The 72,089-nt window shown below is 37.1% G+C and overlaps 2 protein-coding genes across 7 annotated transcripts in view; one reads left to right on the top strand and one right to left on the bottom strand.

Moving 5' to 3' along the window:
* Positions 1–11,116, top strand: part of stc2b (stanniocalcin 2b) — a 14,615-nt gene extending 3,499 nt beyond the window's left edge. Inside the window, exons 1-4 of the mRNA XM_067375664.1 lie at positions 1–911; positions 4,753–4,895; positions 5,113–5,324; positions 8,006–11,116. The exon at positions 1–911 is cut by the window's left edge and continues 3,499 nt beyond it. Coding sequence (XP_067231765.1) covers positions 767–911; positions 4,753–4,895; positions 5,113–5,324; positions 8,006–8,381 — 876 coding nt within the window. The 5' untranslated portion in view covers positions 1–766 and the 3' untranslated portion in view covers positions 8,382–11,116. The remainder of the gene's footprint in view (positions 912–4,752; positions 4,896–5,112; positions 5,325–8,005) is intronic.
* Positions 11,117–14,411: 3,295 nt separating this feature from the next.
* Positions 14,412–58,720, bottom strand: crebrf (creb3 regulatory factor). Of its 6 annotated transcripts, none has more exons than XM_067375730.1 (9): positions 58,592–58,720; positions 44,124–44,335; positions 43,896–44,021; positions 40,443–41,643; positions 37,095–37,289; positions 36,712–36,901; positions 36,360–36,433; positions 35,309–35,431; positions 24,860–25,002 (listed from the first exon to the last, which is right to left on the bottom strand). In XM_067375730.1, exons 2-9 carry the CDS (start codon positions 44,130–44,132, stop codon positions 24,986–24,988), a joined length of 1,935 nt encoding a protein of 644 aa, XP_067231831.1. In that variant the 5' UTR covers positions 44,133–44,335; positions 58,592–58,720; the 3' UTR covers positions 24,860–24,985. The 6 variants fall into 6 exon arrangements, with proteins under 6 accessions (XP_067231832.1, XP_067231834.1, XP_067231833.1 ...); XM_067375729.1 differs by lacking the exon at positions 24,860–25,002 and adding an exon at positions 33,363–33,641; XM_067375731.1 differs by lacking the exons at positions 36,360–36,433; positions 36,712–36,901; positions 37,095–37,289; ... (2 more) ...; positions 44,124–44,335; positions 58,592–58,720 and adding exons at positions 14,412–16,514; positions 20,703–20,821; positions 20,964–21,065; positions 21,447–21,538; positions 24,593–24,685 and having other exon boundaries at positions 24,855–25,002; positions 35,309–35,415.
* Positions 58,721–72,089: the final 13,369 nt, after the last annotated feature.

Below are 72,089 nucleotides of genomic sequence, written 5' to 3'. Positions count from 1 at the left end.
CCATGGATACAAACTAGCAACAAGAACTCAGGAAAACAGTGACAGAGAACAATGAAAACGAAACCAAAACACAGTGAAACTTAACATAGCCCTGATATTAGTGGAGACCAGGGCTAGTTGTCATACTTTTTATTCCATGCATAGAAACTGTATTATAGACCAGGGGTTTTCAATCTTTTTGATGCCACAGACCCCTAAATATGATGTTCCTTTTGCAAGGGGCCCCTTTCCTAACTAATAACATAGTAATAATGCTAATTATAATAATATAATTATGTTTAAAGACCCATTTATACAGTAAAAATTGTTAGAAATGTATACAATATTATCTGTAAAATATATAACATATCTGTATCTCTACCCACCACTAGTGTAAGATGTATAAACCTAAAGAGAAACGTAAAAATGACATGATTATAGACCAGTCTTTAGAAAACAGAATATTGTCGAATTATGTATTAATAATAAGATAATTTGTTATTTATTCATTTATATGCATATATACATATTTTACATTTTCTCTGAACTTCGAATGGACGCACGGTGCTGTCGTGTAGCCGGTGTCTCTGATTGGTCAGCACCTGCTCACCTCCTTCATCCAAACTGACATGAGTTGGAGGAAATATAGGCAGCATCCACCCCCCCGATTCTCACTTCGCGTCTGCGCTGCTCCCTCCACCGCATGTGCTTCAATCTCTATGGTAATGCTTCAGTGATCCGAAGATATTCGCAGTTTTGAACAGCGTTATCATCATCCTCACGAGACATGCGTGTGCAACTGACTATAGGAGTGTTGATATTGTTTTTGACGGTGCGGCAAACACACGCGACTGATTCCAGCAGCGCTCATGACACCTCACAAGAGAGATCGCTGAACATCCAGAAGAGAAGACTCTCTCTGCAGAACACAGGTAGGCACTAACAGGGCTTTTGCGCAGTGCATTCACAGAAAATCAACAACAGCTCATATGTGCGTGTGGTTGTTTGAACTGTTGGTGTTAAAGCTGTATGAAACTTTTATGTTCTATCAAACAACTTATCTCCAGATTATGTCACACCGGTCAGCACAGCTACATTAAAAACGTTTTTATTTTATTTTTTTTATTTTTTTACCACATGTACTTAATATGACAGATAACATAAGGTTTTTTCTATGTAATAAATATGTATTTTTACACCGTTGTGGAAACGTTGTTTTGACGTTGTTGGCACGTCACATCGCGACGCGATGTGTTTAAGGTATAGTAAGCAACATAGATCAAATGTGACACTTTATTATTTTTCTGATCGGTTATATATAATCTGAATAACCGGCATACCATAATTCTTCTCCTGATTTTTCTTAATTTTGCCCTACCTGTACACCTTAATGATGGCATTATTGTCGTCATATATTAAATTTATTATTATTATTATTATTTTTTTTTTAATTTTTTTTTTGCTATCTACCTCAGAAATATTTTAATGTGGCATTGTTGTTTTAGTATTTTCTGTTTCTGAAATATTGCATTCAAATGTAGGCCTAAAGATAATAAAACGAGCCAGAAACATTTGATCTGGCTTTGTTGTGGTAGTAAAACAGATAGGAATTTTAAAACTTTATTTACATATTTCATTTTGGTTGCATCATTATTTAATTGCAAGTGTGGCATGGCTTCTAGAACATTTTTAAAACGTTCTACTACATCACCTAACTGCAAATGTTTACAATTGTTATAAAAACATTCACTATCATAAAGCTTCACTGAGAATTTACACGTGGTGAACATAAATGTAGAACACTGCATTTGAACCTTACCAAAGTCCACACCGAGACAGTGTCACAAACATAATGGACATAGAACTTTATGATTATTTTGAACGTTCTCAATCACAATCTTTCCAAAAATGTTCTTGTTACCCAGTGTGGTGTAGTTGAATATAATTTTTCAAAATATCAAAATCTTCACAAAAAAAAAAATAAAATAAAAAAAAAATCAAAGAATTTATATAATTTACCCCTTAAAATGAATTACAGAAAAATGTGGTAAAAATGCTACAGTAAAAACATTAACTTTAAGTTACCTTACCATATACAGTGAAAAAATAAATGGTTTTTATTATTAGCAAGTAGAATGACCTTATAATATATGGTGAAAAAACAGTAAAAGGACATTCCCAGAAGTCCCTGCATACACAAATAGACCTTACTTTATTTGTAACTTAGTTATATTGTATTTATCTATCCTTGTAATGTGTATTTGTTCTTTTTTTTTACTGACTGTTCACTTGTCTTTAATAATATGTAATAAATTGAAAGCATAGTTACATTATAAAAATAAAGGAAATTGTATAAAAAATAAATAAATAAATAAATAAATAAATAAATAAAGTAAAAATGCAGAAAGGTTTTTTGTATGGGTGATAGAGATGGTAGCGTGTGAGTCTGCATAAGAAAACTCAGATTGTCATGCATCCCTCACATGCACATGTCCCAATCACTCAGAGTCAAATGAACAACCTTGATTATGAGTCTAAAACACACGTCCATCACAATAAATCACACATTACTATAGTTCTACTGCTACACTGTTCTGTGACCTGATAAGTAGAATTTGGCTAAATTCATATTGTAATGACGTCATGCATATTTCCCTTAGCCATATTGCTCCCCCCCCACTCCCCACAGCATATTGTCTTTGACATTTGATCCATTTCATGAACTAAAACTAGACCTGCAGCAGGGGTTTTGCTAGTGTGGGGAAAGGTGGGTCTGAGTACAGGGGGCTTTAGGGGGCCCCTGCCATTTCTGCCAATGGGGAACTTCAAAGTGAATAGAATTATATAGTAATATATCAACTGAGGCTACGTCCACGTGTCCAAAAAATGCAGTTTTTGTCCACACTAGTTGCTTGTCTACACTGAAATGTCTGAAAATGCTTAAATGAATAGATCTACAAAAACGCATTTATTAACCCACTGGAGTCATATGGATTAATTTTATGATGAATGCATGTACTTTTTGGAGCTTCAAAAACCCTGGCACTCTTCAACGCCATTACAAAGCTGAGAAGAGCCAGGATATTATTTAATATAACTCTGATTGTGTTTGGCTGAAAGAATAAAGTCACAGACACCTAGGATGACGTGAGGGTTAGGAATTTATGGGAATTAACTGTTTTTGGGTGAACTGTTCCTTTAAATCACCTTATTGTGCATGCATGAAATGCAATAAAAGCTCACTGAGATGATACTAAGAGACCAGACATAACATCCTCACATCGTTCTTCTGCCACAATTATTTTATTAGCAAAATATCTCACCACTCACTGGAACTTCCACACTATAAAAATATGAATTGGGCAGTGTTAATATGAAGGAATTTTCTGTATTGACTTTTTTTGTATTTTTAGTAATGCATTGCATTGTGCCCTTTAATGGTTAAAGGAAATGCCTGTAAATTAACGAATAATGCCTTTTCAGTTTTTCTGCACATATTTTTTTTCTTACAGTGCAGTTCGCACTCAAACTCCATTCTATTCTTGTACTGAATCGGTTTCTGGTTCAAATATATATGGCTGAATTTAACAAGTATTTCCACTTGCCATTGTGGACTGTTTACTAAAATAAAGTTGACCGAGTGGATCTTTGAGCTGGTGTGGGTGAGTGGAGGCGGATATGCTAATTTGCATATTCATAGATCAGCGTGTACTAAATGAAGCAAGGGTGTAGAGTTACATTCAAGCTATTTTAAGTCATGAATAAATCTTTCATAGAAAAAATGTTTAATAAATGTTTAATGTTTATAAAAAATGTCATTTTGGTGATCAAAGATGAGCCAATCACGTCAACATGGCATGACATGAAGCAACCGACTCTCAAAAGAAGTTAGGATATCCCGATATTTTTTCTGCTAATATATGAAAAATAGCGGGTGTATGATGTATATTACGATGTTATGATGAACTATATGCCTTTCTCTACTGACGTTCTGAGTTGTTTCTAAGGATGCTCATGTTCGGAAGGCAGCCGTCTGACTCGCGAACGGGAACATGGTTTGTAACATTAGCAGCACATTATTAGCTGTTTGATAATGTAGTCAAACAAAAGGCATAAAATCATATTAATTATCGTTATGTGTCCAACGTTGTAAAAAGCAATACCATTGTGCAGCGTTTACCTCAGTAAGTTGACCGAATGGATCTCTTTGCTGGTGTAAGTGAAGGCGGGTCTAATTTGCATATTCATAGATCTGCATATACTTAATGGGGCATGTAGAGTTACATTCAAGCTATTTTAAGGCATGAAGAATTTTTTTCACTGGATGAAAAACATTAAAATATGTCATTTTGGTGATCAAAGATGAGTTTTAAGGGATACAATTATTGACTACAGGGGAACTTTAATTTTCATGCATATTTGTACATATTGGCCTGTTTTCACAGACAGGGCTTAGATTAAACCAGGTTTAGGCCTTAGTTAAATTAAGACATTTAAGTAGTTTTTATAAATGTGCCTTAGAAAAAAAACATTACTGGTGTACATCTTGTGACAAAACAATGGCGCTGATATATTTTAAGATACGTTGCTTTCAGTTAAAACAGCTCAAACATGCATTTTTGTCGAGGCTTAAGTCTGAGAAACTGGGGGATAATGGCACCCATTCTGTGGAATGGCCCACATACATCCCTTAAAACTGAAACACTGTCAGGCAGCTTACTAAAAACTGTACTGTGAACACTCAGTGTTCTCTCTCCCTCAACCGTTCTCCAGCGGAGATTCAGCAGTGTCTGGTGAACGCGGGTGATGTGGGCTGCGGGATGTTCGAGTGCTTCAACAACAACTCCTGCGAGATCCGCGGACTACATGACATCTGCATGACATTCCTCCACAACGCAGGCAAATTTGACTCCCAGGTACGTTCCTGACTTATTCACTCACATCCCAATATTCGGTAGGCAATATGTACACTGAAATGCACTTCATTGGAGTCGTATCTTGCCTGCTTTCCAGTGAGAGCTGACAGTTCGCTCACAATGTCCATATCATTAGACATACTTGAGCTGAAATAATCTTGGTCAGCATTTTGTCATTAACTGCATGGGTTGATGAACGACTTATGCATCACCTCAGGGAAAATCGTTCATCAAAGACGCGCTGAAGTGCATGGCTCATGGACTCCGCCACAAGTTCAGCTGCGTCAGCCGCAAGTGTCTGGCCGTGAAAGAGATGGTGTTCCAGCTGCAGCGCGAGTGTTACATCAAACACAACCTCTGCTCCGCTGTGAGGGAGAACGTCAACGTCATGGTGGAGATGATCCACTTCAAGGACCTGTTTCCTAAAGGGTGAGTCCTTCAGTATAGGGTTGTGCAATATTGACAAAAAAAAATGATTTTCTGCTACTTTTTCCGCTTATGATAATTAGACAATATTTTGTTTTTGTGCTGGTGTCTTTTCTGGTTTAGACCTTTCATATTCTTCGTATTCTATGTGGTGGTTAGTTCACAGAATTAAGTTGTGATATTTGGCACCTTAATTGATTTCCAGGGATTTTGGCCTGTTTATTGGCATTGATGGTTCCATGAAGAGCCTTTAACATCCATGGAGCCTTTCCATTACACAAAAGGTTCTTTATAGTGGAAAACGTTTCTGTAGAGTTGTAAAACGTTCTTCACACTAAGAAAAAAAATAGTGTTTCTTTTAAAGGGTTAGTTCACCCAAACCCATAAGGCTTTTGTTCATCTTCAGAACACAAATGAAGATCTTTTTGATGAAATCTGAGAGCTTTCTGTCCCTCCATTGACAGCTACACAACTGAAGGTGATGATTCACGAGACAACTTTTTGAGCAATGTTGCTGGGCAGTGTTGCCGTCAACGGGCAACCTGGTGAAACTAAATAGAGAGGAGCAAATCTATTGCCAACCCAATAAATACTTTATTATTAAACACTTGTTAGGCCCTTTATTTCAACTTTCAAATATTGTTTTTAATTTTTATTAAATATAAATGCCTTTCCGATCTGATTTATGATGGGAAAAAGGAGAAGAGCGAGTTTGGCAAAAGGTGGATTTGAACCCGGGTTGATTGCGCCAAAAGCTACTTTCACGTGCCATACTCTCTACACCACTGCAGACGTTACATGGAACACGTCTTTTTAGCATTTAACTAAAAATATTCGATGGCTAGGTACATTAAAAGTGACATCTGTTGGTATTCTAAGCATTAAATGAAGTAAATTCCCTGTTTTGGGTTGACACATGACAACTTGCCAGCGTAAAAATATATAAGTTCACGCTCTTTTTCTTCGCTGGCAGTGGAAAGTATCCAGATAGAAACTGTTGCTCATTCTCAATGGGAAAGTGCCCAAGCAACATTGCTCGGCAACATTGGTCAAAAAGTTGCCCATTGTATCATCAACTTGACACTGATGCTTTAGAAAGTTAATAAAGAGATGGTAAAACTAATTCATATGAATCAAGAGGTTTAGTCAAAAAATTTCTGAAAAGAAATGATCGCTTCATATGATGAACAGATTGAATTTAGGCTTTTTTTCACATATAAACATTCATCAACTCGCACATCAGTTGTGGTAAATGTCAAGCATGTTTGCTTGATCGAGAACCAACGAGGTTCATCTTAGCATGTTTGAGCTTCCGCAAAAGGTTTGTTCTCGCGGGTCAAGCAGGTTTGGTTGAACTTCTGTTTATTTTCACTGATCAATGTTTATATGTGAATAAAAACCTAAATTTAAATTTAAATTTGGACTAAACCACTCAATTCATATGGATTAGTTTTACAATTTCTTCATGAACTTTTTGAAGCGTCAAAGTTTCCGCGTAGCTGTCTATGGAGGGACAGGAATCTCTCAGATTTCACCAAAAATATCTTCATTTGTGTTCTGAATATGAACGAAAGTCTTACAGGTTTGGAATGACATGAGGGTAAGTAATTAATGACAGAATATTCATTTTTGGGTGAAATAACCCTTTAAGAACTGTTCACTGAAAGGTTCTTTGGGGAATTAATAATGGTTCTTCTATGCATCTCTATGAAACCTTTATTTTTAAGGACAATTTTTTCTAACCTTATCAGATATATGCATTCATCTTTGTCAAATTCTTACATTTTTATCAATAAGACACTATAGGCTGTTACCAATCAAATGAAATCAGTATCAACTAAATCCATTTTTGCAATGCAGAAGTGGAACAGAAGCTGCAACTAAAGTAGTATTTAGATTTATTTACACTGAAATTACAACTGCATAAATGAGATAAATGAAAATTATATATTTTTAATGGAATATTACAAAGTTTATTATAAATGATTTATCAAAATAACTTCCCCTCCCTCTTGCAGCGACATCTCTTCTCTGATGATGTGATTACTGGTGCGAGGGCGGGGCAACCTGTCACTCACATGAGATCCACCAATAGCAAACCACAACCATCCAATCTATTCCCAAAGAACAAAATCAAGTGCCGGCCTTCATTTTTTTTATTGTTCGAAAAGCTGTTTCACTCAGATATATGTCACAATAAGAAAAAAAAAAAGACTATCGCAAACTCCGTCTCATGTCAACTAGAGTCTTTCATTCAACCGATTCATTCAAATGCCCGATTCATTCAGGAACGAATTCAAGTGAACCATTTATTTGTTCAAAAATGCTGATTCATTCAGAAACAAAACCCCACTACGTATTTCTCGACGATGCACAGCAGTTGCAACTATTTTCGTTGGCGAGATATAGAGTAAAAACAGACGATATTGTGTCAAAAATGTAAATTTTAAAACTTAAAAGTCAATACCGTATGTCACATTTACAATCATGCTGATATTTGGGGAAAAAAACGGCATGCGTACATGCTTTTCAGACTGTGTGACATACTTGATAATGCCAGCAAATTATTTAAACAACAATACAATATTATCGTAGACAATACATTTCACAAACCCCTACTTCAATATCAGACACGAGTAACAGTGGCTTTTTTTTCCTAACACTCTCCTCTCCTTCACCGAAAGGCCTCACGTGGAGTTGGTGAACATCCTGTTGGGATGCGGCGAGGAAGTGCGCGTCGCCATCGGCCGACGAATACGAACTCAGTGCGAGCAGAACTGGGGAGCTCTGTGCGGGAGTCTGAGTCTCTGTGCCCTTGGAAAGGTGGAGAACCAGGCCAGTTCCACCCTCGCCCCTGTCCCAGACATCACCACCCCACCGGGAGCCAACGGCAACTCCCTTCCTCCTGCGAGCCTGCTTCTCCCCGAGTCTGATGGGGAAACAGTTTGGACGCTCACAAAAGGAGATGAAGATGAACATCAGTCCTCAGGTCCTCAAGACAATGCCTCTGATGCGGAAAAAGAGCTAAAGAGGTCTCTGAATGCCACCAAAAGGAGGTGAAGGGAAGATGGGTGCGTTTAGCCCACACATAGCCTACACTACAGGTCAAAAGTTTGGAATAATGCAGTCCAGTCCGGCGTAAAATGACAGCATGGTAACAACACTTTACTACTACAACAACTCTTCCTCTCCTCTAAAGCAGCCCAACATGGCCTAACCCCCTTTGTTGCGAGTTCTCGGGAGCAGAGTTTATGTAAATTTTAAGGTTAGTGATGTCACTAGCCCGGGAAGAAGCTTGTTGTAGTCCCTAGCAGCCGTTTGTTGTAGTCCTTAAACAGCGAATTCTGTAAAAGAAAATATCTCCCTTTGCATTGAACTTTGAGCGTCATAACTTTGCAGATGTTGTTTATGCTCAAACAGCAACATTACACACTAACTAAAGTAAAAAAAAAAAGTCAAATCATGATCAACCACCCCTTTAAAAGAACTGTTTTCTTTTAAAGGGGAGAGTTAATGTGTCCTTGCTGAATTAAAGTGTGAATATATTTTAAAATATAACATTTTCAGCATCATTACTTTTTATTGTCACATGATCCTTCAGAAATCATTCTAATATGCTGATTTGCTGCTAAATTATTACCCATTGTTATTGGAGCTAAATTATTAATAATGGTTATTATTTTTAAGCTTGAAAAGCAGTTTTGAAACCATGCTATATTTTTTTCAGGATTCTTTGATAGCAAGTTCAAAAGAGCAACATTTATTTGAAATAGAAATCTTTTGTAATATATTAAATATCTCTACTGTCACTTTTGATCAATTTAATGTGTACTTTTTGAATTAAAGTGTTCATTTGTTTAAAAAAAATCTTACAAATCGTTGATGGGTAGGTGTACCAGGTCTTCAACATTAATTATAATAAGAAATGTTTCTTGAGCAGCAAATCAGCATATTAGGATACGTTTACACAACAACGGTGTATTAAAAACGGAAAAGTTTTTTCTTTGTACAAATAGCAACGTTATCGAAACTATCCAATGCCTTGCAGCGCTATCTCACGACCAGTTCGTACGTATTTTACGAGGTGGCCAATTCGTATTTGTATTCGTATTTAGAATTTGTACGACCTCATTCGCATGAATTCATACGATTTTGACGGTTAGGTTTAGAGGCTGGGTTAGGGGTCGGTCATTTGTACGAACTCATACGAGTGAGGTCGTACAAATTCGTACAAATTAGGCACTTCGTAAAATATGCACAAATTGCCTTGAGATCAGCTTTAACTATCCCCGTTCACACGGATCCGCGCAAACAACTAAAAGACTACGGGCCTATCCACCTTATTTTATCAGTTTACTACAGTACGCTTTGAAATTATTTTAGTTATTTCCCTATAGTGGCTAATAAATCGGAAGTCTCGCACATTCACAGAAAACAGGATGAAAAATATGGTGGATGGACTAAAAACGTAATACGCATGTGCATAACATCACCGTTTTCACAGATTCGCATTTTTGCAGTTTACACGGAGATGACAACGGTATAGTTTTCAAAAACTAGCATTTTCAGGCCACCAAAACGCCGTTGTCGTGTAAATGAACGGCCAAACGCATAAAAAGTTTTCCATTTTTATGGAAATCATGTGACACTGAAGACTGATGTTGCTGAAAATTCAGCTTTGATCACAGCAATAAATTTCATTTTAAAATATATTCAAATTGAAAAGAGTTATTTTAAATTGTAATAATATTTTACAATAATACTGTTTATTATACTTTTAATTCGTGGTGAGAGACTTCTTTAAAAACATTTAAGAAATTGTTCCAAACTTTTGACCTGTAGTGCACAAAAGGCTGGTTTCACTGCTCTCCTTCCCTGCCTCACTCAAGGACAAATAAGCTGCAGTCTCCAGTGATTCTATAAGAGCACCAGCGATGACAGGGTATTTTAATGCGATGCTACATTTAGAGCTGCCGTCGGTCATTCTGTGAAAACATGGACTGGTACAGTATTTGATAGGAGTCTCAAAAATGTTGCAATATTTCAGAGGCGTTTCACCCTTTGGATATGTATTTGTAGATTGTGGACTAAGTGCATTCCTCAGACTGCAGACTCTTCAGAATGCTTAGAGGGAGTCTGTCAGGCTGCAATCCTCAATAGCATTATTACAAAAACCGGCCTTGTGTTTTTGTGATGACATCATTCCATAAGCTCAGTATTTGTCTGCTTTGAAGCCTGGCCATTTGGGTGAAGCTCACAGAAACATGTTTGGGTCACGTGTCACCCCAAAATAAGAAAAGAATTATATATGTATTACGAAGCCCCACACAACATATTGTGTCCTCAAATTAAGAAGATGTACTAATTCGTTTTGATTTAACTAAAAGACGTGAACAAATTATTACAACGTGGCCATGATTTAATAAAATTATGGAATAAATTATATCGTACACATGATTTACTTAAAATGAGGAAATTAATTAGTAAAATATGCTCATGTATTTGTAAGTCATGGAAAACAAATTGTTAATGATATACCTTGATATACATATTTTTTCCCCACGTCATGTGAGCGGCTCCCTAATGAATAAAATATATATTTATTTAAAAAAAAAAAAAAAAAAAAAAAAAAAGAAAGAAAAAAGGATGCATTCACAGTACGTCAAAATTTGGAAACATTTTTTTGAAAGAAGTCTTTTCTGTTCACCAAGGCTGCATTTATTTAATCAAAAATACAGTAAAAACTAATATTAAAAAAATATTATTACAAATTAAAAGAACTGTTTTCTATTTGAATATATTGTAAAATATGATTTAATTTTTAGCGTTATTACTCCAGTCTTCAGTGTTATATGATTCTTCAGAAATCATTCTGATATATTTTCTGCTAAAGAAACATTTTTGATGATTATCATCAATGTTGAAAACATTTTTGCTTCTTAAAAAAAATTGTGGAAATGGTGTTACTTTTTTTCAGGATTCTTTGATGAATGGAAAGTTCAATGAACTGCATTTATTACATTTATTTATCAAAATCATTACAGCATTTATTAAATAGACATTTTTGTAACATTATACTGTCACTTTTGATCAATTTAATGCATTTTTGATGAATAAAAGCATTCATTTATCTATTTTTATTATCTTACCACAAATGTTTGAATGGCATCATCGTTTCCACAAAAATATGAAGCAGCAAAACATAATAAGAATTTTTTGTGAGCAGCAAATCAGCATATTAGAATGATTTCTGAAGGATCATGTGACAATGAAGACTGGGGTAATGTTGCTGAAAATTCAGCTTTGATCACAGGAATAAATTACTATTAAAATAGAAAACAGTTATTTTAAATTGGAATAATATTTCACAATATTTTTGATCAAATACATGCATTCTTCTTGTGCACAAGAGACTCCTTTTTTTCAATGGAAATAATTATTTTTACTTAATTTCACTAAATCTTCAACATTTAAATAAATATTACAGCTGTACATCAAATACTTTAAATACTGGAAATAATATACTCTTTTCCAATTGGTTTTCTTTATTCTATAGATCTTTCTTTTGATTTTGGGGTGACATGCAGATCAGGAAGCGTCATTGACAGGTTCTGGTTCTGTTTGAGCACAGGTACAGCCTTAGCAGCAGATAGAAGCTCTTATATGTCACGTGTTTCATGCAGCAGACGCAGACGTGTCACTGCAGTGTTGCTGTTGTCAAGGCAATGTGACATATCTAATATGTAAGATCAGATTTCATATTTTTCTTGCTTAGAATTCAGAACAGACATTTTTCATACGCGATAAAAACCTATGCTTTCTTGGATCGATTACATTCATATACGCAAACATTTTAAAATATGATAATATGCAGAACGTTGATTTTGGACCTACCTCATCTGTGTAACATGCACCTGTACTGATATACTGTATAATGTATTGCATAAAAAATGTGTCCCCATATTTTCATAAGGCAACTTGGTCAATGCATAGACTCACTCCCCTCTGTTTCAATGTGTATCTTGTAGATATTTCATTTTTAATTTAAATTAATTTTTTCAAAGTTATGCATGAAGTGAATCTTGTGGATTTTATTTTGAAGTCAGTTTCATTGCAGCCACTATAGAGTGCTGGTAAGTCATTTTATATACATTTTTGAGCTATTTATTTTATTTTTATTTTATTTTATGTTCTTTTACTGTAATGTTGTTTAGCAACTATTTACATTTTTATTTGGGATCTGTATCAAAGTTATCAAATGTATTCATAGAAAAAAAAAAAAAAAAAGTTTTTCCACAATAAATTAACCTCATATTCATTTTTTGGCCTTCTGTGCATTCAAAGCATCACCGCTACTGACAGGTTATGAAGAAATAAGTTTTTGTGCGTAAGTTTGTTCTCTGAATCACACGTACACACATTTGAGAAATGATTTCAAGATCGGTTTCTATGCAATGTTTTGACCTGCTGTCTTTAATATAGCAAAATCAGAGCCTAAAGGAATGAAAGCGACTGTAATCTAAACCTCATTTTTGCAGCTGTGGTGATTTAAATGAACATGAAATGGATGGACCCTTTTCAAAGATGAGTAAATATGGTAATATACATATACTACCACCAGTCAAAAGTTTGGAATAATTAAGATTTTTAATGCTTTTGAAGGAAGTCTCTTATGCTGACCAAGGCTGCATCAAAAACACAGTAAACATCAGTAGTGATATTATATAGTATTTCAAATAATTGTTTCACTTGAATATATATTTTAAAATGTAATTTAATCCTGTGTTGTCAAAGTTGAATTTTCTGCATCATTACTCCAGTCTTCAGTGTCACATGATCCTTTAGAAACCATTCTAATATGCTGACATTCAGTGTTGGGGTAACGCATTACAAGTAACGTAAGTTACGTAATCATCAGATTACTTTTTTCCAAGTAACTAGTAATGCATTACTTTTAAATTTACAACAAAATATCTCAGTTACTTTTTCAAATAAGTAACGCAAGTTACGCAACATGATGCTTATTGTAGTTCTAAACTAAATGTGAACATGCATTTACTCATCTCACTTGCACAAACAGACGTTCAGTATTCCTCAAAATTAACAGAAATCGCAAAATGCAATCTCAGAATATTATGCAAACCTGCAACTAAATATGTTAAATTACACAAATATACTTCATGTATTTAATCTCACTTTATAAACCAATGTCTTTGCTGCTGACCTTCGATGATCTAATTCAACCATACAAATAAGCAAAAACTACTTTAGATAAACATCACATTTGTTTTTCTTTTCTTTTTTTATTATTATTGCTTTTTTTATTGTGTTGAACTTTCTTCTCCTGTGCCCAATCACTTAAAGGGTTAGTTCACCCAAAAATGAAAATAATGTAATTTATTACTCACCCTCATGTCATTCCACACCCGTAAGACCTTCGTTAATCTTCGGAACACAAATTAAGATATTTTAGTTGAAATCCGATGGCTCCGTGAGGCCTCCATAGGGAGCAATGACATTTCCTCTCTCAGTAGGTACCAAAAACATATTTAAATTAGTTCATGTGAGTACAGAGGTTCAATATTAATATTATAAAGCGATGAGGAATATTTTTGGTGCGCCAAAAAAAACCCCCAAAATAACGACTTATTTAGTGATGGCCGATTTCAAAACACTGCTTCATGAAGCATCGGAGCATAAATGAATCAGCGTATCGAATCATGATTCAGATCGCGTGTCAAACTGCCAATGGCAGAAATCACCTGACATTTCGGCGCTCCGAACAGCAGATTTGACACACTGATTCATAACGCTCCGAAGCTTCCTGAAGCAGTGTTTTGAAATTGTCCATCACTATATAAGTCGTTATTTTGTTTTTTTGCCGCTCCAAAAATATTCTCGTCACTTTATAATATTAATATTGAACCACTGTACTCACATGAAACGATTTAAATATGTTTTTAGTACCTTTATGGATCTTGAGAGAGAAAATGTCATTGCTGGCTATGCAGGCCTCACTGAGCCAACGGATTTCAACAAAAATATCTTCATTTGTGTTCAGAAGATTAACGAAGGTCTTACGGGTGTGGAACGACATGAGGGTGAGTAATTAATGACAGAATTTTCATTTTTGGGTGAGCTAACCCTTTAATTCGGATTATAAATTGTTAACCTCCCTCTATGCAAATAGACTGAAACCGTGCTTAGAAGAAATAGTATGTTTCCCAGTCTGGCTTTATGAAAGTAATAAATAATATTCGGTTAGTGTTAGATACTTTAGATTATAAGGAACTGATAAATGATAAAGCAATCATTTTATTTTTAGAATTTTATAAGGCCTTTGATACGGTTGACCACGAGTTTGTGTTTGAATCTTTGCATAGATTTGGTTTTGGCTTTTCCTTTGTTAAAGCAGTTAAAGCAAAAATATTAATAGCAATGTGTCGTTGGTGAACGGTGTTTCTCCTCTGTTTGTGATTAGCAGGAGCATCAGATAAGGGTGTCCCATTTTTTGTTTTTGTTGGTCTCAGTTGTTTAGTTTAGGGTATTCTAGTAGTGGAACACACTTTTCTAATTACTCAGCTGGCAGATAAAACCTGTTTGTTCTTAAAAGACGAGAAATAGGTTCCTGTTATTTTGGATGCTTTAAATTTATTTTCTAATGCGTCTGGTCTCTCAGTCAATCGAAATAAGAGTGAAATTATGTCTTATGTCCATTCACAGTCTTGACAAAGATCAGGTAGAAGGTATTGAGATTAAAAATTCTGTAAGATGGCTAGGTATTTTAATAAATAAATCTCAATGATCGAATTCTAGATCATTTTTCGCAATAGATACAAAAAATCCTATTCTTCTGTAATTCAAATGGCAGCACAGCTGAAAGATTTGTTTGAGCAGCGCCCTCTACTGTACAGGCATGAATCTGCAACCCTTTATCAACCTGAGGCTTAATCATTTCACTTTTGGTATGAAAGGGCCTTTATATTTGCCAAAAGCAGCAAAATGTAACGCAAAAGTAATGTAACATTACTTTCCATAACAAGTAACAAAGTAATGAAATTACTTTTTTAGGGAGAAACTCAATATTGTAACACATTACATTTAAAAATAACTTCCCCCAACACTGCTGAAATGAAAATAATATTTCCCAATATTACTGTATTTTTGATCAAATGTATGCACATATTCCAAACATTTGACCTGAATAAGGGACAAAACTAATCAGTTCTAAATAAAGTCAACTACTTGGTAAGACAAATCCAGACACACATTGCAGTAAAAAAAAAAAGGAAAAAAAAAGAGAGATACAACACCCTCTAGTGGTTCATTCCACTAAAGAACCTGCAAGACTCTCACACCCCCAAACATGTTGGATGTTGTGAACAGACTAAAATCGTGCTCCGAGATCTTTAATGGAGAATAACTATTCATATAGGCACATAAATCACGTGTTTTCAACAGGGTTCACTGGAATAGCAATCACTTAGAGAGGCATTGCTGATGCTGTAAATAACATGAAAGATGTCAGATACCATAATGTACATTTTCATTATATTCTAATGAGTTACAGATACAGAATATCTATTATTCAATACATTAGTTCATAGGGCGCACACATCTTTGAGGTTGTTCTGAACTTCATGCACAAGGGTTATGAAATATTACAGGACTAACCCGAAATCAAAACATTTCATTACTGTACAAACTACAATGATTACTAAATATGCTTCTGAATATGAAAATGCAATCAGTAAGACTAATGTAGTAAAATGCATAAGTGCATTTATTTGCTTCTGAAAAGCTCATTCTGTTTAGTGAACACTTCAGTAATCGTGTCCCTAGAGAGCGTTGAAGCTTCTGTCATCATTCACTCACTCTTAAGGGTGGATGACAGAGTTCTCATTTTGAGAAAACCACTGGTTTAAGAATTGTTGGGCCAATTTGGGTTGTAACATTCACAGAATGATTTCTGGAAAGCACACAGTTCACTTTTCCGCTAAATGAAGGGGAAGAGTCTCTTTTTCAGGATGTAGAGCACGGTAGCCAAAAACAGAGCAAGAGCTAAAAAGATCAGAAGTTTGTCGGTCAGTTCACGGCGATTATATTTCAGGATAAGTTTTCGCCCCAAGTGAATGGTTCCCGTCATGGCCTTAAACTCTTCATTTGTCTCTTGTACAGTTCTTGAGGATGTAGCTGGAAAGAGAGCAAAAACTTAAACTTAAGGATGGTGGAAAAGTAATTTGCCTCCACGAGGTTAAAAGGACACAGTGACATGACCGGTGCAGTTTGGAAATGTTACTTTTCCACTCATACTTATTCAGTTTGGACTTGGTGAAACACGTGATACCATTACCAGATCATTATTTACACTGCAAAAAGGCTTGTTTCCATTAAAAATAGCCTATATAAACATCCTAAAATATATGTTTACCTTATAGGCAACATTGCATAAATTTGATTTGTTTAAAGCAATTAAAAATATAGAACAAATATTAAACATTTGAAGTGGATCAAAACATTTCCAAAACCACCTTCTTAGGACAACTTTGCTTAACTTTTTTGATCCACTTCAAATGTTTAATATTTGTTCTATATTTTTAATTGCTTTAAACAAATCAAATTTATGCAATGTTGCCTATTTGACCAGTGGAAAAGATGGAGAATAATTCTTCTCTGAAAACTTTCTCTGAAATGTATTTTATAGAATTCTGATTTATTTATTCTAAAACAAGGTAAGGCACAAATGACATTTATAATCCATATTTTCCTAATGTCTTGTACCGTTAAACAGTGTCACGTGGATGGAATATGCATGGAAATTATATGCAGATGACGTCATACATAGTACAAATAGGCGTTGTAAGCTCCATAAATGGTTATTTCAGGGAGGAGATGGGGTGGAGATGCATGTACGCACAATCTTCAGATGACTGGGCTTTAAAAAAGGAATTTTGCACAGGTTCTAGCTTTTGTGCATACACAGACTTTCAGGATAAAATCTACAGAAAGTTGTATACATGAGGCCCCTGGTCATTAGCAGGTCTTAAAATTAGGTAAAAACCACCTCAGATGAACAACAACAAATGACATATTACACTGTGTCATTTTTTATTTACCAAAAATAAAGCCAAAATTGAAAGTCATTGGTGACAAACTAAGGACACCCTATGATTCAACTGCTTGTAAAGCCACTTTTAGCAGAAATAAGTTGAAGTAATCATTATCTGTGTATGGCATTTTCAGTCTCTCACATCGTTCTGGAGGAATTTTGGCCCACTATTCTTTACAATGTTGCTTCAGTTCATTGAGGTTTGCATGCATTTGTTTATGCACAGCTCTCTTAAAAGGTTAGTTCACCCAAAAATGAAATTTGTCATTAAATTCCTCACCCTCATGTCGTTCCACACCCACAAGACCTTCTTTCATCTTCAGAACACAAATTAAGATATTTAATTAGTTTAGTTTTTTTTTTATTCCCCATACAAAGCAACATAATTGCCATCATTCAAGTTCCAGAAAGGTATTAAAGACATTTTTCAAATAGTCCATGTGACTACAGTGGCTCAACCGTAATGTTATGACCTGACGAGAATACTTTGTGCTCAAAAATAAGGATGCACCGATACCGATACTAGTATTGATATCAGGCCTGATATCAAGCTCATGTACTTGTACTCGTAAAAATACCCCCGATACCAAAGACCGATACCTCACGTGACGTAACCGACAGAATTTTCCGTGCACAGAGAAACCGGTGGCAGCAGCAGAAATAATGTCAGCCTCAGAGGTGTGGAAATACTTCAAAATTAATGATGACAACACTCACATTGTGAACTGCATGCTTTCAATTACAATTCGTTATCGATTAGTGAAAGTGGGATAGGCGGAATCGCGCTGAATGACATAGACCAGAAGCTCTCTCTCTCTCTCTTTTTTGTGGTCGATCCCAGTTCTTACACAGCGCGCGATCTCCTCGCGCCTGAATGGTCAAATGCACACATAGTTGTCAAAATGTCCATCGTGTGAAGTATCTCACGTAAGTACAGTCGGTTATGGCTTAAATGGACGTAAACATTTGAGTGAAAACAGGATATGTGTCAATATCCGTGGATTTGGTCCTAAAAGGACCGTAGCCTATATTTGTCATTAATGTTAATAAAATAACAAAATATGTAAAATAAGTGTATACATGGTAAATAAACCTACTGTATCTGAAAAACAAGTTTATTTAAGTTGTATCTCTATAGTATTTGTTGTATTGTTTGTGATTTGTTTGTAAATTTCTTTTTATATAACAACAATTATATATATTGGTAATTATGCTCTTTGAAGGATATTAGACACTGTGAAATTTTTGTTCTTTAAGTTTGTGACAAGCACATAAAAATGATAACTTTTTTCATTTGAGTAATAATAAAGATGCTGTCCTACATTCATTAGTCTCACTGTGTTGTGCTTTGGAAAACTGCAACATCACCAAAAAAAAAAAAAAGAGGGAGAGAAATTAACAAATGTATAGGTATCAGTATCGGGGAGTACTAGAAAAAAAAAGTATCGGTACTTGTACTCGGTCCTTAAAAAATGGTATCGGTGCATCCCTGCTCAAAAACAAAACAAAAATAATTACTTTATTTAACAATTTCTTCTCTACCCTGTCAGACTCGTACGCAGTTGAAGTGAACTCAGTTCAGCGCTTCCGTGTTTAAGTCAAAACGCCGGCTCATTATTGGCTGACTCCTGCATCACACGCATGCGTCGAACAATGTAAGCCAACACTGAGCCAGCGTTCGGTTCATAACATTAAGGTTGAACCACTGTAGTCACGTTGATTATTTTAACAATGTCTTTACTACTTCTTTGGACCTTGAATGACAGTAATTATGTTGCTTTCCATAAGGGATTAAAAAAAAACTTGAATTTCATCAAAAATATCTTAACTTGTGTTCCAAAGATGAAAGAAGGTCTTACGGGTTTGGGACGACACAAGGGTGAATAATTAAAGACAGAAATTTCATTTTTGGGTGAATAAACCCTTTAAGGTCCCGCTGCAACATTTCAGTCAGGTTGACTGGGCCACTGCAACACCTTGATTCTTTTCTTTTTCAGCCATTCTGGTGTAGATTTGCTAGTGATCATTGTCCTGTTGCATTGCCCAATTTCAGCCAAGCTTTAGCTGTCGGACAGATGGCCTCTCATTTGGCACTAGAATACGTTGATATGCAAAGGAGTCCATGGTAGACTCAATGACTGCAAGGTGCAAAACAAGCGCAAAATCATCACTCCTCCACCACTGTGATGGACAGCTGGTATGAGGTGTTTGTTCTGAAATGCTGTGTTTAGTCTTCACCTAACTTGGCACTTGGCATTATAACCAAAACATCTCCACTTTGGTCTAGTCTGTCCAAAGGACATTGTTCCAGAAGTTTTTGCAATGCAACTTTGCAAACCTAAGCCGTGCAGCCATGTTCTTTTTAGAGAGAAGAAGCTTTCTCCTGGAAACCCTTCCAAACATGCCATACTTCTCCCAGCTTTTTTAATTGTACTGCCATGTACTTTAGCATTTAACATGTTAATTGAGGCCTGTAGAGTCTGAGGTATTGTTCTTGGATGATTTTCTGAGCATTACACGGTCTGATCTCGGGGTGAATTCCCTGGGACGTCCACTCATCGGAAGATTGGCAACTGTTTTAAATGTTTTCCACTTGTGAATAATCTTCCTCACTGTCGAATGATGGTCTTCAAATTGTTTTAAAATGGCCGTATAACCATTCTCAGATTAATGGCAGCAACAATTGCTTCTGAAAGATCATTGCTGATGTCTTTCCTCCTTGGCACTGTGATAACACACACCTGAAGGCTACACACACAAGCAAACTCCCAGAACTTCTGCTTTTATAGAGGTGATCACACTTGCTGATGATCAGTTAATCAAAGGCATTTGATTAGCAGTGCCTGACTGATTCTTACCCTATTAATTCCTATGTAAGCAGTATGGGTGTCCTTAGTTTGTCACACATGGCTTTTCCATTTCAGCCTAGTTTTTGTTAAATAAATAATGGCACGGTCTATAATATCATGTTTTGTTGCCCATCTGATGTTGTATTCACCTAATTTTAAGACCTAAATTAAGGACATGTGATTTCAACACAGAATTAAAAACGTTTTACTACTGATATTTCTCAAACGTGTTTTCATTTCTTTAGGTGTGAAACCTTGTTAATTAGCAACAGCAATAAATCACCCACATCTGACAATTCTGCACGATTTCTACTCATGTGTGGGTGTACTACTCCTTTAATAGATTGCTATTATTATATCATGATGGTGATGATATTAGACACAATGACTTAGAGCTCGTAGGATTTTTTTTTTTTTTTTTACCCAGAGTTCCGATGGTCTCCTCGCTCTGCTGCACCTGCTGTGACATCATACGGCTGATGCTCATCAGACTCTCAGTGATGTCACTGGACGTCTGCACTAAACTCTCTTTAGTGGCCTTCCTGAACCCAAAACAACATGGAGAATTCAGTAAATACGGCTAAAAGAGTACTGGCTAACGGTGTTGAGTTGTAAAATACTCAAACACAATGACTCGATTCTGATTGGCTGAAAATAACTGCCCCTAACAGCAACATGACTTACCTTTGTCTCACTGTGTCACCTCCTTGAAGCAGTTCATCCTTCTCCAGATTATCAATGGCCAGCTTACAGGCTAGATTTGCCTTCCTCCAAGCTGTCTGGTTGCTGAGACATGGGAGAAGTGATATTGCAATGAAAGTTATTGGTGTAAAAGAGTACATATCACTTCAATTAATTTATGAATCACTGGTCCTTAAGAATGTACAGACAATAGTGAGTGATCCTAACTGTGTTTTATTCCCAATGTATAAACTTTTGCCATTAGGGAAACGTTATAGAGTTTTATAGAGTATCTATTGATATTTTAAATATTAGATGGTTTTTCTCTCTCTTCTTCTCTCCTCTCTTCATTTGTTTATTGTGTGTGTGTGATTGTGTATTACTGCAGCTTTGAGTCCAAAACAAATTTCCTGAAAAGGACAATAACGTATACTCTAACATTCAGCACATAATCAGAAAATAATCAGAGAATATTGTTTTTCTAACCTGAACATCTGCTTCCGATGGCCTTCCGTTTCACTCAAGATAGCTTGCTTATCAGTCTCTCGGTCTTGTTCTTTCGCCATCTGTTCCATGTCCTATCAAAAAAATTTTGTTTCGCTAATATCAGCAATGTTAACCCTGTAAAGCCTGACAAATTAAATATTAATCAGGGTTTTATTTTTTAAATGGAACAGTTTATTGGACCTTTAAATAAAATATAAAAAGACAAAGTTTGTTTTATGTTTTGTATCATATTTGATACATCAAGCTTTTATTGCCTATATAGTACAGTAGTATGATACAGTGAGAATATGGAGCTTACATTCAATGGGGAAAAAAAAACATCAATTTTATTCAGAGGCTCAAAAGGAGCAAAAATGTGTTATTTATATGGAATTAAGTCAGCTTGTAATGTAAATCACAGTTTTTAAAACGGTATAGCAGACTCTCAATTATGGCCACCAATGTTAAGAAGGCCATTCGCTCGCTTAAAAACAACAAGGCACCAGAATTGGATCAGATCCCAGCTAATCTCCAGAAGCCACAGTGATACAGAAGCTGACCAGCTTGCTGAACGAGTGCTGGCAAGGTGAATGTGCTCCAGTGGATTGGAGAAAGGGTATAATATGATTAGCTATGTTTCCACCCACCTATTTTATGAGCATTTTCAGATATGATGGATGGAAACATGAGAATGCGCATAAAAAAAAAAAAAAAAAACGTATGCACTCAACTGAGGCGGATATATTTTTTTTGTCAGATAAGAAAACATGCGCATAAAACTAAAATGGAAACACATTTACCAAATAAATTCCTCGATGCACAAAAAAAAAAAAAAAAAAACATCAAAAAACATCTTTGCACAGCATCTCATATGGTCATTCTGAAATGCCAGAGCCAAAGTCTGTCACCAAATTGATTTGGCATAATGACTCTGGCATAATGAGAAAGTCTCTCACATGATTGCATTCCAAAATACACATGTACACACATTTTATGTGTATTTATTTACATAAAATGTAAATTTCTTGATTTGAAAGTACAAAAATATACTTTTATTAAGAATAAGAATACTCATGGCTATTTAGCTGGTGCTTTTATTACACTTTTGCATTTCAGAAATGTACTTCTACAAATCTCTGGAAATACGTTTGCGTGCCTAAACTTGGCCATTTTAGTGTATTTTTGTGACCGAAATATTGTTTAAAATGGTATGTTCAATGCAGTTGTTTTGATAGAAGGAAAGAAGACACATTTCTAGTTGAAACATTATTTGTTCTTCAGACATTTCTCTTTAAATACAGTAAGTAACAGCTGTTCGCAAAATTAATTTGGTTTTTGAACAATGAAAATGTGTACAATTTAATTTTTTACTCATGGAGCCACACTGAGATACCCATATCTCTGGGACTGAAACATGTAGAGCCTTAAAACACTATATTAAGATATCTTTAATACTTCTTGAGTTACAGGCATGCAAACTTAGGGGAAAAAAGCTTGAAAACTGCTTTCTCCCATTTTTGAACGGTCACTGTTGCCATATAATGCAACAAAGATTGACAGAATCAACAGAATTTACTAATAGACACACACTACCGGTCAAAAGTTTGGAAACATTACTATTTTTAATGTTTTTAGTCTCTTATGCTCATTAGGCTGCATTTATTTTATAATAAATACAGAAAAAACAATAATATTATTACAATTTAAAATTATGGTTTTCTATTTAAATATACTTTAAAATATAATTTATTCATGTGATCAAAGATGAATTTTCAGCATCATTACTCCAGTCTTCAGTGTCACATGATCCTTCAGAAATCATTCTAATATGCTGATTTGATACTCAGTTATTATCAATGTTGAAAACAGTTGTGTTGCTTAATATTTTTTTGGAACCTTTGATATTTTTTTTTTTTTTCAGGATTCATTGATGAATAAAAGGTTAAAAAGATCAGAATTTATTCAAAATATAAATCTTTTCTAACAATATAAATCTTTACTATCACTTTAACACATCCGTGCTGAATAAAAGTATTTTGAATTTCTTTATAAAAAAAAAGAAAAAAATTACTGACCCCAAACTTTTGAAAGGTAGTGTATATTGTTATAAAAGATTTCCATTTTAAATAAATGCTGATATTTTTTAACTTTTTATTCATCAAAGAATCCTGAAAAAGTATCACAGATTATAAAATAATATTAAGCAGCACAACTGTTTCCAACACTGATAATAAATCAGTATATTAGAATGATTTCTGAAGGATCATGTGACAAGAAGACTGGAGTAATGATGCTGAAAATTCAGCTTTGATCACAGGAATAAATTATACTTTAAAGTATATTAAAATAGAAAACCATAATTGTAAATTGTGATAATATTTCATGATATTATTGTTTTTTTCTGTATTTTTTATTAAATAAATGCAGCGATAATGAGCATAAGAGACTGATTAATTTAAAAAAAATATTAAAAATAGTAATGTTTCCAAACTTTTGACCGGTAGTGTAGCAATCTCTGTGTTTGACAAAATATGAACAAAATAATAATAAAAAAGTTTGGTTGATTTGACACTTAATGATCCAACTGTTACATATATCAAGTATATTTGCCAATATGCAATGTTTCAAATATTACTTTTTTCGTTAAATGCAAACGAACAACAATGTTTGACAATGAAATGTGTCGGTGTCATTCATACAATTATATAAATACCTGCAAAATGTCAATAATGCAATTATAATCATGATGGATATTATCCAGCTGTCCATCACAAAATGTTACACTGCTAACAATAGTTTAAGCCATAACAGTAACAATAAAACCACAGTAACTTGGCACTGGCATTAAAAATAAATAAATAAATAAATAATTAAAATAAATGCAATCAAAAATACTGCATTATAGATCAATTTTAAATACATTTGTCAATTATTAAAAAAAAAAAAAAAAAGCTAAAAATAATAATAAAAAAAGATGAAAGTAACGTGGATTCTGGAAGCTTCTTATATTTTGAATTAGTGTCTATATCGTTATTATTGTTATCTGTAGAGTGGTGACAGCAGTTTGTTAGACTGTTACCCTCACATCTCTTAATGATTAAGTTATATGAATTCATCTTAAAGGTTATATGAAATGACGAATGTACCTGAATCCTCAGTCTTAACTGACTGAACTTTTCCTTCACTGTAGAGTTCAGCTCCATCAGCACCGCCTGTGGCCCACAGCACTCTCTTATGTCCTGACACGAAAAATAACACTTTTTTTGAAACAAGAATTTACGTTTCCATTGATGCTGACTGAGAAAGGCACGGCAATTATGGTCACATCTTCGTATTTAGAGTTAGTTTCTCGGACAAGACTGACAGCAAGACCCTGGCAGATGTGTTAATGTGAAGAATGAAGTCTACCTGAATAAGAGCTTTAATTTCCAGATCGTATTTGACAATTTCTTGGCCACATATTCGGACGTGTACATCTGAAGACGACGCCATCTTTGTTGTTATACGGTACGTCACAAGGTCCAAAGGTTAACGCATTTTCACAACGCCTTTTTTTCTGGGAACAGAAAGCAATGTGATGCATACATAACACTACTTTATAATACTGTTTTCCTAAAAATGCATTATTAATGTATAAAAGGTTTATTACATTGAGAAAAATTAAAAAGTGAAAGTAGAGATTTTACTGTCAAACGATTTCTGTCATATGTTTTCAACTTTATATTAATAAAAGTATATTATATATATATATATATATATATATATATATATATATATATATATATATATATATATATATATATATATATATATATATATATTTTAATATATTTATATATATATATATATATTAATATATAAATATATATATATATATATATATATATATATTAATATATAAATATATATATATATATATATATATATATATATATATATATATATATATATATATATATATATTAATATATAAATAAATATATATATATATTTATATATATATATATATATTTATATATATATATATATATATTTATATATTAATATATAAATATTTATATATTAATATATAAATAAATATATATATATATATATATATATAGCATCAGATCATGTGACACTGAAAACTGGAGTAATGGCTGCTGAAAATTCAGCTGTGTCATCCGTACCATAGCCAATTTTGTTATACTGTGCCAAATGTAATGTATGTAGGCTATATTATTTATTTAAAATTAGCTAGTTTGTTTTTGCAGAGTTAAAAAATAAGTTCTTAAAATTCAAACATACTGTGAAAGACAACCAAACTCCACAACTACTGACAGACTAAGTAGGGGAAAGTTTTCTGGTTTCATTTTGACTGAGAAATGCATGACTGCTGCCAGAAGGCATCCAAGAACAGAGTGAGGAAGAGAGAAAGAATTGTAGGAAGAGAAGAGAGGAAGAACAGAATGAGGCAGCAGAGTCAATGGGGCAGTTGTCAACATGGCATTTAATCTACATTTAATCTAAGCATAAATCTACTTCTTGCATGGTTCAGTTATGAAAAATATTGCGGTTTAGAAGGCAATCCAGTGAAAACACGCGACAGATGAAGTGCTGCAGTTTCTAATGTTTATTTTGATAGTAAAATCAATAATAGAATTAGACTATCATGGTTACAAGCAGAATTGTGGTACCAACTCCGGGCTGATACAATGCAGTGAGACATAATTAAGGATAATACAAAAAATTGAAATCAAATAATAAGAGGCACAATAACACAAACAGACACATTTTAAAGATCAATCACAACTGCTTTTAAGCCTACTTCACATCTGTACACTAACAAGGCTCAATAAACCAAGCTGTTCTCCAACTAGTTGTGCCGAAAAAAACAAAGAAACAAAAGAAACAAAAGTGAAAGAAAATGTCAAAACCCAGCACAACACTGAAACATAAATAGAACAACTGTCAAGATATTGTATTTGAACAGGCATATATGTGAACTACAAATATAGACATTGCTAATAGGATCAAGTAACTGTTAGTTTCAGTAGGATACACTTTTGCAAAGTTTTGCTTAAGAATATCACCAAGAGATCTATGACAGAGCACTTAGCAATGAAATACAGCCTTCCTACTGACTAGAACAAACGAACGAACCAAAAAAAGAAGAAAAATAAAGAGAGAGAGAGAGAGATTTTACACTTGGGGAGTACACACACAATACTAGCTACTTAAAGATCCCATGCTAAATTATCAAGTAGAATACCATACAACATTAGAAGCACAAGTTCACGTATTGTGTTTTTTTTTTTTTTTTTTTCGTTTTCGTTTTTCGTTCTTTTTCAAAGAACTGACACTTCATGTCAGTCGTTTGTAAATTGAATGTTGCATGGATTTTCAGAACTAAAGAAACGAAAGGAATCGAAACAAAAAGCTTTCGGTGGCCCTGGTTACGTTTTCGCAAACCCGCTTCCAATGTTGAAGGTCAATTTAGTAGTTGGATGCAAATTTGGCAAAGGTTTGGAAGGGAATGTAAATCATTGCAGCGTAATCGTGTAGAAAAGCATGCGATCGGACAGGTGCGAGCGTTCGTCGTCGACCTTTTTGGTAAGGTTGGTTTTTAGGGTCCGTTAGTGATTCGAGAGATCTGGGCCCAACAGTCCAAGTGACCCTACTAGCTTCTCCATGTCTTCCTCAACAGAAAAACAAAAACAAACGAACAGACAGACAATCAAAATAAGCTATCACCGCTACATTAGCACGGCCCTTTTCCCGCCCGACCACTGGTTCGGTCCAAGTCCAATCTGAGCGCCCGCTATGGGGTCGGGTCTTGGCACAGGTGTTGCAGTGGCTTGAGCAGATGTCGTAAGAGCAACTATATTTCGGAACGGTTTCTAGCGCAAGATCGGGGAGGGAGAAGAGTTCACGGACCTGACCACACATGCCAAGTCATAGCTCTGAGGATGTTCAAGTACATATTTTGAAATTCAGCACCATGGGTGGCGAGACAGGACTCCTACCCAATGTCCACGTTTTTTTGAACCCAATAAAACGAAGAGCTTCTTTCCCCCCTTTTGCCGTGAAGGGAGCCATGCAGCGGAAACCACCAAAAGAAGACTCAACTTTTCTCTGAGGGAGTGACTGAGTGCAAGGAAAGCGTACGAATGGGGATGTCCACCGAGACTTCCCGCCCTCCACGACTGACTAGGCCGAGCAAAATGCGCACCTCTGCTTGTGTCGTTTTATTTTTTTCCAAGTTTGTGTTCGTGGAAAACCTTGGTTCTGTTCAATGGAGAACAACTGCTGAAGGCCATTTCAGTTTGTTTGTTTGTCGGTGAATGACTCTGCTCCAGGTCATAGCCGGCGATCTGAGGAACAGAAGATCCAGAAGAATCGGGAGGCACAATAATCTCGAGGGGACACAATGATAAAGGTTTGACATTGTCTTTGCAAAGCTTCTTCCACTCCGAGGGCTTCTGAAGAATCCACCACTACGTACGTCAAACGTATAAAAGTTACAATGTATCATGTACGAATGCTTCTACCGAATCAAGACGAGGTCAAAACAAAGGCAGATTCAAACTTGCACCAGAACCTAAACAGAAGAAATCTCACATGGTTTATATATATATATTTATATATAATTGATGATATAAACATTTAAGAAAAAAAAAAAAAAAAAAAAAATGAGTCTATGATTGCAGCACTCTTTGGATAGTCTCTCAACCAAAACATACGGGACAAAGTCTTTACGTTTAATCGTATTGGACTCCACTGAAGGAAGACTACATTCATCTTTCAATGAAAACTGTAAGAGGGCAAAGCAGCAACAGTTCTCATCTGAAGCAAGCTCACTGCTCGACACAGCAGGAAAACAAACAAAAGAGAAGGAATTTCAGAGGAAACAATTTAATTCTTGGCATATTGGGCAAAATCTCATTTCTGTAAAAAATGTCAATAGATCAAGTTTGGATTCTCATGTCTGAATAAGGCACCTGATTTTGCAGGCATCATTTCAAAAATAACATGGGAAATTCTGTAAAACCAAGTGCAACGTGGGTCTTTTTCAGCTCGTGGAGAGTGATGGAGGTGATTTACGTCAAAGTATCAAAGGTTCTTTTCCCATTTGTGCTCATTGGTTAGAATAAAGACTGTCTGTCGCAAAAGCTCCATGAATATCAATTTAGCGAGGTTAGCATGCGCAAACAAACATATTCATGGTCTCAAATATCATATGTAAAGGGATCATACAGATTTGTTAATGGAACATTTACGAGCAGCAGCCGGAGTCATGATATGTAGGAATGCATGCTCGAGTTCTGCTGCTAAACCTTGAAACGAGAACACAAGATACAGAGTAACAAAATGCACAGAATTGTAAAATGATTCATCAAGGTCCATTAAACAACAGCACAAAAGCAAAACAAATCTACAACATTCAATAGGTTAAATACATTGGAAAGAGCATGTTTATTTAACAACAATAAGACAGGCCGCCTTCCGTGAAATGCTATTTCTCAGTTTCGTCACCATGTTGTTTTCCATCGATAAGTACTTCTACAAAACCCATAAATCATATACAATTGTTAAAAAAAAGAAAGAAAAAAAAAGAAAAGAAACAAGTGCTGTAAACGAAAGCATCATCCTGTCTTTCTACAGAGGAAAACCTGCATAGTGCACCAATAGGAGTAATCTTTCTTGAATATAGCAAACACATATCTACATAAACCATTGAAAAGGAAAGGTAAATGCTTGTTTGAATGCTCTTGAGTATATACTGTAGCCATTTTTGAAAGAATCCAAAGTGAGTTTGATGAATCTGCTGTATAAATATAGTGGCATAAGATCCATCTCTTGATAAATAATTGTTTATCATATAAAACCCATTGCTCGTAGCTTGAATGTAACAGGGAATGATCTTTGATTCTCTACACAATTTTACAACATGATTTAGCAGCTTTGCGTCCAAAATTATTGAATCATCAACAATATGCAGACGATGAAAACAATCAATCAATCAAATTGAAATAGCTAGCTTACACTTTTTTTTTTTATTTCAGGATACATTAGCATATCACGGTACGAGCGAATTCTAATAAAATTGCGCCAAAAAAAACCAAAAAAAAAAAAAACAAGCAAACCACACAAATCATTCATAAACAGAAAGCTACATTATTTCCCTTTGAAAAAAAAAAAAAAAGAATATGATGCTAAATGTTGGACTATGCAAGAAACATATTTAAACTGTGAAAAAATATATATTAAATAGTGAATTATATTTACTTTTTGTGAACTGCTGTTTTTTTTTAAAATGTATTCAATGCATATATCTGTGTTTTTGAAGGCAGAAATAATTTCCCCAAGATTATAAAACAAACATAATTCATTCTTATGTGACAGCCCATTATGAAACAAAACAAAACAAACACACATATACAAATGTGTGCGTGTATATGTGTATGTGTTCTTTAAATATCTTTCTTTATATAAAAAGCTTAACAGCAAAAAAAAAAAAAAAAAAAAAAAGAAAGAAAGAAAGATAAAATACTGGCTTTAAATAGCAACCTTTTCCTTAACTGTTTGAATGCCACAGAGTCCCCTGGTTAAAACACTAAACAGCACAGCTCACAACATCACGCTGAATGCGAGAGCTTGTGCACTACAATAACCACCAAACGCTCTCATTACAGCAGGCCGTCGACAGAAGGACAACATGCATTTCCATCTCCGTATGCTCATTGTCACTTGCCATCAAGCTTATTTTACAGGACGATCCTAATTTTTTATACGTTCGAGTCATTATCATGACTTTCCTGGAAGCTTTGAGCTGTAGATGGCACAAGAAAGGCCAGTTGTTGTCGCCATAGCAAACGGCTTTGCCGTCTTTTGAGAATAGATGGGCTCTTAAAGACAAAAAAAAACAAAATAAAGACTAGTCCAATTGATTCCCCACGGCAAATGGAACTGCCTTACAGTACAGCGATTTTATATTATATATATATATATATATATATATATATATATATATATATATATATATATATATATACATATATATATATATATATACATATATATATATATATATACATATATATATATATATATATATATTTCTTGTTTTTTTTTTTTTTTTTTCTGAGCTACTTTTTCAAATATCTCAGATTTCCCTCAGTAAGTAAAAAATTACTTTAAAAAAATCAATGACAACAATACCAATCTCTGGCCAGAGAGAATGTGTCAACACTGTACATTGACCTGAAGAAAAATCCAAAGCAGAATTTGTATTTTTCCATAGGAAATGTCTACTGAAGGCAAATGAAGATTGTGACGTCAGAGACCTCACGCATACGAATGTCTGTCTCCACTCAAGACCTCTCTGTCACACTGCTCTGGTCAAGATGGCAAAAGTCAAGTACGCACCGCAGCATTCAAACGAGGTCGGTTTAGCAGCAAATGGGAGGGGGGAAGCTTTTTTTGTTGTTGTTTTGTTTTTTTTCTTTTTGTCTAGACAAAGTGCTTTTGCTTTCTTACATGTAATATAGAACTTATTATACATTTATATATTTATAGATATATAATATAATATATATATTCCACATTTAGAATAAATCTAAATTCCTTTCTATGTACAAAAAAAAAAAAAAAAAAAAAGGGGAAAAAAAAAGAAGTTACAACACATAATGGACGGAATATATAATCTTTACTATGCTACCAAAAAGTAAATACAGAAAAATAGCTTTACAAAACTCTTTCTACCAGTTTAGATTTTAAAGGAAAAAATATTTTCCCTTCTTTAATCAAAATGATATTTGAGCAACAACCTTCTCCACAAGCTTCAGCATCAAGAATAAAGTCACTTTTAAAAGGCCTTTGGAAGAGATTTTTCAGATTGAACAAATTTGCAGCAGCTTAAGATTATGGTGACAGGGAAATCTCACGAAAACTTACTTTAATCATGAAAATGAAGACTAATTTCTCAATTTCTTGATGTAAATTGTAATGGTAATGTGTTGTAGTGAATTTACATTTAAATGTACTTTTCTTTTCTTTGATACTGGACTTTTTATCATGAGATTCAGCCGGCAAAGTATATAAGTCATCGTTGTGTTAAATACAATAAAAAAATAAAAAAAAAAACAATTTGCAAAGGATCGTCTGATTTTCCTTAGCAAGATAAGTGCTTTCAAAAACATTTCAGAAGAGAGATCTGTGGGCAGCGCGGAGAGGAAAGATAAAGGCAATCTCTACAAAAATATACACAATTTCAATATTTCAACGATAAGAGTAAGAAGACACGAGCATAGAAACGTTTCATGCTGAGTAACTTATCGATTCTTAATATCGATGTGTACATGGATTAATGCGTTTACAAACTATAAACAAGGACTTTGTGTATTATTTTTGTGTATGCGCTCTCATCTACAACTATAGCAAGAATAGTAAACTGTTGGTTTGTGTGATCATGTCTTTTTATGGGCAAAACAGAAACCTCTGTATAGCTCGACTTTTAAATACGCAACAAAACTGCGTGGAGGGAAACCAAACGGTGGTACAAACATTTCAAGAGAACAAAAAAGAACAGTACAAAATTCGACGAGGATGCAAATGAACGCTTCTTTCTGCAGAGAATTGGACCCAAGCAAATTTCACAGTTCATTAGAAATCCCTGACCCTACCATTTTTCCTACATTCAATACGGTGTCAGGTAAGCTGTGCAAATCCTTACTTAGACTGGCTAGTTGCCATTTTAAGTTGCATGTGTCTTTGGTACAAAAAACAAAACAATCAAAATATAGTGTGCAAACATCATTTTTGTATTTTCTATGTGAATATTTCTTATAGTACGACACCGCCCACCCCCCATCCCCTCTTAAACGAAGTACCGAAAAAAGACATTTGCCAGAGCCATCTTTTGATACAAAGCACAGACTCTGTGGCATATATATTTTCCATGTTCCTATGTACATTCAGAGTATCTTTAAAGAGCTGAATTACATTACAAACCTCAACTCCCCCCTCGACTACTTGCTTTCTGCAAAATGGTCCATTTGCGCTCTCTATCGAGTTTTATTTTTCCTCAACTCCGCAATTACAAGGCACAATGAATCTTACTTGTATAAAGTACAAATATAAACAAAACCCAATCTGGGAATCAACTTTTTAAGCCCCTTTCGCTGAGAATTCGCAAAACAACATCAAGGGTGATTTGATGCGAGGGCACTTCAACCAAAGTGTAGAAAGGAAAAGGTTTCACCAGTGGATAATAATCATTCCGCCTATTTACAATAAGGGATTTAACTGACCATCTGCTCAAGTCAAAGAAAGAGGAAGGAAAAAACACACACACACACTCTTTCTCTTTCTCTCCGACCTGAGACGATCGCAAGTGTGCGGAAACGGGCGTCCGAGGCCCGTTTCCTCACCTACTACTCTCGACGTATCTCGTCCTACATATATACACACCGAACTTCAGTAACGTCGCACTACTCTTTGTTGAACATCAGTATATGTGTTCTTCTGTATTTGCCTCAGCATTATTGGTGTATAAAGGTGAAATAGTACATGCCGCGTTCAAAAGCTCGGAAAGTCTGCATTTCCACCCTTTTGACTGCTAAATCAAAGGAGCCAATGCCTTCGTAGTTTCTCTGCTCTGCTTTTCAAAACGCTTTATGGGCATTTGACAGATTTAGCTGGATGCAAGAGGAAAATGGCTACAGCAAAGACTGGTGATCATTGTTTAGCTTTTTTTCTCTCTTTATCTCATTTGTTGTAGGTATCTCATATATTGGCTTTTAATATTTTCAACATGGCGGCCTGTTGATTGATACCTGCCACATGCACACATGGTAGGAAACAGACTACTGAGTGCAAAGGTTAACTACTATAGTTTCATTTCCATTGGTGCGCAAGAGGTGAATATATACATACGTATGCACAGACAGGCGGGTGTCGTATGCATGTATTCACTTTCAATGTGAGGATGTGTCTCCAAGTGAAATGGACATGCAGAGTGTCGGGCCGTTACAGTGTGGGACAAGAATGGCGCGGATGGCTTCATGTGTGCTCCGAGGTGCCTGCCGGGGTGGCGTTACACTTTCGATGTGGGCACACGCAACCCCACCAGCCCTCCGGTGGGATCTCCTTTCCCAGTGTTCTCCAGGATCTGATTCACAAAGTCTGAAGTCTGGCCGGCCACTGGTGGCTGCACTGCATGAACAAAGAGAACCTATTACTTTTTTCCTCAATAAGAGTTTGTAAACATATTGAACTGTTAGGTAAAAATTTCCATTAAAAGATTGGTTCACTTCAGAATAAAAAGTTCCTGATAATTTATCCAAGATGTTTATGTCTTTCTTTCTTCAGTTGAAAAGAAGCTATGGTTTTTGAGGAAAACATTCCGGGATTTTTCTCCATATAGTGGACTTCAATGGGGTAAAATGCAGTTTAAATGCAGCTTCAAAGGGCTCTACATGATCCCAGACGAGGAATAAGAGTCTTATCTAGTGAAACGATGCACCACGCATTACGTAATCATGTTGGAAAGGTCACACGTGATGAAAATCTAATTTTCTCCTCCAACTTCAAAATCGTCTGACATCGTTGTTTTACCTTTTTTTTTACCACCTCTATAACATCACCTTTCCAACATGATTACGTAATGTGTGGCGCATCACAGAGCTAATGCAAGATGAGCATTTGTGATTAAAAAGTATATAATTTTTTTTTTTAGTTTCACTAAATAAGACTCTTATCCCTCATCTGGTATCCTTTAAAGCCCTTTGAAGCTGCACTGAAACTGTAATTTGGTCCTTCAACCCGTTGAACCCCAGTGAAGTCCACTATATGGAGAATAATCCTGGAATGTTTTCCTCAAAAACCATAATTTCTTTTCGACTGAAGAAAGAAAGACAAACATCTTGGATGACATGGGGGGGTGAGTAAATCATCAGGGCATTTTAATTCTGAAGTGAACTAATCCTTTAAAACGAGTGCACAGAAAAGACACTAATACTGCCACCTTAGTGATGTGTCTATGTTTTCAAACCAGGAATTAAAATTGCGGTCACATTTACCGTTTTTCAGCAAATTTTCATGGGTGAAATCCAGCCATTTCAATAGGAATCCACGTGAAATCCATCGGAATGTCACGTGAGGGCGGAAGATTTCCCCACACAGATTTAGCATAGCGTTCAAGTTGGTCACGCAAATTCGCCACGTTGACAAACAGAAAGATGCTCAGTTTTAAAGTGGCTTATGTGTGAGCTGTGCTTCATACATCACTACACTAGTAGTGGACAATGGACCTTTTTTTGCCCTGTGAAATTTTATAGTATTTACACTTCCATATAATTTCAGCAAAGTAATGAAACTGACAAGATTACCATTTCTATAAACTTTCCTGACGTAGCCGAAGAGTTTTGTTGTTCGTTACAGGGTGTTTACTTCACAGCCTTGGGCGAAATATGCTATCAGTTCATGAGCTTCCACCCTGTTCTGTTGTATGGTTTCAGTTTGGTCCAATAAACTATTTCAGTGATAATGAAAAACATTAATCTTATGTTCTTTTAAAGTTGTTTTGATAACTGCTACAACAGTAGGATGAGGATAAATTTGTGGTGTGGTGATGTGCTCATTGTCCCTAACAGAAAGCGAACAGAGCAAAGCAAAGTGGAGGCTCTTAAAATTCTTGAAGGCACAAGGATAGTAGCTGTTTGAGAGGATGCAGCTTGATCACGCTTGTAAAGCATGCAGATTTCTTGCAACGCACCTTGTAAGATGCATCTAGCTGTTACTAGTGTGCTTGAGGAAAACTTGAAGACAGCTTGTACAAGGTCACACATAATTAGCATTTGCGATGCAGCACATTTTCTTACCTAGGGTATCATCAATGAGTTTATCCAACTTCTCTGTCATGCTTGTTTCTTTGTCATTTGAGATATCCTGAACTCTGTTGACTATCTCTTCTTTGATTGCATTGATCACAAAGAGCAAACGATCTGAAAAAGAAGATAATCATATTATTTGTTTCATTCTTGGCATACATGGATGAATTTGCTTGGTTGTAAGTATGCACAAAAACTTGACAGCCCTGTTTCAAAGGTAAGCAAGGTGGTTACACTCAAACTGGGGTGCGTTTCCTGAACAACGACATAACTCGCTACTTCACTACCATAGTATGTTGCATCATTGGAGAGATCAACTCGATAGTCACGACTCAAAATGAAATTCAAAATGAAAGATATAGATTGAACTGAACTGGATGTCAGCTGCTTATTTTACTCAAGATAATTTATTAAAGGGTTAGTCCACCCAAAAATAAAAATTATCCCCTAATTTACTCACCCTCAAGTCATCCTAGGTGTATATGACTTTCTTTTAGCCAAACACAATCATTATATTAAAAGTAATATAAAAAAAATATAATGGCTTTGTAATGGCGCTCAAGATTTTAAAGCCCAAAAAAGTGCATCCATCCATCATAAAAGTAATCCATACGACTCCAGGGGGTTAATAAAGGCCTTCTAAAGTGAAGCGATGCATTTTTGTAAGAAAAATATCTATATTTATAACTATAATCACTGGCTTCCGGTAACGGCCATACGCAAGTCGAGTTCCGGGGGAAGAGTGACCTCTGACCCGACGTATGGCGTAGGATGTAGGAGTAGCGTAAGCTTAAGTGAGAGCAGACATCACTCGCTCTGGGCAACAAACTCAAGCTCCTCTTCTCTTATATCAAAATCCTCTTTAAAAATTCTTCTTTTAGACTTCTAATTCATAACCGTTGTTTTGTTTTGCTCCATAGTTGGCTAACAAAGCTTTTCAGAAACGCACCCCTGGCAAGCAAAACAGAATCTAGAGACATTCTATAATACACAATCTAAAGCATTTCCTTTAATATTTGATTTCCATGTCAAAATATAATACCATATTCAGTTCCAAGGCCCCATAACTTGACTTTGTTGGCTTCATACTGAGCTTTTTTCTTCAGCCTGCAGGCCCTAATGGAGAAAACAACCAAAAAGAAGAATCAAGAAGTGTAATTTCATCTACATACTTCCCTGTATACAATATTTCCCTCTCCACTGATAAAGTTACTATTTAAGTTAGTATTTATGGTGCACAGCATTTTAGAATTTGATTCACTAACTGTCCACAATACAGTTCGACCAGTGTATCTATGCTGGTTTAGCATTGCATAAGAATAAATTTAAGAGAAAACATTGGGAAGGGGGCTTTGAGAAATAAAAGCAGTCGTAGTTCAAATACCAAGTTTTACCTGGATGCAAGCTTGTTCTTCTCCTTGCGAGACCGAGGCCGAGCAGTTAGGGGTAATTCACTAACGGGCGTCAGGTCACTAATAACTTTATTAAGCTTCCGAAGTTCATTGCCAATCTGAAGCAGCTTTCGTGGGTTTGGAGTAAGATCTTCCACATCCGTCCGTCGTGATTTCTTCAATGTGTATTTTCCTAAACAAGTTGGTCAAGCATTGGCAATTAATATATCAGGCTTGAGATATTGGAAGATGTTCAAAATGATTGCCAGTCTTTCCTTTAAATATTGTAAATTACTGTGATTATAATCTGTAGCATGAACTGAATAGCCACTGTTTGTCTATAATTGTAAAGAGGGAACTTATGAGATGGACAGTAAATATCTCACCATGGTGCAGGCCATTCTTTTGGTACATGTTGCTGGGAAGGGTGTCTCGGTCCCATTCGGAGGGTTTCAGCATGCGCTCCTGTTTGGATGGGATGATCTGCTCACTATACTCCCAAAAGTATCTACGCTTTCCCCTCTTCCTGGAAATCCCAGCTGTCAGGCCTTTGACATCATCAACCATATCAGTGTCACATCCTGTTTAAAAGAGAGGATGGTAATCAGAGGAAGAAAGAGAGAAACAATGATCTTTTCCTAACATGCATTTATAGAATCGCAAATGCATAATCCTACATTTTTAAGAAAAATATGAGCACTGATACTTCTGGTACTTGCTGTTACGTACCATTATTTCAGTAATGCTACAATTTTCGAATACAGTCCATTTATTAAATATTAACTTCAACAGCAAATCCTAACGCAATAGGTGAAATTACAATGTTTACAAACAAAATGTTTGAAGAGCAACCAGAAAATAAGCTTTTTTTTTAAAAATTCACACTTCATTTAATTTGAGCTGACAAGCTAACAAAACCGAGGTCCAGCGAGTGGCGTTTCAAATTATTTTTTCCGACAGGTGGAAATTTAGGTCTCTTCAGTTTCCAACAAGATGGGTGGATGAGGACACACTTAGGGTTTGACACAAATTCTGATACTTCAACAACCTTTTTCTGAAAGGTTTCAGGCTTCTTAGCTAGAGTCACTAGTTTTAACCAAGGCATCATCCAAACCCTAAAATTGCAAACTGCTGTAATTAATCATATAATATGGTCAAAAGTGTGAGCAAATAGTGCATATTGCATGCTTGCAGAGTATTCATTTTATATAACCCATAGGTATCATTTTAAAACAACAAATTATAATAAATAAATAATTACTACTTTCCATAGACATCAAATATGGTAAACAGACTATCAAATGTGCTTGCTTAACATGTAAGTGCCAATGAGGTTTGTTCTTGTTTGTTCAGTTTATCATATTTAAAGGGTTAGTTCACCCAAAAAAAGTTCTGTCATTTATAACTCACCCTCATGTCGCTCCAAACCCGTAAGCCCTTTGTTCTTCTTCAGAACACAAATTAAGATATTTTTGATGAAATCCAAGAGGTTTTTTATCTCCCATAGAAAGCACCGAAATTACCACATTCAAGGTCCAGAAAAGTAGTAAAAACATCATTAAAAGAGTCAACTTAAAAACAATGGGTTTTAACAATGGTGAATAAAAGACTTTATTCAAATATTTCTTCTCTACCCTGTCATTCTCCTATGCAGTTTATATTGGACACACATTGCATAGTTTCTAGGTTCTACATCAGAACGTCAGCTCATTATTAGCCGACACTGTTGACGTGAGTAGCAAGATGCATGCGTGTGATGCTGACACAGGAGCTGGCCAAAACTGAGTCTGCATTCTGATGTAGAACCTGGAAGCTATGCAATGTGTCTTCAACATAAACTGCGTAGGAGAATGACAGGGAAGAGAAGAAATTGTTGAATAAAGATGTTTTTTTTTTGTTTTTTTTTGCGCACAAAAAGTATTCTCGTCACTTCATAACATTAAGGTTGAACCACTGTAGTCACGTTGACTATTTTAATGATGTTTTTACTACTTTTCTGGACCTTGAATGTGGTAATTTCGTTGCTTTCTATGGGGGATAAAAAACCTCTTGGATTTCATCAAAAATATCTTAATTTGTTTTCTGAAGGTGAATGAAGGTCTTACAGGTTTGGAACGACATGAGGGTGAGTAATTAATGACAGAAATTTCATTCTTGGGTGAACTAACACTTTAATAATGTGCACTATGTATGTGCGTTGATCAGTGTTTATATGTGAATAAAAGCATAAATTAAATCTGTTCATCATATAAGGCGATCACTTTCAATCGAGGGACAGAAATCTCTCAGGTTTAAATTACAATATTTTAATGAAACACATGAACGAAAGTCCTATGGGTTTGGAACAACAGGAGGGTGAACAACTGAGGACAGAATTTTCATTATTGGGTGAACTATCTTTTTAAGTAGGTACACAGAAACACACATTTTTACAAAATGCTTTAATTATTAACTCCATAATGCCGCTCAAAAAAAACAACAACAAAAATTTTTGTGCCTTTAAGAACCTTTACGTGAATATGCATGATATCAAGGTCATGGGTTCGATTCCCAGGGAAAGCAAGAATTGATCAAATGTTTACCTTAAATGCAATGTAAGTGACTTTGAATGAAAGCATCTGCCAAATGCATACATGTAAAGGTAACGTATAACAAAGTATTGGGTAAGATCAACTGTTACTTTCACTTCCCGTGGGTTATCTTCACACAGCCTTACAATGCAATTTTCCAAGTAGCTAAATGTCCTAAAATGAACTTCCCAAATCTATTCGAGAGCAATGACATTCTAGGAGAATGAACGCGATACAGACTTAGTCAGGTTAGACACCATATTAAATTTAGCGTGGATGAAAACAAGGCTGTGGGTAATAGACAGTCTTTACAATGGCAAGCACTGTATAAAAGTCCTAGATCACTTAATATTCACAACTCTCAAAATGCTTTTATGGATTTTGTTTTTCTTTTCGAAAAGACATTTGTTTGTTAAACAACAGTACAATCCATTGAACATACTGTACTTCTACCTCAGCCTAGCCTTGTTTTCATTTCTGTCAAAACTTAAATATGACGCTACCCTGATTAAGGTCAATACTCACTCTTCCTGCTCACTTAGTTGTAGGTCTATGTGTGCTGAATGTACTGTGTACTCGCTTGGTGGAACTAAGCATTGTACATCTATAAGTATAATGCTTAGTTTTCTGAATGTACAGTACAGTACATGAACAAAAGTGTCAGATCTGTATCAATACTAGGGGTGTAACGGTACATGTATTCATCCCAAACTGTTATGGATGTCACGGTTTGGTTCATGCAGTTAGACGACAAATACAGTCAGTCAAAGGCGATCCACACTCCGCGCACACGTTAATACAACGTTGTTTACTAACCGATATTAATGCCTTATTCTGCATGACCATATTCTACATCCCATAACCCTACCCAATACCTAAACTTAAAAACTACCTTACTAAGTAATAATAAGCAGTAATTAGGGGTTCATTGAGGCGAAGGTCATAGCTGATAGTTAGTTGATAGTGAGAACTGGGCCCTAAATCAAAATCTAACCATTTTTCTTATTGTACCAAAATCATACCAAACCGTGACCCGAAAACCGAGGTACGTACCGAACCGTGACTTCTGTGTACCGTTACACCCCTAACCAATACCAGTATGCAGTTTTTATGTTTTTATGCATTTGGCTATAACAGCATCAAGAAAAACATGTAGTTTCGCACCTGGCTCTGAGAATGCATCACTAACGTAGTCATCTTTGTCGCCTTCATAGTCCTCGTCCTCCTCTTCCTCTTCCTCTTCATTCTCTGAGAGCTCGTGTTCACTGCCGAACCCTTCATCATGGTCTTCGTCATCTAGGTCCAGTCCCTCTGCCTCTTCCTCCTCTTCCTCTTCTTCACCTTCTTCTTCCTCCTCCTCCTCCTCCTCCTCTTCTTCTTCCATGTCAACAGTTGCCTTCCCTGCCAGTCTGGCCCTGGTTAAGAATAACGAGTAGTTGTGCTCCTCCTCCTTCTTTTTGTCAGCGGCGGACGTGTCGGATCCAAGGGCACTCGCAGCGATCAAGGCTTCACTGCCGGCAGCTGGAGGGAAGTGGAGTTTGTGTGGCACCATCCTCATGGTGCTTACTTCTGGACCAGGAGCACTCGGTACCTCTCGTTTAGGAGTCTCGGCTCTCTTCTCACAGATAATGGAGGATGCCATGTTAGCGGCGATGGCTGGATCCTCAGCGATCAGCGAAGCATTCGACTCATGCTCCTCGATAGGAGGAGAGGTGGAAACACTAACCGGCTGGGTAGGGCTCTCTACTAAAGGCTTGCGTGGTACACTGATGCGTACCTTGGCTTTGCGAACGTAATCCATGTTGTCCAGAGTCCCAGGTGGGGCTTTCATAGCGCCCAGAAACTGGGCCTTGGCCATTGTGTCAGTGCTGGAGGCAACAGGCCAGGTAGCTTTCTGGGATCCCTCGGCGAAGTCCGGCAGAGGGTTGCGACTCGATGAGGCGCTGGTTGCAGAGTTGCTGAGTCTATTGGTGTTCTTCACCATGGTGGAAGGTGGAAACAAAAGCTGCTTTTGACCCACCAACAAGTCTGGATGGTAAAGAGTGTCGCAAACTGGCTGCGAGTCTTCACTGTTGAGCTGGGCAAGGGTAGGTGTCTGACCTATCACTTCCTCATCCTGGTAAGGGCTAGAAAAGTCATCAAGGCCCAAGAAATCAACTTCCTTGGTGCCCCAGATATCACAACTGGTGAGGCGGGTGTACTTGGTCAAGTCCTCCCAGTACGTGTCCCACTGCTCAAAGTTTGAGCTGTAAGCAGGCTCGTTGTCTGCCAGCTCAGGTAGATGATCCATGCTGTCCATGTCCTTGCAGTCCCCTACTGTGAAAATGTCTCCTCTAGGGCTCTGGCGGCAAGTCATGTCCCGATCCTGCGAACATTTAAAAATGTCACTTCTTTTATACGGCAGACTAGAGAAACTGGCGGGCTTTTTACACGTGATATTAATAACCCAGCGTCAATTACGTAACCCTTGGAAATCTTGTTGCATGTCTAAACTTTACCTTGGGTTTGTAATTAATGATGGGCTGTCAGGTTTCAACATTTCACACTGTTCTTTTGTTAACATTCTTGTTTGTATATTTTACTTTTACTGCACAAGTACACGATGCAACCTGGTTTAATAACTGCTTGTCCATTTGTGGGAATTTCACAGTTAATTTGTCAATGTTCATGAATTCATGACTTCCATTGCATGACTTGTATTACCTTAGAGCTGTATATTACAGCCATATGGACATTACTTTTTGCCAGAGGATGAGCTCCCTCTGATAATTTTGGAGCCTCAAGGTTTTTCTCTAATATCTCACTTTTTTCCCCTTGACACGGTCACCTCTGGCTTGTTGACTGTAATATTTGAAACATGCTGATAAACTTAAACTTAAATAAAATAAAAAATGTAATTAATACAATTTTGTTAAATATTCAATGCGCAGGGCGCTTTATAGGGGGCCTCAGCAATCTTCCAAAGGGGACCCAAGATGAAAAAAACAAAGCAAGCTTTAAAAACACTAAACATCAAGATATTTCTTATTTTAATTCACTACTTTTTTTGTTTGAAGAACCAGGGTTCCCAACTTGAATATTTTTAGGTAGGTTAATTTTAACTGGAGAAGTCATGTAAATCAGCTGGCGTGGCCACAATTTGAGAATTCATTCCAACGTTTTAGACAAAAAGCGCAGCCATGTTGTACCAATTCGTTCCCTCTTTTTATTTCAGTGAAATTGTGGCCACAATTTAAAATGCCCCTATTATGGATTTTTTTACCTTTCATACAGTGTGTAATGTAGCTGTATCTGAATGAAAACAGACTGCAAAGTGCATAAAAATAAAGTTATTGTCTCTCAAAAGAAAGAGTCGACTCTGAACTGCTTAAACGAGTCATTTTTAATTCGAATCCCATTTCCGTGAAGTTCACACGTCACAAGTTAACACATCTGCATAATGCCCACCCACGTTCTGCAACAACTTGAACCCCCCTCAAACGCTGTAGCTCGTTCATTTGGATAACATGTCGACAAGACGCTGTGCTCTGCACTGTGAAAGGAAATTCGGTTTATTTTCACTTCCAAAGGATGAGGCTGTGAAGAATCAGTGGTTAAAGATGGAACAGTACCTGCTTTATTTGGACCAACTTGCTCCTCAGAATCACAACCTGTAAGTGTGATTAATTATTGATGTATATATTTTATACCGAGTGTTCAAAATACACAGTTTTGTGTTTTAGATATATAGTGTATGTCAGTTATCTAACATTATTACTGTTTTTCAGAAATACTTCTGCTAAAAAGTCATTGGCCCACTATTGTCTTTCATTCTTCCTACTCTGAGTAATGATAAAGGATGGAGCAAGATTAGTTATACAAACTTTAATGTTACATCAGTCATTCATGTTAGTGCTCGGCTAACGTATGCAATGTTATTGATACTGTTACAGTTCCCACATGTGCACCACAATAAATTAGAAATATACACATTGGTTTGTTGATGGACATATACTTGTTAATGCTGATGGTGAGGAATTACAGTTGCAACATCTCATGATGAACGTCAAATTGGGTAGCGTATCACTGAGAAACATCCGTTGAGTAACTAGTTCGTCCAATTTTCCATCATCGGACTCGCGCTCAGATTGATATAGTAAAATCAACGCCATCATTACCGTCTTTACAGTGTGTACAATGGCTAAGCTTTAGGAATCCTCCGGAGCTGAATCGGTTATGGTAACGGCCGTTTGTTTCTGACTTGCGCTGTAAGCGATAGACCAATCACAACAGACTGGGTTGTCTGGCCAATCAGAGCAGAGCAGGCTCGCGGAAATAAGGGATTTAGAGAGACTGATTCATCAGACAAGTCATTTGAGAATCATTGAAAATTGTGGTAATATGCAATGTATTTTATAGAAAATGAAAAGTGTTTTTTGAACTTTGATACATGAAAACCTGTTGTAGGAGACCTCCAAAACAAAACTAGGAACCTTTGAAATAACATAATAGGGGCACTTTAACTAAAACAAGGGTCACAAATCAGTACAATTCCACAATTTTTTTCTTGTTTTATTCCCTGCATGATATTTGCAGGGCCTGTAATGTGAAAAGCGGTAGGTATTGTGGGTTACTCACCAGTTCATACATGAAATCTGGGTCAGAACTGTTAGCCAACAGGTCTGTGCTGGTCAGCGCCTGGTCAGCAAAAGGGCAGTTTTGAAACGCATCCCCAAAGGGAGGATCCATTCCACTAATGCTGGGCTATAAGATGGAAGCAAGAAGCAGAAGCATACCATGGGACCTATTTCAAAACACCTCAATTTGAGTTTCAATTTTGATACCAAATTTAAACAGGGCCTATACCTGAGGCATTGCCAAGCACAGATCTTCAGTTCCTTGACGGAAACTTTTCTGCCACCTCCCTTGTCTCAAACTCCTTATCTCTTTGTCAATCTCTGGAGGAAATTTGATTGTAAGTATATGAAAAAAAAAAAAAAAGAGTTCTTGTTTTCAATATGGAGGCTTTAGCAGCACTTGTAAGTATGGCTGAGTTGTCCTCCTCAATTCACTGCTGTCTGGGGAAAGAAAACAGAACAGGAGTGAGGTTAGCTAGCATAAATGTTACAATAACACGCATTATCTGCACAAACGCCAGTATACAAAACAGGACACTAAGCCTGTGCAGTCTGGTAAAGCAAGTCTATAAACAAAATGTCACTTACAAGCTGCGAACTGGCACAGACTATGAAACACTGAAAGGAAACAGCTATCTAAAACAACTGTATGCTCACATTAGAACAGCAACAGACAGGTACATCTCATAGGTATCAATGCTTTTTGCATTTGCAAACATCCGCAGAAACATTGGGGTTTTCTATCGTCATGGTTAAAAAAAGTTAGGGAGGTTGCCTGATATCCATGGAGGATAAGAAGGGAGCCCTAAATCGTATCAGTTTGGGCTGTAATAGTGCAAGAGCATCGAACACTAGGGCTATTTTTAAAACTACATCAGCGCCACCATTTCCCCTCAACTCACAGACAGCCATAGGCGGTGAGACCCGAAATGCTGGACAGTCTTTGCATAACAAATCAACAGAAATACGCAGGAGCATGTGAGGCTTGTGCTGGCCAGCTTCAGAGCTGAGCAAAACAATCCTGTCTCTCTTGTGCTTGATGACATCATTTCCTCCTGGTGCACCGAGCAAGTCAAATAAGCGTCTTATCACCCTTTGGCTTTGTGCACGGCGTGGTTTGCATACAGCCCACAGAAGCAGAGTGAAAAAAAAAATTGAAAAAAATAACACTTCCCTTTAGCGCTTCACTATTTTACTGCTTACTCACTGATTTACACTTTGCCAAGAAAATGTGGTGCAAAACTTGCTTCCATGATGCTAGCATGTTTTAGCTGGTTACTAGGGTGTTCTGGTTGGTTTTCAACACGTTGCTATGAGGTTGCTAGGGCGTACTGGGTGGTTTCTAGGGCATTGCTACTAGGGTGGTTACTTAATGGCCTCAACAAGCCACACTTTTTGAGGTTAGCCCAAAAGGAGCGTTCACAATGACAGCGATTTGCAGTCATACATTTTCAATGAGAGCTGCTGGTTTTCAACGACATGAGTGACTGTAACCACTGACAACATGACGTGGGAATTGAACTGCATGCAAACGAACCGCGACTCACTGGAGCAACTACCAAATGAAGTGAAGTCAGTACAGCTCACATGCCTATGTCTCCAAAGAGATATTGTATTCGAGGCTACTGTGATTTCACTGATCTATACACAAAATTAAAAAAATGAAACATGAAAAAACTATCAAGTTTGATTCAACCATTGACAGTTGTTCATGAAATGAGATTATGCACCATTGTAGAGCTGCACGTTTCTGGATAAACTGAGATTGTTGTCTTTTAGAATTGAGATCGCAATCTTTTAATGATTAATTGTGCAGCTCGACACCATTGTAATGTAAATACAAAAGCGTTTTTTTCATATTGCTCATTTTTAGCAAAAAGAAAGCTGTCACTGCGTCTGAAAATGCCTACTTCCCTAATATATAGTAAGCAAAAACAGTACATGAATGGAGTAATATGTCCGAACTCATATAGCGCGTTCAAGTCATGTCAGAAAGATCATATTTACACACTGAATGCATATAAAAGTCACCACTACGCCTTAATTATACAGAGCCCCGCACGTGACATGCAAGAAAAAAAAATTTAACCGTGCGCACAATTTACTGATTCGTTCCCTCCATTTACTAATTCGTGCACACAATTTAATAATTTGTTCCCTCGATTTATTAAATTGCGCGCACATTTTACTATTTCGTTCCCGAAATAGTAAATCGTGCGCGTGATTTAGCCTACTATTTTTGTTCCTGCATGTCATGTCCGGGGCTCTGTATAATTATGATGAGGTAGGAGGTGATAGGCAGCATTTATTAGGATGCGGCCTTCTGTTTGAGAAGCACCAGAAGATTGGAGAGGAACTGACAGATTTCTGTTCCTCCATAGGCAGTCTATGCAACTACCACTTTGATGCTTCAAAAAGTTCATAAAGAGATTGTAAAACTAATCCATATGAATCGAATGGTTTAGTTCACACGATCACTTTATGTGATGAACAGACTTAATTTATAGGCTTTTATTCACATGTGAACATTGAACATAAACAGAAGCTCAATAGTACCTGCTTGACATCCAAAAACAAACCTTATTGGTTCTTTCGGAAGCTCAAACAGGCTGCGTAACACGAGAATGAAACTCATTGGTTCTCGCACGTAAAGAAAACATGCTTGAGCTTCCGTTTACCACAACTTATGTGTGTTCTGATGAGAGTTTATATGTGAATAAAAGGCTAAATTCAATCTGTTCATCATATAAAGCGTCTCTTCAGAAAATTTGGACTAAATTTGGACCACTCAATTGGTATGGATTCGTTTTACGATCTCTTTATGACCTTTTTGAAGCATCAAAGTGGTCGTAATGTAGCTGTCAATGGAGGGAGAGAAATCTCTCGGAACGAAAAAGTCTTACGAGTTTGGTACGACATGAAAATGAGATAAGAAATTTTTGATGAAATCCGAAAGTTTTTTTTTTTTTTTTTTAATCTCCCATAGAAAGCAATGAAATGACCACATTCAAGATCCAGAGAAGTAGTAAAAACATTGTTAAAATAGTCAATGTGACTACAGTAGTTCAACCTTCATGTTATGAAGTAACGAGAATAGTTTTGGTGCGCAAAAACAAAACAAAAATAATGACTTTATTTCAACAATTTTTCCTCTTCCCTGTCAGTCTCCTATGCAGTTGATGCAGTGAACTCAGCTCAGCGATTCCGTGTTCTACATCAGAACGCCAACTCTGTATTGGCCGGCTCCTGCGTCAGCATCATCGAAGATGAACGAATGTCTTGCGGGTTAGGGAGGGTCATGTCATTACTCGCCATCGTAACGACAAGAGGGTGAGTAATTAATGACAGATATTTCATTTTTGGGTGAACTGACCCTTTAGAGGTTCTTTATGGGCATCGATGGTTCCATGAAGAAACTTTAACATCCATAATGGAAACTTTCCATTGCATAAAAGGTTCTTTAGAGTGGAAAAAAGACTTTCGATTGTTAAAATGTTTGGTAACACTTAACTTTAAGTATAATGCATTATAAAAAGGTATTCAGTATGTATTATTCAATGCATTATATTTTTTCATAAATAATTGTAACCAAAGTTTAAATGCATTATAATATTTGCAGATTCCTTGTTGCATCTTAAATTGGTTGTTTGTCAAAGTTTACTTTCTAAGGGTTTAACATAAGCATTATAACTAGGGCTGTCAAAATTAATGTTAACATGCAAATAATTTTTTCAGTTTAACGCATTAAAAATATTTAATGCAATTAACACAGCATCCGTTTCTCTCCATCATCCTTTAGCTAGCGTTACATTGTACGATCACACTATATTTCATTCAAGTGCTATTAAACCATTCAAATGCGATAAAAAGAATTTAAAGCTGTACTGGAACACTGTCTGTGAATCTCCTGTCTGTGTGAAAGACAAACACGTCTCATGCACAAAGAAAGCCGCTTCAGACAGCGCACCGGCCGCATTGAGCTCTCTTTCGTGCTTGAACTGACAAAAACAAACAAAAGTATGCCAAAATGCCTGCTATGTCAAGTATCCTCGTAATCAGACAAGGAGTTAAATAAAGTCTTAAATGACCATAAAAGGATGTTTGTCAGATCCACGTCATGTACGTCAGATCTTAAAGTGACAGCAGCCTAATAAACCTGCTGCTATGATGTCTGTCATTAATGTTAATCAAAGAACAAAAGACAAAGAGAAAATCGCTCACTGCTCCTGACTTAATAAGTTTTGAAGCTTTAACAAGGATTAATCTATATTTGATAATTTATTCAGTGAAGTCCATTTCTGTATTTCCTACCCATTAGATTAATTTTATTTTTTTAAATATACCATCTTTATGTTGTTTGTACATTAATTTGGAGATTAAACGTGAAATTAGTATAAAAATATACTAAAAACTTTAAATGTTAGGTGTGATTAATCATAATTAATTATAGAAAAATCTGTGATTAACTAGTTTATTTTTTAATCGATTGACAGCACTAATTATAATGAGAACATACAACGCATTGTAAAAGGTACATTACAAGTCGACCGAAAATGTCATTTTCGTTTTTTGGCCAAAAGACAAAAAATGGCCTAAAATATATGCCACCCAATTTTCTGTCCGATTTTAGTGTTACTTTCAATACTTTCAAAAGTATTTTATTGGCTTGTTGTTGTTGTTTTTTTTTGTTTTTTTTAATTCAGTATCATTATAATTATTGAATTTCATTAAAAAGTCTAATATTAATACAATTATACAAAAAAAAAAAAAAAAAAAAAAAGCTAAATTTAAAATAAGACACACCTGATCACACCTGAACCAGCTAATCAAGGTAATCTTACTAGTCATACATACTTGGAGCTAAACTCTCTCATGACACTCCAGGACAGAGTTTGGGCACCCCTGTTTTATGGCATCACTGCAAAAAAAAACCCTTTCGGAAGCGGTAATAATAGTGATTTGCATTGAGCTCTACTCAAACAATAAACATGTACATCATTCAAAACTAGGGCTGGGCTGTTAAAGGGATAGATTACCCGAAAATTAAAATTAGCCAATAATTTACTCACTCTCAAGCCATCCTAGGTGTATATGACGAGCACAATCTGAGTTATATTTAAAACTATCCTGCTCTACCAAGCTTTACAATGGTAGTGAACAGGGGGGGTGTTTTGAAGCCCCAAATAAATGCATCCATCCATCTTAAATACAATCCACATGGCTCCAGGGGGTTAATAAATGCTTTCTGAAGCAAAGAGATGGGTTTTTGTAAGAAAAATATCCATATTTAAAACTTTAACTAAAATAACTAGCTTCCTGCAGAGGGCCATACGCATCGATTTGCGGCAAAAGAGTGAACTCTGACCCAACGCATGAAGCAATGACGAACGCGGAAGCACAGAGCAAAGCAAAGCAAAGCAAAACACCGGTCACAAATTAGAAGTCTAAAATGAGAAATTTTAAAGAGAAATGTTGGAGGATTTCGATATAAGAGAAGAGGAGCTTGAGTTTGTTGCCCAGCCCTTTTTGTTAGAACTGCGAGAGACATCTAAGCTTACGATACTCCTACATCCTGTGTCATACATTGCGTGAAAGGTTACTCATTTGGCGCAAGTCGATTTGCGCAGTAAATGTATGGTCGTCTGGTCGTCTGAAGCTATATATTTTAGATTATAAAGTTTTGATATGGATATTTTTCTTACAAAAACCCATTGCTTCACTTCAGAAGGCCTTTATTAACACACTGGAGCCATATGGATTATATTTATGATGGATGGTTGCATTTATTTGGGACTGCAAAACACCCCCCATTCACTACCATTATAAAACTTGGAAGAGCCAGGACATTTTTAAATATATCTCTGATTGTGTGCGTCTGAAAGAAGATAGTCATATACACCTTGGATTGCTTGAGGTTGAGTAAATTACAGGATAATTTTCATTATGGGGTATGGTGAACTATCCCTTTAAACGGACATTACAGGGCAATTCAGTCTGGAAGAGTGTTTAGACATCTGCCTTAGGAAACTGAAATGAGGAAGAGACACAGAAACAGAATCAGGATCAGAAAGAGCTTTATTGCCAAGTGTGCTTGCACACACAAGGAATTGACCTTGGTATTGAAGCTTCCAGTACACACACATAAATATAACAAAATACATAACATTTAAGAATAAAAATATATATATATATTAAAAAGTATAAGGTTTAGTCAGAATAAACATTTACAGATAATGAACATTTACAGTATTGTTAATAACAATATGAATAAAGATTTTGCACAAAAAGTGGGGTATTGCACTTGGAAGGCAATAACTTACGGGAAGAAACTGTTCAAGTGCCTTGATGTTCTAGTGCCTAGCGATCCGAGGCACCATCCAGACAGCAACAGTTAAAATAGGTTGTGGCCAGGGTGAGTGGAGTCTGTGATGATTTTACCTGCACTTTTACTCACTTTGGAAGAGTACGGGTCCTGGAGGGTGGGCACCAATAATCCTCTGCTCATTCCGGATTGCCCGTTGTGGTCTCCTGATGTCCGATTTGGTGGCTGAACCAAACCAGACAGTTATAAATGAACACAGGACAGACTCAATGATGGCTGAGTAGAACTGAATCGGCAGCTCCTGTGGCAGGTTGGACTTCCTCAGCTGGTGAAGGAAGTACAACCTCTGCTGGGCCTTTTCCACAATAGAGTCAATGTGATTGTCCCACTTCATGTCCTGAGAGATGGTGGTGCCCAGGAACCTGAATGACTCCACTTCTTTTTTTACAGTGCTGTGCATGATGCTGAGTGGGGGAGTGCAGGGGTGTTCCTCCTGAAGTCCACTATCATCTCCACAGTTTACAGCTTTAAGGATGTTCTGACTGTACCAGACAGTCTGTATGCAGACTTGTCACCATCCTGAATGAGGCAGATGACTCTGGTGTCGTCTGCAAACTTCAGAAGCTTGACTGAAGGGTCTTTAGAGGTGCAGTCAGTAAGAAGAGCAGTGGGGAGAGGACGCAACCCTGAGGAGCACCAGTGCAGATAGTGAGATTCCTGGATGTGAGTTTCCCCGTCTCACTACTGCTGCCTATCCATCAGAAAGCTGGTGGTCCAATGACAGATTAGGGTGGGCACAAAAAGCTGGGTCAGTTTGTATGATAGAAGATCTGGTCTGTTGGTGTTGAAAGACAAATTTTAGTCCACAAATAAGATCATTGCATAAATCGCAGGTCTGTCGAGATGATGCAGGATGAAATGCAGATCCATGCTGACGGCATCATCCACAGACCTGTTTGCTCTGTAGGCAAACTGAAGAGAATCCAGTGAGGTTCCAGTGATGTCCTTAAGGTAGGCCAACACCAGTCTCTCAAATGAAGTCCAGTGTTTTGGGGTTTTTGGGGACCAGAATGATAGTGAAGCATTTGAAGCAGGAGGGAACTTCACACTGCTCCAATGATCTGTTGAAGATGTGCATGAAGACTGGGGCCAGTTGGTCAACGCAGACTTTTAAATAGGCAGGTGAAATACCATCTGGACCTGAAGCTTTTTTGAAACTCAGCTCACACAGACCTTAAGCACAGGTTGAACAGCAGGAGGTGTTGGTGTATGTGTGAAGTGCAGGTAAGAGCAGGTAGGGGGTGTGTGTCAGCAGTAAAACACATTCAGATCTTCAGCCATATCATAGTTGATTCTCCAAAGATCGTGGGGGTGGTGACTTATACTTGGTGATGTTCCTCAGACCTGTCGAGACTGATGCCGGGTCGTTGGGTCATCCTGATAACTGGTTTTCAGCTTCTTCTTTAGTAGCTTCTTTTAGCCATTCTGATCTCCTTTGATAGTCTGCTTCTGGCCTAGTTATACAAGATTTTATCCCCACTTCTGTAAGCATCATCTTTGGCTTGACAAAGCTGTTTGAGTTTTCCAGTAAACTATAGTTTATCATTATTGAATCATTATTGAATCATTATTGAAATGAATGTAGCGCCGTGCTCACACACGCGTCTGGATGGATGAATGAGGAAAATCCCACAGCGAGTAGAAAGGTTCACAGTTTATGAATAGCACCTCTAAATTAGGAAAGCACATCTTCTTCAGAATTGTTATATATGAACACCAACTTCTATTAATGCAAAAGCATTGTCTACCGCTTTTCGTTTTCCCCATTGACTCCGTGATGCAATCCTCTCTGAACAGCACAAAGCAGCAGATTTTGAAAAGTCTTTGTTTGTGTGGTTGAGGAGTAGTTCATCCGTTTTGTTAGGAAGAGATCGGAGATACACTAGGATGCCACATTCGTGGAGCTTAACCAGCGTGTCGGCGTGCTTCCTGTTTGAACAGAACCGCTGGCCTTCTGACTAGAACGTTCAAACAAAACGTCTGAATAATCAAAAGCCGGAAAAATGTTATCTGGATTGCGTTGCCTTATGTCCAGTAGTTCGTCTCTGGTGAAACTGGTAGGAAAAAACGAACTTAACACAGAACAAACAAACAAAAACAGCAAAAGAATTGGAAAGCTCCACACTGAGGCAGCCATTTGCGGTGTTATCTTGAACAACAGGCTCACTGTTTGAGCAATCATGCCATAATATATCCTTGTGTTGTGATATAACTCATCTCAGCATGATCACTATAAGGAGGGCTATGTGGAGGATCTACTCAGCAGGCTTACATCAAAAGTACAGTATCACTGAAGAATTAAGCCTTCACAATATTTACCAACACTAATTTTGATAGGATAGCCTACCAAAGACTAATAGCAACACATTGGATGATGTAAAAATATAGAAGGACAGATTAAACAAAGAGGAGGAGAAACGGATGAAAAGATAGCAGCTGTTAAACATTATCTTGTATAGTAAACAAGCATTGTTCTCATGAATACATGTCCCTGAGCGGCTGGAATGAAAGGTCTCTCAATATGATCTGGGAGTAACAGACTATAGACCAGAGGAAACATGATTGCAGCTTTAGAAATTATGGTTTTACACTGAATACCCCTGATGGAGTTTGAGGTCAGTCAATCAAATCCAAGTTTGGTTTGCAAAGAAATTAACACCACCTCAGAGGATGAATTTCACATATATATGTTAATTTTCCCGTTTTCAGGCCCCCAAAATGCCATTGTCATATAACTGAATGGCTAAAACACATAAAAAGTTTTACATTTTTAGTTGAAAACAGTGTTCATGTAAATGGTCCCCTCATTTAAATGAACATTTGATTACACGACCTAAAAGCCTTCCCTGACTGTGCAGATATTGGGCAATTTAATTTGTATGAAATAAATCAAAGCAACACTAACCTTTTATTTTACAAAACACACCTGTAAAGAAAACCATAATGGATCGCTTTTGAGCCTATGGAAGCACTTGAGGTACCACTAGAATTGAAAACAACCCTTTAGATGGTCTATTTGCATTGAACTTCATGACATACTTCCAATTTAAAATAATAAGGGTCACTAGTTTCTGCTCAAGTGTGTTAACAATCTGCTGTAGTTGCCTAGTTCCTGAAAAACCAAACACAGTGGCTCGTAACTGTACAAACATACAGTGAAGGACGCATCACTGAAGGTCAAAGGTGACTAGTAAAGAGTTTATTACCAATGCTCCTTGAGTGAAACAACTACACTTCATGAAGTGGCGACCCAACATACTAAATCATCAGTTATTTTTAAACAAAAAAATGTACTGAAAAGTAACACTGCATATTCTTCGCTGTATAAATTAAATACATATTAATACTTATTAAAAGTTACAAAAGTTATTTTGTCAAGAGTAGGGAGCAATGTTTTGGGTCTTTTGTTTGATTAGCATTAAAACAGCAGGAATATTAGGCTGCTGTCACTTTAAGAGCTGCACTGATCAAATATTCTGTTACACAAGCATTTTATTTCTTAGCCGTTTAAGTTCATTTAAGACATAACCGACTATATTTACAAGGATACTCACCAAGACAGCCATTTTGATATAATTTTGTGTGAATTAGAAGAAGCAAAAAACAACTCCATTCAGTATTCTTGTGCTGTCTGTGACGCTGCTTTCCGGGCATGCAATACGGATGTGTGCGAACTTCTAAGCTCTCGGCAGCCAATAATTCACTGCACAAAACACACTGTGCTCTGCACAAACCATATTAATCCTCACTGCAAGTGAACCAGTTTTTAATGCAGTCTGGTTTGTACTCTTGTTTATCCGTCCATGTCGGTATATGCCTAATTTGTCTAGTTTCTCCCAAGCAACAGCTGAATTCAACTGACTTTTGTTTCAAGACACAGAAAAGCCTTTCTCCTCCTCTTTTAAAGTGTATTTATTTTGCTTTTCTAGTCAGCTGGGAACCACTGATATATATTGAATATTATATGAACAAAATCAGCCCTTTATATATTTTTATTAAATGTATGTCATTCCAAACCCACAAGACTTTTGTTCATTTTTGGAATGCAAATGAAGATATTAATAATCTCTCATCATTTTTGACCATTCATTGAAAGTCTAGGTAATCAACATTTTCAAGTTTCAAAAAAGGTCATTTTTGATGAGTCATGGCATTTTAATTTTTTTTTTTTTTTTTTTTTTTTTAATCAACTGAAAGGCATAAAAGAAAATAAATAGCTCTCTGTAAGTTGGTTCACAGAATGTTGTTACCAGAAATGCAGTTCCTAAGATGAAAATATGAAATTCAGAAAGAATGAAACCTTGAAAATAATCAATATTAAAAAATAGTCTACTTTATCTGCAATATTCAAACTTTGCCCGTATAAAAGTCTAGCATGTCCATAAACTAAAACTTCACTTTGTCACATACTAGTTTTTTGCAGTGTGCACTTACAGGCCGCCGCTTTGTTATGCACAAGCTGAAGAATCTTATGCGTAGGCGAGGCGTGCTGTGATCAAACTGGTGGCCTTTGTGCTAAAGCTAGACACACTGTGGCTAATACACAGGAAGTATGACAGGAGACAGTCTAGTGCGTATTAAACTCAAGTTTAACTTAGGCTTATGTTTATGAATTATTAGCTCAATTACAACCAAGTACAATGTCTGTCTGCACCTTTAAGGACAGTCTGAGCTAATTACAAACAAGCATGCATTTTGCAGTCCAGGCTTCAATGCATGGACTACTCTGCAAATGTCAGAGGTCTCTGCTCGCTGAGACGGCAACAGCACGCTCCTTACACAGAGGCGAAGGACAACTGAAGCTATCTGAAAGACGAATGGAAAATTTTATTAGGTTTTTGATTATTTCTATAAACTACTGACTGTTTATTTTTAAAAATCTATAATTTCCTCCATTACATGTCACAAATTTTAAGTGAAATACAAAAGGAGAATTTTCGAATAATTGACACCTAAATTAATTTTTTACAGAAACACCGAAATTGAAAATAACGTTTATTTAATAATGAATTAAATCATTCAATTTATTTAATAATCAACGTTGTATAACATTTAAATTCCACATAAGGCAGTTTTTATATCATATGTTATCATAATTAAAAATCAAGTTTCAACTATTTCAATGTTGACATAAGCGTTTAAATGTGGCTGTAACAAAAATGTGTTGTCATGAAATATTTATTCATTAAACATACATTAAATAATGAAGACATCACTAGCAGTCCTGATAGTCTGCATTAAACTTCAGACTTTACTGTAGGAGCGCCAGCACGCGTATGCGCATCAAACAGATGGGACGCATTAAGCCGTGTGTATCATTTTTTTTTTCTTTTTAATGTGTACGCCAGTGTACGTGCTCTGCTTTGCAATGTATATTTCATTTGACTCGTATGCATACACAGGCGTTCGACGCAGTTTTGAGCAATCTCTCGCCACAAGTTACAACCCATGTAAACATCTTTGTATTCTTTCATGCTAGAGTTGTACAAATGACTTTCTAACCTTTTCGCACAATCTCGTGTCTAAGGGCTTCATTGTTGCTGTAGCTTGCATGCGTTCCAGTCTGTTCTGTTTATGCAGTTTTTCTTTCACTACCTTGTGAATCAGTGCCCCAGGGCATAGTTACCACCTTGTGGATAAACTATTTACTGCAAAAAAATTAAATGCATGTGCGCGACCTGCACGTACAAAGTATGCGCGGTTACAAAAATCCAGCAGTGCGCATACTTTTCTGATGCCGAAATTCGCGTCATGCACACTGTACGCTGAGCCTTGCATACGCGTAAAAAATTTAAGTACACTTTGGGCTTTAGAAGAGAGAGACAATTAAAATTCAGCACAAAAAAATATTAATTTTTGTTGTTTAACGTTAAATTTAGGTTTCAAAGTCAACATGTAATTCAGGTATTTTATGAAAGCGGTAACTCTACGGGGATATAACTGCATGTAATTGAATATAAATGTAAGACGTTTCTTTCATTTATAGGAAAAAGAAATGACAGTGTCCAGAGAGAATGTGTGTGTTCCTGCAAAACATTCCTCTTATTTGCTAACACTGAGTTTGTGTTTTTCTTTGTTATTATCTTCATTTTTAATGAAGGGATTTAAAAACTCCTCTTGCATTCAATTGGCACGTTTGTTTGAAGGACAGCATTGGGCAAGTTGTGGAATAGTGCATATTGTAAATAAAATAAAATAAAGAAAATTGGTATTTTTTTATACCAATACGATTAATCTAAGAAATAATTGGCCAACTAAATCGATTATCAAAATAATCACTAGATGCAGCCCTAATCAGGTTGACTAATTATTTACTGAATTTAGCAACACATCCCATATAGACAAGTTGTGAAGGGGTAAATAAACTACAAACTATGAGAGAAAGAGACAGCAGAATAAGAGTTACAAAAGTAAAAGAGTACATAGGCTAGTTGTTATGCTAGTGCCCTCAAATCACTAAGACTGCACCAGCATGAGTATGAATAAATAATAAATGTGTTAACATTTGAAGTGAACTAAAATTTTCATTTTACAACAGGCATCTGAGAAATTCAAACCTTAGTTTGGGTAAAACCCATATTCATTCACCTATTCATACTAGGAAGAGCACACACTTCAGACAAAATATAAGCTCAATTTCATAGCTGACCATTCGACTTTTTTTATTATTATTATTTCATGACAAAGAAAAGCCATAAAACATCTGCATCTCCTATCAGGCCTCTGTTGTCATGACATTGCACTTAAAATTCAGTGCTTGCTCGCTTTTTTTGTCTGTTTATCAAGCTACACGTGCCTTTGTAATAAAACCCTGAATAAATAGCAAGCTGAAAGCTTTGCAAATGTAATGCTATCCCTCCTATAACAGTTAGGTGACCACCTCTGCAATGTTTATATGAAGTCAGATGACCTACTAAACAGCTCATGACTGTTCACATTTCTACACTTGTGAGACCTCACCGATTGAACACATCTGCATTAAACCAAAGGAATGCTGCTTTAACGATTCGCGTAATTCGCTCATTGTGGGTGAGATCCTACTTTATTCTGACCTACTAACACTCCACAACACCCTGAACTCAACATGGCCCCCCCTTCAAAAACAAATGGCGTCAACCTAACCCGCCGTGATACTGCGACAACACCCACGCAATGGCGCTTTCTGATTGGCTGTAAGCAAACTCATAACCCGCCTCCGCATGTAAATGATTGCACCAATTCGCAGTCAATCACGCCCCGCCCCACAAAGCTTGGTTGAGTGGACGGGCAACAAACAATATCGCAGGCCTCCACACGTTACGTAAACAGATGGAATGCAAAACATTATTTCCGTAAACTTTTAGTTTACAGACAAACACTCAGTTTTAAACCCTTTACAATACAGCAGGCAAATGAACTTGATATTAACGACTCACGACTCATTCAAATGCATCACACAACGCATTTTAAAGCGATCTTTTTGTTTGGTGCACGATCAAAACACATTAAAATCAGTTCAGATAGTTATCAATGTCCCAAAGTCATTCTAGATGTGGCGGAAACTACCGTGTTTTTTCATTTGACTTTGCATCGTGCTGATGGGGGGGCGTGTACCCTTGCAGACTTCTAGTGAGACACCATAAAAACATCTATGAATACAAAAAAAAGTCTAGAAATCACTGATTAACTCGACTGATATACATCAAATCACCTTGTTTTTGATATATTCATGGCTAGGCTCAACCAAGTGGGATCATAAAACCAACGAACTCTAGCCTAATAATTTATGTCCGGTAAATAAAGGACAGTTTCACCAACAAATATTAATCCTCTGAGAATAGTAGTTCTTAATTCTGAGAACCTTTATGTAATTTATATTATCAGCTTATTAATCAAGTTCTGGACTGGGTTTGTCAACTAAAAGAAAACTCCAAAAGGTGCAGTGCTGTGGTCCTGCAGGACCAGCTCGAGAAGAAATGTTCTAGAAGTTCTTGTGTAACTGAAAGCTAACAAACAACATCTCTGCCCTTACTCAGCACCAATGACTGGCCAGCTAAGCAACTACGGGAAAAAATATTGATCTGAAAGGACAAACGGGCACCCCAGGATGCCACACAATACAAAATATCGCTCTGTCAGTGAGATAAACAGACGAGAACAGGTTAGGGTATAAAGAGGAACTACAGCGCTGCTTTCACACTATGGCCTCCGTGTCCCTCCCCTCTGCTAGCCTAACTTAGCCAGAAAGCTAACTACAAGACACAATGTTTTTATCATCCTTAAACAGCTATATTCACACACTTCACTGCGCTGTCATAGTAAAAAAGATGACTCACCTTTAAGGAACCCATGTGCTAGAAAAAATGGTTGTAACTCCAAATTTAAATCGTGTTTAGAAAAAGTTAATGTCATTTCTTCTCAATCCACGCCGTCTTCCTCTCTGGTTTGTTTTGTTTATCTTCTTCCTGACGGGTTCCTGGAAAGCGCGTGACTCCCTGGTCACGTGCTTCTCCACTGACCAATCAAGGCGAGCGCTCGTTCTTGTCCCAAAACAAGCTATTCAGATACTTTAGCCTGAAGTATGAGTTTTCATACAATTTGTTATTTCTTATATTATTTTATTATATTATATAGATTTTATTGTTATATTACACGTATGTCTTATATTTTATAATATAATATAATAGTTTTGCTGGCTTTGTTGTGCATATATAATATAATATAATATAATATAATATAATATAATTAATATAATATAATATAATATAATATAATATAATATAATATAATATAATATAATATAATATAATATAATATAATATAATATAATTGTCACAGACCCGCCAGGCTCCAACATCAACCAATCACAACACACTCCCTCACAAGAATATTGATCACGTGCACCAGCATCCAATCAGCACACTCCTATACCCTCCGTTGAGTGTGTCTGCTGTCATCCGTCAACAATCCATCCATGTGATCATCATCTGTAAGACAAAGACTGTTTTAAGTGTCAAGTTATCATCCAACAAGCCTACAAATCCAGCTCACTTACCTGCATTACTGTTTATAAATGCTGTTTGTCGAATAAACATCATTCATCATCATATCCTGTGTTCTCTGAGTATCTGTCCGTAACAGAAGAACGGACCTACGCAGTTAGACAACAGCATGAGTTCTCCAGACCCCAATGATCTTCATCGAGTTCTCACCACCACAACACCTGCACCAGTACCTGCGCTCACTTCTGTCACAAGGACCACCACTCCTTCGCGACCAGCGATCGCCAGTCCCATGGTCAAACCAGCGCCCTTCTCTGGCTCGGTGGAGGATTGCAACGATTCCTCTTGCAGTGCACGCTGGCCTTGGAGATGCAGCCGCGTCTCTACATCAACGATCACACCAAAATAGTGTTTATTATATCCCTGTTGAACTGACGAGTGCTCTAATGGGCAGAAACCATCTGGACACAAGCAGGGCCTGTAAATGTTGGATAACTTCATCGCCCACTTCAAGGAGGTTTTCGGCAGACCAGCTGGGGATTCATCTGTGGGTAAGCAACTTTATCATCTCCGTCAAGGTTCAATGTCTGTTAATAATTATACCCTCAAGTTTAGAACCCTCGCGACTGCAAGTGGATGGAATGAGCGCTCATTTCTCACCACCTATCGGCAGGGATTGGATCCCAGAGTGGTGAAATCCTGAAGTGGGGTGACACCTGTTTTCCTGACTGTTTCCCTTTCACTCCTCAACCTCCACTTCCTTGTTCCAAGGTACTTCCTGTTTGCTCCACCTCCATTAAGCGTCCCGTTGAGAAACAGTCAGTTGATGTTCCTCCGTGTTACGTCGCCTTCAACGACGTCTTCCCAAAGAAATCCTCTAAGCTGCCTCCACATCGGCCATGGGACTGCGCCACTGATCTGCTTTCGGGTGAACCAGTGCCCCATGGTGAAAATCTACCCACTATCCATCCCAGAGCAGAAGACCATGGAGGAGTACATCGAAGAGGCACTACAACAAGGCTACATGCATCCTTTGACTTCCCCTGCTGCTTTGAACTTCTTCTTCGTGGCCAAAAAGGATGGAGGCTTGTGGCCTTGCATTGATTACTGGGCTCTCAACAAGATCACTGTCAAGTTCCGGTATCCTCTTCCCCTCATCCCAGTGGCCTTAGAACATCTACACGGTGCCACTGTCTTCACCAAGTTGGACCTCCGCAGCGCCTATAACCTCATCCGGATACGTGAGGGGGATGAGTGGACAGCTTTTGTGACCCCTACTGGACACTACGAGTACTGCGTTATGCCGTATGGCCTGGTCAATGCCCCCTCCGTATTCCAGGACTTCATACGTGAGGTGCTCCGGGAGTTTCTTCACAAGTTCATCTTGGTCTACATCGATATTCTCATTTACTCCTGGAGAATGGCCAAACACAGCCACCATGTTGCGGAGGTCCTGAAATGCCTCAGAGAGTTCCATCTGTTTCTCAAGACCATCTGTTTCCACCAACCCTTAGCACAGATTCTTGAATACAACATCAGTAGCAGTAGCATCCAGATGGATGAGGGGAAAGTAGAGGCCATTAAGAACTGGCCCATTCAATCTATCATCAAAAAACTTCAACGCTTCCTCGGTTTTGACAACTTCTACAGAAAATCTATCCAGAACTATAACTCCATTGCCTATCCTCTCACCAACCTCCTGGAAAAACAAGCCCAGGTCTCTGTCCTGGTCACCATCTGCCACTGAAGCTTTCAACATGTTAAGGGAAGCATTTACCAGTGCACCGCTCCTTGTCCATCCGGACCCAGATAGACCCTTCATCAATGAAGTAGACGCCTCCACCACCGGGGTAGGAGCAGTGCTATCTCAGCAGCAGGGGAATCCAGCCAAACTCCATGTGCCTTCTCAAACTCGCAAACTCAGCCCGGTGGAGAGGAACTACGACATTAGAGAACTCCCTCTATCTCGTCTGTATACTCCTGAAGAAGCCATTGAAGATCCTGAACCTATACTCCCAAAGGATCCTGCATCCTGGTGGTAATCGACCGGTTTTCAAAGTCCTGTCATGTCATTCCTCTCAAGGGACTTCCTACAGTGATTGAAACTGCTGAACTCATGTTCAATCACATCTTCTGATACTATGGTATCCCTGAAGACATTGTATCTGATCATGGAGCCCAGTTCATCTCAAGAGTGTGGAAAGCCTTCTCCCTCCTAGGTGTAACCATCAGTCTCTCATCTGGATACCATCCTCAGTCAAACGGGCATATGGAGAGGAATATCCAGGAGATGGGTCACTTCCTGCGTACCTTCTGCCATGGCCACCAGGACTCTTGGAACCAGTTTTTCAGACCCTCTCGCCCTCTCTGAACCAGTGGTCGACAGATGGTACATCAGATGGTTCTCCAGACCATGGGAAGAGAGAGGGTTGGTAACCGAGTACGTACTGTGTACATGGGCGGACTGGCCATCTGGCATACCGGGCACTTTCCCGGTGGGCCGACATGCTTTTTGGGGCCAACGGTCGCCGACCGCAAAAAAAAAAAAATCTCTTGGCCCATGAAAGTGGTAGGCCTAGATCGGCGGCCCAATACTTTTTCAATTGACAATGGGCTGCTGGCCCAAAACACTTTATTCAAAAATATCACATAGGCTATTTTTTTTTTCCTTCTGACAGACGCGGCTCGTGATACATGTAGCTCAGTGGCCTATTGGATGTTTTCTTGATTGACACTGGACTGGCCCAATCATATCTTTGAACAGTACCATCTATAGGATTTCTGCCTGCACGCAGTTTCAGTGTGATGGTGATCATGGAGAAGAAACGCAAAGGAGGTGCAGAGAATCTGCGTGAGAGAAATAAACGCTGGCAAATGTGTCAAATTGACACAAATGTTTTCAGCAGTAGCAGCAGGGGCGTAAATAGCGGGGGGGACAGGGGGTCAGGACCCCCCCTATCTGAGTGAAAAAAATATAATTAATAACCACGTTAAGTATTGTGCATAAATTATATAAACTTAAAATAATTATGTAAGTAGTATAGCAATACAAACGCAAACGGGTGTTTTAAGTTTAGAAACATTTTGAGTCACACCTCCCTTGCCTCACAGTGGTTTGGTCCACCGCGCATGTCACACTCGCTTGTGTGTAGATTCTGTAGAAGTCCGGCGGCGCCGGCGGGAGAGAACAGTTCTACAGACAGATGAGTTCCAGTAAGTCGGCTGTCAAGGCTGTTTTATTCAAAAACATCGGATGAAGTGATTATTTTCTCTTTAATGCTGACGGTGCTGAGTAATTAGTTTAACAACAACAACAAAAAAAGATGATACCTGATGATTTTTTTTTCCGTGAGTCCGCTATTTTAGCGATTATAATGTTACCTAGCTTGTTTACCATAGCTTGTTGGATATAAGTCACCCACACCAACAACAATTAACATTGTGATAAGAATATGTAAACTGTAATAAGGCTAATAGATTTACTGTTTTGTGTTGGGTTATGCTCAGTGTGTATTCATTGTATTTTGGTGACTTAGTTGTAAAAAAAAAAAAAAACAATAGATAGATAGATAGATAGATAGATAGATAGATAGATAGATAGATAGATAGATAGATAGATAGATAGATAGATAGATAGATAGATAGATAGATAGATAGATAGATAGATAGATAGATAGATAGATAGATAGATAGGTAAAGCGGAAGGACGGGTGGTATTTATGATCTTATGTGGTGGTGGGCCGGTATGGGCCAAAATGCCAGGGCCGATTTTTGGTCCCAGTCCATCCCTGACTGTGTACGACCTGTGCGTACTCGGTTACCAACCCCCTCTCTTCCCATGGTCTGGAGAACCGTATGATGTACCATCTGTCGACCACTGGTTCAGAGAGAGCGAGAGGGTCTGGGACGCAGCTCACCATCAACTGCAACGAGCTCTACGCAGATGCAGAATGACAGCCGACCTGAGACGCTCTACAGCTCTAGTCTATCAACCTGGTTAGAAAGTTTGGCTGTCAACCCGGGAAATCCGAATATGTCTGCCATGCAAGAAGCTCAGTCCCAGATACATTGGTCCCTTTACCTTTCCTGGACTCCCGGGATACTGTCACAGACCCTCCAGGCTCCACCATCAACCAATCACAACGCACTCCCTCACCAAAGTATTGATCATGTGCACCTGCATCTAATCAGCACACTCCTTACCAGACTATTTAAGCACACTGCTCACCTCACTCAGTTGTCCCGTCTCGTTTACATGTAATGGACTTCTCCCACGATCGTCTCCAGCGTTTCCAGTTACTTGTCTCCATACTCCAGCGTGTGCTCCCTGTCTTCGTGCTCCAGCGTCTGTGTGTGACTACTTACCTCCGTTGAGTGTGTCTGCTGTCATCCATCAACAATCCATCCACGTGATCATCATCTGTAAGACAAAGACTGTTTTAAGTGTCAAGTTATCATCCAACAAGCCTACAAATCCAGCTCACTTACCTGCATTACTGTTTATACCTGCTGTTTGTCTAAACCTCATTCATCGTCATATCCTGTGTTCTCTGAGTATCTGTCCATAACTATAATATAATATATTAGTTTTGCTGCCTTTGTTGTACGCATGTTTACTGTAATATGTTTTGCTGGCTTTGTACGAATGTCATATATAATGTAATATAGCATAATAGATTTGCTGGCTTTGTGTGTATGTTATATAGTAATGTTATAATATTATTTTTGCAGTCTTTGTTGTGCCATTGTATGATTTTTCTTTACAAAACCTACCTTTTTTGGACCTGGTTGTGAAGGAAAAGCAGCCAACAAGTGTTCAGCATACATGGGAACTCCTTCAGGAATGTTGGAACAGAATCTCAGGATGTACCTCAAGTTGTTTGAGTGAATGCCCAGAGTGTTTAGAACGTAGGTTTTAGAATCTAGGTTAGAAGTTACCTTGTTTGTGAAACTTTTTATTCAGTTTTAAATGTCCACATCAATCTTGGTATGCAACATCCAAGTAACATTATGCATTTAATACACACACATTACCTCCTAAGACCCGCTCCACAGCCGGCTAAAGCAGAACGGAGGCACGCGCACACACACACACAAATATATTGTAATAATCACAAAAGTGGAGTGTGAAGGCCTGTTTGCCTTCACCCAATGCCTTATACCCAATCATCTTAGCACAGTCCTCTGCACAGACCCCTATGGCCAGCTTCACCCCTCCCCCCATATACTGGCATGATGTATCCAAATCTTTAAGCAGAAGGAACTGGATGAAATATTCTGAATGATAACAATCCACAATATGACTTGTGATGCAGCCTGGAATCATAACCACACAATATTACTTCATTTGGCCAGAGGAGGACTGGCCCAAAGTTTCTCCATTCTGTCACCTGATGGAGTTTGGGTTCCTTCCTTACCACTGTCGCCTCTGACTTGCTTAGTTGGGCACACTTAATATTTGGAAAATTTTTGATTTGATTGCACTGACACTCTAAAAGGTAATTCAGGGGACCTGTTACCACAACTTAAATAAATGCATGGTCGCAAGTTAAAAATTCTAATTTATTGTTTTAATTAAACCTTTTACGTTGCAAACATTATTTTGTAGAGTTCTGTTGACATAATAATGTTGATCATTACATCAACTTAATATCTTCTGTAATTTAAAATTTAGGTTGTAGTAACTTAATGAAATTGTCTCAGTAACTTCGGAAATTAGGCAGTGCATTTCTAGCTTCCAGCATGCTTTGCATATGACTGGATAAGGAGAATAAATGTTGAAATTAAGTGTTAATTTATTAATTTATTTAATAATTTATTTGTTTTTTAATGGAAAGACCTGTTAGTATTTAATGCTGTTACGTTTCAATCATGTTGAAGTTATTGTGGTTACCATTGTGCTGAAGAGTAGATACACAAAGGTAAACTCTAGCATTCAGTCGCTTCTGTGTTCAAACTGCACGATGGATCGGCGACAAAAGGTTTCACACTGCATGACTTTACAATAGGAAGAATCGCAGACAACTCTGTCTGGCACGCAAACTACGTTACACAACCAAACACACGCGAGATGTGACAAGGAAACAACGCAATATCACATATGCAAGACTGGATTTCGGGCATTTGTCAGCGATTTCTCAAAACCTGTCGGCGAGCCAAAATCGGGGTTAAAATCGTGCAGTCTGAACTCGGCTTTAGTCAGTGTTCTAGTTTGTAAATTGTTTCAGTCCTCCTTGTGTGCCTGCCTGTTTGTTGTCTTGGTTACAGATTAATTAGTGTCCTCAGTTCAGGTGTGTCATTAATTTTATCTCGTTAACCCCTTGTTTGTTGTGTATTTAAGCCTTCAGTTTCAGTCCAGTCTTTGTTCTGTATTGATTATGTTATGTGGTGTTTGTAGATGTTATTTCCTGGTGATTTTCCTGTTCCTAGTGTTCCATTAATTGTTATTGAAATATTTTCTTTCGTCTTGCATCATATCCTACACTACAAATCGTGACACAGTGACAAGTAATATCTTACTTGTTCATTAAATATACATGTTAAATAAGTTATGCTAGCATGTATTATGATAGCTGTTGATTTGAACTGAAATAGATAAGATTAATTGGTTCCAGGGCTACAACTCTGGTAGTTGGAGTGAGTTAATTTTTTTGAGTAATCAACTTAAATTGTGTTTATGCTACAAATTATTAAGTTACTCTAACTCAATGTAGCTTGTTGGTTGAATGTAAATTCACTCAAAGTCATAACTGATATTCATTTTAGATCGACCAATTTTTAGAGTTTACACTGAAAAAAATGTTTTATAAGAGAAGTCACGGACAATTGGGCGACAGGTACACACATATTATCTAACTTAATCATGTTATTTGCGATCTACGTGACAAAATTGTGTTTCTCTTCTGAACTCAATTTCTTTGCTTTCAATTAATGTAATTCTGTAAAATCCATAGGCGTAATTTGCGGGTGGGACGGGTGGGACATGTCCCCACCACTTTTTGAAAGGGTCGATATTGTCCCCACCACTTTTTGAATCATCTCGCGGCATCTCGCGGATATCTAATATGAAAGAAACACCTCTAGTTGATTATCAATTTGTGTTAATAATAGGCGATCTGGCGCTGCCTGGGATGTGTTGTTTTTGAAATCATGTTGAGTGCTCGTTGTCACTGTTATCAGAGGCACAACAGTGTTCTCTTGGCGCTCGTGCACACTGCACAGTGTTCACACGGACGAGCGCTTCAATCTATCGCTTAACTGATGCAGAGACTCTCTATTCGTTACGTCGAATCACAAAACAAAATACACATAAACGTGTCGCTGCTCTTGATATACAATCACTGATGAACATCTGTGGTTTTAATGAAAAAAAAAAAAAAAAAAATCATACATGGTTGGATTCGAACCCAGAGTCTCTTGCATGCTAAACGAAAATATTACCTCCAGTCCATCAGGCAAATCTATTTTAAACAGCGGATCTACGTATTTATTAACTAATATACATACTCTCGAGACATGTTGTATTATAGTAAAAGTAAGGAAGAAACTATCATATTAGTTTTAATATCATATTAATGTAATAATACAATTACAATACCCCACCCCCCAAATACACATTCCTGTCCCACCCACATTTTAAAACAAAGTTACGCCACTGCTAAAATCTACTAGATTCAATTATTAAGGGGCGAATGTGAACCAATCAAGTACTCGAAAATTATTTTTGCTGAAAATGTAGTTCCCAGCATGCTTTGCTTGGGACTTAAAGGAACACTCCACTTTTTTTGAAAATAGGCTCATTTTCCAACTCCCCTAGAGTTAAACAGTTGAGTTTTACCGTTTTCGAATCCATTCAGCCGATCTCCGGTTCTGGCGGTACCACTTTTAGCATAGCTTAGCATAGTTCATTGAATCTGATTAGACCGTTAGCATTGCACTTAAAAATGACCAAAGAGTTTTGATATTTTTCCTATTTAAAACTTGACTCTTCTGTAGTTAAATCGTGTACTAAGACCGGCGAAAAATGAAAAGTTGCGATTTTCTAGGCTGATTTGGCTAGGAACTATACTCTCATTCAGGCGTAATAATCAAGGAACTTTGCTGCCGTATCATGGCTGCAGCAGGCGCAATGATATTACGCAGCGTCTCTCACAAACGTCTCCATGGTTGCAAGGCACGTTCCCTGTGCAAGCAGGGGCTCACGGGCGATGCGTAATATCATTGCACTGCTGCAGCCATGGAACGGCAGCAAAGTTCCTTGATTATTACGCCTGAATGAGAGTATAGTTCCTAGCCATATCAGCCTAGAAAATCACAACTTTTTATTTTCCGTCGGTCTTAGTACACGATTTAACTACAGAAGAGTAAAGTATTAAATAGGAAAAATATCAAAACTCTTTGGTCATTTTTAAGCACGATGCTAACGGTCTAATCAGATTCAATGAACTATGCTAAGCTATGCTAAAAGTGGTACCGCCAGAACCGGAGATCGGCTGAATGGATTCGAAAACGGTAAAACTCAACAGTTTAACTCTAGGGGAGTTGGAAAATGAGCCTATTTTCAAAAAAAGTGGAGTGTTCCTTTAATGAGGTGAGTAAAAATTAAGTGTTGTTTTATGTGTTTTTGAGCAATATTAGAAAAGGGGGAGATTTACAGGTCCTTATCATACACCTGGCACAATGCAATGCCAGGCACAACGCAAGTGTTTTTCGCTAGTTTCATCCTGACACAATTATCACGTTGTTTAAATAGAAAATTCATTCACGGCCATCTGTTCGCCCATGGGCATGCTGGTCTGAAAACAAGGTGTGTTCAGGCGCATTGTTGGTGTGTTGCTATTTTGAGGCAACTGTAATAGACTGCGCCATTGACCAACTGAAACCTGGTCTAAAGTCAATGGCGCAGTATTTATTTATTTATTTTTTGTTATTTAAAGAGCGTGTTAGTAATATGCGCCTATAAGTGGGTGCACAACACGCGTACACTCTGCTTATTACACACAGGGACACACAGCAGCACGCAAACATTTTTAAATATTAAAAATACAAGGATTCCGCTCTGGAGAAGCGTTCAGTCTTTCCGCTTGCAAATTCCGCCATGTAAATATCAATCCGCCATGGTGCAAGGCAAGCACACCTGGCTTTTAAATGGAAAAAAACACACCCATGACTCACTAAGAGAATAGGGACAACCCTTTTAGACCATGTGCCTGGTGCGCTGTCCATTTTTTCCATTGTTAAACATCAAAAGAGGATTCGGACATGCCCTTAGTGCACGTCCTGAACCATGCTCTTGGTAAGACCATGTGCTTAGATTGTTAAAATAGGGCCCTTAGTGTTTAATGTTCAATTATGTTGGAATTATTTTAACTATTTAAATTACACTGGGTTGTGGAGAAGAGTGGAGCATTTGCTTAGACTGTGGTCTGATACATTACTGCTTTTCTCAAAAAGCATTTCATGCTTAGCATTTAGCATAGTAATCTATGCTATTGCTAGCTAACAGTTTGAAAGCTAGCTAATATAATCTTATAATTCAGTCATGTGACACAAATTAAAATCATTTGAAGACTAATTAATTGGGTTATTTAAAAATGACAAAGAATTTTGCAGTAAAATATCCAAAAACCACTAGGCCAGTGTTATATATTTTGTTCACTTGAGTACTTACAATATCCCATTTGTAAATCGTGAGAAAATTGCAATTTTAACCAAGGCTTTGGGACGTGTGAGGGGTCGCCTATCAATTGCGTCATACCCGCGTTACCCTCGGTTTCCGGTTTTGTTTAGTAGAAACCATGGAAACACCAAAGACGCTTTAATATATTACACGTTTTAATAGACAAGGGAACAACTGTTTTGATACATTTACAGACAGAAAACGAATTGTTGTTATATAGCTCAACACGTTTAGTCTTGTTGTTTAAAATAAATCATTTTTTCTTGATTTTTTGCCAGTACCATGCTTTACCATTTCATTTTGTCAAGTAGCTAACATAGCATAATCAGATGCAGCTTTTTTTTAAACAGTAATACAGAATTTTCTCCAACATACAATACGTTTTAAAAATAATTGCATGCCATTTATCAGCACAAGCCATCCAGCATTTAATATGTTATTCTAATATCGATCTAGCTAATACAGTGTGCAACAAATGTCTTACAGCAGCCACCGAGCGAACACACAGAGTAATGTTATAACATCATTTTCAGCACACTCAAATATATCTAATATGATAAACAGAGCTGCGTTACCTCATACTCATGACCGGAAAAGCGGAAGCAGCGCCGGTAACTGTGGCATAATAAAAGTTCTGCTGCTCGTGAGGCGTGTGTTGCGCAATCGCTCCAGCGGCCTCGTTCAGCTCCCACAACACTCGGTCCTGTTCTGCTTCATACTACTGTAACGTTAATAATCACATCCATGAACATGATTTCTTCCCGTGTCCTATTCTTTTCCACCGTCCGTTGAGGTGAAGACCACATGTCCCAAGAGTCCACGCTCAAACTTGCAGTCATCAAGCTACGCCTTTGTTTTGAATAGGCCTCTAGCGACCTCTAGCGGACAGAATTCTTATATACTGCACCTTTAATTCAATGATGTTGAAATTATGTGAACAAATGATGTTTGTTTAACTTAAAGGTTCAATATGTAAGATTTTTGGATTAAAATATCCAAAAACCTCTAGAACAATATTATATTTTTTTTTGACCTGTGTACTTACATTATCCCAAATGTTTCCAAGGATTTTGTTTAAATTCAGAGAAATAAATAATTTTACCAGGACATGATGTCGCCTATCAATGACATCATACCCACATTACTCTCGATTTCCGATTTTATTTTGTAGAAACCATGGAAACACCAGAGAAGCTTTAATATATTATGTGTTTTATTAGATAAGGGAACAACTGTTTGGATACATTTATAGACAGAAAACGAATCATTGTTATCAATCGCTCTTATTGTTTGAATCTCGTTTTCTTGATTTACCGCCAGTACCATGTTTTGCCATGTCTAATATCGATCTTACTGCAAGTGTCTCACAGCAGCCGCCGAGCGAACGCACAGAGTAACATTCTAACTTAATTTTTAACACACTCAAATGTATCTAATATGATAAACAGTGCTGTGTTACCCCACATATGCCTTACCACAAGAAGCAGAAGCAGCGACTGTGGCATAATAAAAGTTCCACTGCTCCCGAGACATGTGTTGCGTGTCGCATTAGCAATCGCTCCAGCAGCCTCGTTCAGCTCCAACATCACTCGGCCCTGCTCTGCTTCATACTACAGTAATGTTAACAATCTCATCCATGAACATGTTTTCTGACCGAGTCCCGTCCAGATTCTTTTCCACCTGCTGTGACGTGAAGACAACACCTCCCATGATTCCGCGCTCAATCTGTACTTCATCAAGCTATGCCTTTGTTTTGAATAGGTGACCTCTAGTGGCGAAAAACTACATAGTGTGCTTTTAATTGATTCATGTGGAACCAATGTAAATGATCAAATCATGTAAATCTAGCACACCCAGCACTTCTAAATTCAATTATGTCAAGGCTGTAATGTGATTGGTTATCAAGGCACACATGATCCAAGTTAGCCGTTAGGCCTTCTAAAATGGTAGAGCCATGGACCCTCGTATCTCCCAATAATAAGACCATCTCTGGTTCAGTCTATAGGTGCGTAATGTTTCTTTACAAAGTGAAATCGCCAACTACTGGCCTGACAGCATAATTTAACATTTTAGTCGTTTTCACGGATCCGTTTGAACAGGGATTGTTTTGACAATGTTGTCTGTACGTGGAACTTTTCAAAACGCAAAGAATTTTTTTTTCCGTTTTTTATTTCATCTTTGCCGTGTAAACGTACCCTAAAAGGTTCAAATTGAGAATACGTTTCAGCATATAATATGGGTAACACTTTACAATAAGTTTTATTTGTGAACATTAGTTAATGTATTAACTAACATGAACTATCCATGAGCAATACTTTTGTTACTGTATTTAATAATCTTTGTTAATGTTAGTTAATAAAAATCGAGCTGTTCATAGTTTGTTCATGTTAGTTCACAGTGCATGAACTAATGTTAACAAATACAACTCTTGATTTTAATAATGTTGAAATGAACAAAGCTTAATAAGTGCTTTAGAAGTGCAGTTCATTATTAGTTCGTGTTAACTAATGAACCTTATTGTAAAGTGTTAGCATAACATGTATGAGATGTCTCAGTGATTCCAAGTGGAAGAAGCACAAGATTCCATGAGAGGGAAGGGCCAATTTGCTTGTGCAAGGCCTTGGGTTCGGCAGCAGGAACCTTCCCAAGGCCCTGGGCTGCACGCCAAACCTTTTAGTAAATAATAGCATCTATTACTCCCAAGAAGGAAACAAAACTTAAACTTCTACAAGAAGATGAAAGAGGCTTTGTGTTGCTTGTGCTTGCTGCCAGTGTAACCTATCGGTCAAAAGAAGCAGGACGTTTTATGGGCCATATATGCTATAGTACATATAGGACAAATTGTATGTCACCTGACCTGTTCTGAAAAGTGAAGAAGCTGTAATTAATGTCCTAGCAAGGTGGTTTTGAACTTCTAGTGTAATGAACTGCAGCTACGTAATGGTGTTGTTGCTCTGTGCCAGTTCAAATAAGGGGATCAACTGGGCCAGCTGTGAAAGAACAAGAACAGTGATGTCAGAATAAATCCAAAAGCTCTTTCTCTGCATTCTTTAGGATTCCAAGAGAGTGAATGGTCTACGTTGCCATGGTAACACATTGTACACAAACAAAAATGAAAGGACAAGATGTACAATGTGATTAGTATCGGGTTTC

This window comes from Chanodichthys erythropterus, chromosome 22, assembly GCF_024489055.1.
Source record: "Chanodichthys erythropterus isolate Z2021 chromosome 22, ASM2448905v1, whole genome shotgun sequence".
In the NCBI taxonomy this organism is placed as follows: Eukaryota; Metazoa; Chordata; class Actinopteri; order Cypriniformes; family Xenocyprididae; genus Chanodichthys; species Chanodichthys erythropterus.
Note: the sequence above shows the minus strand (reverse complement) of the source record. Positions and strands in the feature narration are given on the sequence as shown.

Excerpts from the sequence above, each read along its gene's own strand:
- crebrf (XM_067375729.1), bottom strand. Across the intron at positions 36,902-37,094 it reads AAAGAATGGCCTGCACCATG|GAAAATACACATTGAAGAAA; the intron begins GTGAGATATTTA and ends CAACTTGTTTAG. Across the intron at positions 35,432-36,359 it reads GGGCCTTGGAACTGAATATG|ATCGTTTGCTCTTTGTGATC; the intron begins GTATTATATTTT and ends CTTCTTTTTCAG.